This window comes from Pistacia vera, unplaced genomic scaffold (assembly GCF_008641045.1).
Source record: "Pistacia vera cultivar Batoury unplaced genomic scaffold, PisVer_v2 Contig563, whole genome shotgun sequence".
Taxonomy (NCBI): Eukaryota; Viridiplantae; Streptophyta; class Magnoliopsida; order Sapindales; family Anacardiaceae; genus Pistacia; species Pistacia vera.
Window position 1 is genome coordinate 496,322 of NW_022196405.1, and position 72,089 is coordinate 568,410.

At 35.5% G+C, this 72,089-nt stretch overlaps 3 protein-coding genes across 3 annotated transcripts; 2 read left to right on the plus strand and 1 right to left on the minus strand.

Annotated features, from left to right (window-relative positions):
* Positions 1–15,108: 15,108 nt before the first annotated feature.
* Positions 15,109–26,364, plus strand: LOC116108371 (cleft lip and palate transmembrane protein 1 homolog). The gene is made up of 12 exons (XM_031394616.1): positions 15,109–15,461; positions 16,291–16,437; positions 16,656–16,770; positions 16,881–16,966; positions 17,701–17,804; positions 19,084–19,121; positions 20,647–20,882; positions 22,881–22,974; positions 23,083–23,273; positions 24,174–24,393; positions 24,575–24,742; positions 25,908–26,364. Exons 1-12 carry the CDS (start codon positions 15,252–15,254, stop codon positions 26,063–26,065), a joined length of 1,767 nt encoding a protein of 588 aa, XP_031250476.1. The 5' UTR covers positions 15,109–15,251; the 3' UTR covers positions 26,066–26,364.
* Positions 26,365–34,784: 8,420 nt separating this feature from the next.
* Positions 34,785–38,398, minus strand: LOC116108410 (GDSL esterase/lipase At5g08460-like). Its single transcript, XM_031394663.1, has 6 exons — positions 38,380–38,398; positions 38,154–38,318; positions 37,932–38,059; positions 37,518–37,760; positions 37,170–37,428; positions 34,785–35,005 (listed from the first exon to the last, which is right to left on the minus strand). The coding sequence occupies exons 1-6, from the start codon at positions 38,396–38,398 to the stop codon at positions 34,785–34,787; spliced, it is 1,035 nt and encodes a 344-aa protein (XP_031250523.1).
* Positions 38,399–48,741: 10,343 nt separating this feature from the next.
* Positions 48,742–53,503, plus strand: LOC116108372 (PHD finger protein At1g33420). The gene is made up of 5 exons (XM_031394617.1): positions 48,742–49,350; positions 50,434–50,560; positions 50,970–51,185; positions 51,780–52,403; positions 52,625–53,503. Exons 1-5 carry the CDS (start codon positions 49,023–49,025, stop codon positions 53,457–53,459), a joined length of 2,130 nt encoding a protein of 709 aa, XP_031250477.1. The 5' UTR covers positions 48,742–49,022; the 3' UTR covers positions 53,460–53,503.
* Positions 53,504–72,089: the final 18,586 nt, after the last annotated feature.

Below are 72,089 nucleotides of genomic sequence, written 5' to 3' on the forward strand. Positions count from 1 at the left end.
ATCATAAAACAATTAAACAAAAACACAGTTGCATTAAAGGGATAATAGAATAACAAATTCATAGTTAACCTCATCAGCCCGAATTCCTAAGTAATAAATAATACTGTCAAAAAAACATTTTTATCCATTTCAATCAATAATAATTTTCTAGTCTACTATCATTTCAACTCATAAATCAACTATAAGTAACCAAGATTTAATAAAATTAAAAAAAAAAAAAAAACTCCAACCAATATCAAATACAAATGGTTAAAGTTCATGCTAATCTTGGATTTTGACTTTTTGGAAGCTTTTTGATCCACTTCTTCTTTTTTGCACCTTGCTTCCTCCAAGTAAAGCCACAAGTAATAAGTGTTAAAACCAAAACAAACCAAACCAAAGAAAACAAAATTATATATAGAGTTGAGATGGTAAAACTGTTATGAACAAAATGAAGATAATGTTTGTTAAACAACCTCAAAATCTCCTTCACTTTAGCATGGTCACTTTTTTCAGCCAAGTTTACAACAAGGTCACTTTTATCAGCCATGTTTACAACATTACCATTCACAGACTTGTAAACCATATGGCAACAGTTAGTTGAACAACTTAGGAAATCATAGAGATATTTGAATTGGGGAATATAAATTCATATGAAAATTAGAAATGCCAAACATGTGAAATATAGATATAGGAACCCAAAGGTAAAACCAATAGAAGATTTATGTCTTATCTTGTACTCTTGATAATTTAGAAAGGTACACACCTTTCCCTTTCAATCAATAATAATTTTTCAGTCTACTATCATTTCAACTAATAAATCAACGGTAAGTAACCAAGATTTAATAAAATTAAAAATTAAAAAAAAAAAAACTCAAACCAATATTAAATACAACCCGTTAAAGTTGATGCTAACCTCGGATTTTGACTTTTTGGAAGCTTTCTTATCCATTTCTTCTTTTCTGCATCTTGCTTCCTCCAACTAAAGCCATAAGTAATAAGTGTTTAAAAAAAAAACTATTAAATATGAAGTCTAAAACGATGTCATGTGATGCTTCTTTTATACAAAGTCGTTTTACTGCCTCTACACTTGAAAAATCTAAATCGTTGCTTCACAACTTGATCTAACGCAGCCCATAGAGCCATCTACTCAGTCATATAAAAGCAAATCTTCACATTCAACTTGATGACTCTGTCTCTTTCACTCTCGGCGATTATGATTTTTAGCAATGTTCTGAAAATCAGGCTGGACCGTTCGGTGGGACTGGTTCGACCGGGAGCCAGCGGTATCTCTGGTCTGGTATCTTCTAAAAACTGGCATTTTCAGTTAAATCGGATTGAGCAGCAGTTGGACCACCGGAATAGTGCCGAGTCGCGGTCCAATTGCAACTCAATCCCGTCGAATTCCGGCATCTTTCAACGGAGAAAACACCACCATTCGACTTGATAGCATCTCCACGACAAAACCCATCCATTTTCAGTGGCCGTCGTCTAGCCTTCGTCGCTTGCTGTCCACCTAAAGTTCACGCGACCGGTGGACTTCATTCTTGATTTTGGCAATTTTCGGCACCAATGGAACTCCCTAACACCACCATCAGATCGCCGAAACGTATACATCAAAAGCCCCATGATTCCAACTTCGATTGGCTGTCGATCATGGCTGCCGCCACCACTCACCAGTCTCTTCGAGCGACAAGGGTGTTTTAGATAGATTTCAAACCTTAAGGGAGAATTTTAGGGGTGTTTTTGATGAATTTCAAACATTTAGGGACTAAAACATAATTTTATAGAATACGGTCCAACTGATCCATCCAACCGGTCAAACCAAAAACTGGACCCTTGAACAGGTCATAGTTCGGTCCAGTTTTCGGAACATTGGTGTTTAGTCGTGCTTGTTCATTTATGTAAATTCTAGGTTTCTTAAGTGATCATCTTGATCATCTCTATGAGGGTTGTGTTTCTCTCTGTTTAGGGATTCTGATTGTGGAGATCTCTAGGTTAGAACTTACATAGAGGGTTGTGATTGTAAAGAGTGAGTGATTGTTCTCATGATGGTTGATTTGATTGTTGTAATCTGTAAACTTCAATCTGATAGTGTAGAGAGCCCCATTTTTCTAAAGCTAAACGTGGATGTAGTCTATCCAATTTGGATAGGTGAACCATGGTAAACTGGTGTTGTGTTTATGATTCTTTGTTATAGTTTGTCTATGTGTTGTTCAAGTTCTAGATGGATAGCAGTCTCGATTCATAACAATGGTATCAGAGCCATATACGCTCTTTAGCAAATCAGTTATATCATGTCCTTACTAAGGTTTCTTTTGAGATTTAGGGTTTTCTATTCGTGAAATGATTGATTGTTCGATCTTTAGGGTTTCTTGAAATCATGACGTTTATGTTATCAGTCTTGAAAAACAAAAGTTTTTTGGGTATCTCTCAAGTCTTCTATGCATGATCATCATGAGTAACGATGAGTACCACACATGTGGAGATCACCTTGTACGATGGGAAGATCAACCTTAACAGTTGGAAGAGGAAGATGAAAGCATTGCTTTCACACAACAAAGCGGCTCTTGCTCTTAACAAAGACGTGACCAAATGGCCAGAGGAGAAGTTGAAGAAGAAAACTGAAGTTGATGAGGAGGCTTACAACCTTATCATAATGAACCTGTCAAACAGTATGCTAAGAAAGGTAAATGGTCTTGAGACGTCAATTGCTCTCTAGGGTACACTCGAAACTCTTCATGCTTTGCAGTCTGCTCCTAATCTTGCGTTTTTGAAAGGTGCCCTAATTTCTTATAAAATGGACAATTCTAGGTCAATAGAGGAGAATCTTGATGAGTTCTTGAAAATGAGCCTAATTCTAAAGGTTACTAATCAAGAACTCAGTGACTCTAGTTTGGCTATGATATTACTGAATTCTCTTACTAAGGATTATCAGGTTGTAAACAATGTTTTACAATATACTAGGACTATTCCTAGTCTTGATTTAATTGTCTCTGGGCTAAAGGCTATGGAATTAGAGCTTAGAGTTCAAAAGAGAAATGGAAATAGTCTGTTTGTAAGGGGAAAAATAGAGTCGAGTCAATTAGGTAGCGGTACACAGTATGCTACTAGTTTTAGGAACAAAAAGAAGGGAAAGCTCACTGATAAGTCTAAAGGGGAAACCAGGAAGTGCTTTTACTACAATAAAACATGCCACTTGAAGAAAAAATTGCTTTGAGTGGATTAAAAAACAAGAATAAAGTAATACAGAAAGTAATCTAGCCTCAACTAAGAGATGTATTGAAGAGTCTGAAGTTCTACTGTGTCTAAGTTTGACTGTATTCAGGAATGGGTACTAGATTTAGTCTGTTCTTTTGACATGAGTCCCAATAGAGAGTGGTTTAAGGATTTTAAAATAGATGAGCATGAAACTGTGCTTATGGGTAACAATAATGCTTGTAAGGTTTAAGGGATTGGTAGTATAACCTTAACGTCAAATGATGGGAAGTTAATCATATTAATTAAGGTTAGTTACATTCCTGAACTTAAAAGAAACCTAATCTTTCTAGGAACCTTGGATGAGTATGGCTGTTATAGAGCTGAAAATGGGTGTTTACATGTATATAGGAATACCAACATAGTTCTTAAAGGGGTGAAAAGAAATGGACTCTATATTTTGTGTGGTAATTATTGTATGACGTTTTTAATTCTACATTTGTTTCTACTAACCTTATTGTGACAAAGAAATGACATCTTAGAATGGGTCACATGAATCAGAAGGGATTGAACATCCTAAGCCAACAAGGGCTATTTGGTAAGGACTCTATTCACACTTTTGATTTTTGTGAAATGTGCATTATTGGTAAGCAACACAAGGTGAGTTTCCCAAAAGGAACTCACCTTATGGGAATTCTTGCATGTTGACCTTTGGGGACCTAAAAAGGTAAAATCACATGGGGGAAGTAGTTATTTCCTGTCATAGTAGATGACTATAGTACGAAGGTGTGGGTGTATCTCTTTAATACCAAGGATGAGGCCTTAACAATGTTCAAGAGCTAGAAATTGTTAGTAGAAAACTATACTAACAAAAGGGTTCAGGCACTTAGGACAAACAATGGGTTTAAATTCTGCTATTTTGAATTTGATAAGTATTGTAGTGATAAGGGATACTTAGGCACATAACTGTTAGAAAAACCCCTCAGCAATATGAAGTTGCTAAGAGGATGAACAGAACCCTGCTAGAAAAAGTTAGGTGCCTTTTGTTTACTTTAGGACTACCAAAAACATTTTATGGGGAAGCCTTAAACACTGTAGCCTGGTTGATTAATAGAAGTCCCTCCAGTGCCATAAACTTCATGTGTTCAGATGAGAAGTGGTCTAATGGGCATTTGGGTGTGCTGCTTATGCACACACAAGTGAAGGAAAATTAGAACCAAGGTTCATTAGGTCTGTGATCCTGGGATATCAAGAAGGAACCAAGGGATATAGGTTTTGGGAAAAAGATACACAAGGAGTAAGAATCATGATTAATAGAGATGTAGTCTTTAATTAGAACATATTTCCTTGCAAATCTACTAACAATGATGCAAGTACCTCTAGTAGTGACTTCTTGAATCCAAACCAATCTGAAGTAACTCCAATTGAGGTGGAGCTTATAATGCCTCAATCTGAAAGGCTTGACCCAGATGCTGAAACTGTAACAACAGACGTGGATCATGATGCTAAAGATGAAACAATTGAGAATGTTGAGATGTCTCAACATGAGCTGCTGTCCTAATACCAACTGACAATAGATGGAACCAAAAAGGAGATCAGGCCTCTTGCCAGATACTCCTATGCTGATTTGGTTCATACTGCCCTGGTTGTTGATGATGAGGTTCAGAGATAAAAACCTGACAATTATGAGGAAGCCATTAGATCAAAGACAGAAGAAAATGGCAAACTGTCATGGAAGAAGAAATGCAATCCTTGAAGGTAAATGACAGTTGGTCTTTGGTTCCAAAACCCAAAGATCAAAAATTGGTGGAGTGCAGATGATTATTCAAGCTCAAGGAAGGTATAAATTCTTCTGACCCTCCTAAATATAAGGTTAGATTGGTAGCTAAAGGCTACACACAAAGGGAAGGTATAGACTTTACTGAAAGTTTCTCTCCTGTTGTTAAATTCATAACCATAAGAATAATGTTGTCTATTGTTGCTCACAATGATTTAGAGTTAGAACAATTAGATGTTAAAACTACCTTCTTGCATGGTGAATTACAAGAGAAAAATTACATGAGACAACCTGCTGGATTTATAGATCCAGGTCTGCCTAATCATGCCTATTTACTAAATAAATCTCTATATGACCTTAAACAATTACTTAGGCAGTGGTATAAGAGATTTGACAAATTTATTGTTAGCATTGGGTTTACTAGAAGTAAATATGACAACTGCTTTTACTTTGCATTTTATGATAACATGTCTGTATATCTACTATTATATGTTGATGACATGTTGTTAATTGCTAACTCAAAGTAAAAAATAACTGAGTTAAAGGCCAGAATGAACTCTGAGTTTGACATGAAAGACTAAGGACATGCAAAGAAAATCCTAGGAATGGCGATAGAAAGAATCAGAAAGAAACTGTGAACTAAAACTTCACCAATGTTCATATTTACAAAAGTTGGTTGTAGAGTTTGGCATGTCTGATTCAAAGATAGTGAACATGCCATTAGCTAGTCATTTAATTCTTAGTAAATCAAGTGCCCCAAATCTGATGCTGAGTTGATTAAAATGGAGTAAATACCTTATTCAAATGCTATAGGCTTTGTCATGTAAGCCATGATTAGTACTAGACCAAATTTGTCCTTTGCTATCTCCTTGCTTAGTAAGTTTATGTCTAATCCTTGTGTTGATCATTGGACTGCTCTTAAATGGTAAGTTAGTTATATTAACAGTACATTACATATTGGTTTAAATTATTGTAAAAGAAGTAATGCACTTGATCTTGTGGGATTTGTAAACTTTGATTTTGCAGGTGACAAGGACACAAGGAAATCTAATACATCTAATTACTTCATGTTGGGAGGAAACTGTGTAAGCTGGAAGTCTCAGCTTCAACCATTAGTGGCACTCTTAACAACAGAAGCTGACGATGTGGCCTTAGTTGATGCTTTCAAAGAAGCTTTGTGGCTACAAAGGATCTTAACAGAGGACAAACTAGTGGATAGTTTGGTGACAGTACACTCTGACAGTCAAACTGTAATACATTTGAGCAAGAATCCAGTTTATCATGAGAGAACCAAACATGTTGATGTGAGGTTCCATTTTGTTAGAGGATTAATTGTAGAAGGAGTAATCAATTTCAAGAAGATATCCACTGAAGAGAATCCAGTAGGTATGGGAACTAAAGCGGTTACTATTGCCAAGTTCAAACATTGCTTTAATTTGTTGTTTATAGGGTAGCAGTAACAACAGAGCTAGGAAGGAATAGATGGATGGTTTTCTACACTAAGTGATGTGTGACTATTGGTAGTTTTGGCTTCAAGGTGGAGATTGTTAAATATGAAGTCCAAAACGATGTCGTGTGATGCTTCTTTTATACGATGTCATTTTACTGCCTCTACACTTGACAAATCTGGATCGTTGCTTCACAACTTGATCCAACGACTGCCATGGAGCCATTTACTCAGTCATATAAAAGAAAATCTTCACTTTCAACTTGATGACTCTCTTTCTTTCACTCTCCGCGATTAGGGTTTTCAGTCGTGCTTGTTCATCTATGTAAATTATGGGTTTCTTGAGTGATCATCTTTGTGAGGGTTGCGTTTCTCTCTGTTTAGAGATACTGATTGTGGAGATCTCTAGGTTAGAACTTACATAGAGGGTTGTGATTGTAAAGCGTGAGTGATTGTTATCGCAATGGTTGATTTGATTGTTGTAATCTATAAACTTCAATTAGATAGTGTCGATAGACCCATTTTTCTGGAGCTCAATGTGGACGTAGTCTATCCAATTTGGATAGGTGAACCACTGTAAATCTGGTGTTGTATTTGTGATTCTTTGTTACAGTTTGTCTGTGTGTTGTCCAAGTTTTAGATGGATAACAGTCTCGATTCATAACACAAACTACACCAAACAAAACAAAATGATTTATAGTTTTGAGATGGTAAAACCAACCTGAACAAAATGAAGATAATGTTTATTAAACAACCACAAAATTCTACATGGACATCTTTGCCAACAACAAAAACCATTTTCTATTCCAAGACATCACCAATGTTTTCGTTATAATCAAAGAAACCTAATCAAGAACTTAAGAAAATATATCATAAAAATACTTAAACAAAAACACCGCAGCATCAAAGGGACAATAAAAGAACAAATTCATAGATAACCTCATCAGCCCAAATTCCTAAGTAATAAATAATATCGTCAAAAAAACATTTTTATCCATTTCAATCAATAATAATTTTTCGGTCTACTATCATTTCAACTCATAAATCAACTGTAAGTAACCAAGATTCAATAAAATTAAAAATTAAAAAAAAAACTCAAACCAATATCAAATGCAAACAATTAAAATTCATGTTAACCTTAGATTTTGACTTTTTGCAAGCTTTCTTTCCACTTCTTCTTTTCTGCATCTTGCCTCCTCCAATGAAAGTGATAAGTAATAAGTGTTAAAACCAAAACAAACAACCAAACAAAATAAAATTACATATATTGTTGAGATGGTAAAACCGACGTGAACAAAATGACGATAATGTTTGTTAAACAACCTCAAAGTCTCTTTCACTTTAGCATGGTCACTTTTTCAGTCATGTTTACAACATGCATGGTCACTTTTATCAACTAGGTTTACATCATTACCATTCATAGACTTGTAAACCATATGGTAACAGTTAGTTGAACAACTTGAGAAATCTATAGATATTCGAAAATGAGAATATAAATTCATATGAAAATTAGAAATAGCCAAACATGTGAAATATAGATATAGGAACCCAAAGGTAAAACTTGTAGAAGATTTATGTCTTATCTTGTACTCTTGATAATTTAGAAAGGTACACACGTTTTCCCTTCAATCAATAATAATTTTTTAGTCTACAATCATTTCAACTCATAAATCAACTATAATTAACCAAGATTTAACAAGATTAAAATTAAAAAAAAAAAAAAACTCGTACCAATATCAAATACAAACAGTTAAAGTTCATGCTAACCTTGGATTTTGACTTTTGGAAGGTTTCTTATCCACTTCTTCTTTTCTGCATCTTGCTTTCTCCAACTAAAGTCATAAGTAATAAGTGTTAAAACCAAACCAAACCAAACCAAACAAAAGAAAGTTATATATAGTGTTGAGATGGTAAAACCAACCTGAACAAAATGAAGATAATGTTTGTTAAACAACCTCAAATTTCTACATGGACATCTTTGCCAACAACAAAAAACCATTTTCTATTTTAGGACATCACCAATGTTTTCGTTATAATCAAAGAAATCTAAACAAAGAACTTAAGAAAATATATCATAAAAATACTTAAACAAAAGCACAATAGCATCGCAGGGATAATGGAAGAACAAATTCGTAGATAACCTCCTCAGCCCAAATTCCTACGTAATAAGTAAAATCATCAAAAAGCATTTTATCCATTTCAATCGATAATAGTTTTTCAGTCTACTATCATTTCAACTCATAAATCAATTGTAAGTAACCAAGATTTAATAAAATTAAAAAAAAAAAAAAAAAAAACTCTAATCAATATCAAATACAATCAGTTAAAATTCATGCTAACCTTGGATTTTGACTTTTTGGAAGTTTTCTTTCCACTTCTTTTCTGCATCTTGCTTCCTCCAACTAAGGCAATATGTCATAAGTGTTAAAATCAAAACAAACAAAACAAAATCATATGTAGTGTTGAGATGGTAAAACCAACGTGAACAAAATGAAGATAATGTTTGTTAAGCAACCTCAAAGTCTCCTTCACTTTAGCATGGTCACTTTTTTCAGCCAAGTTTTACAGCATGGTTACTTTTATAAGCCAGGTTTACATCATTACCATTCAGAGACTTGTAAACCATATGTTAACTGTTAGTTGCACAACTTGAGAAATCATATAAATATTCAAAAATGAGAATATAAATTCATATGAACATTAGAAATAGCCAAACATGTGAAATATAAATATAGGAAACCAAAGGTAAAACCTACAGAATAGGTTCTTCCTCCCCTGCAATTCAACAAAGGTCTAGCCTAAAAAGATGAGCATATAAATGAGGCTATATTATGTAAATTTCAATGAAAACTATGAAGAAAACATAATTACATTAATGAGAGACAGAAACTTACATATGGTCCATACAAATCAATATTAATGAAAATTAGAAATAGTCAAACATGTGAATTATAGATATGGGAAACCAGAGGTAAAACCTATAGAAGAGGTTCCTCCTCCCCCACAATTCAGCAAAGGTCTAGCTTGAAAAATGAGCACATAATTGAAGCTATATTATTTAAATTTCAATGAAAACTTTGAAGAAAACATATTTACATTAATAAGAGACAGAAACTTACATATGATCCATACAAATCAATATTACCTCCAACATTATATTCCTAAGTTTTTGCCCTCCACATGCTGTTCCAAAATGCATATTTTGATACAATAGCAGTCTATTAAAATAGACGTTGAATAGCACTAATTGAAAACCATTTTGTCAGTTCGAGGGCCGAATAACCTTCCTACAGATCAAAGATTTATCAGATCAGATTCGTTTGATCTTTTCAAATAATTAAAAAAATAAATAAACAAATCAGTAAAACCCCATAACAAAACACACACAATGTGACATTTTTCCTCAAGTTTCTCACCATCCAAACACTAATAAAAAAAAATCAATAAAACTCCACAGCACAACACATGCACAATGTCACATTTTCCCTCAAGTTTCTCGCCATCCAAACACTAATAAACAAAATGCAAATGAAAACAAAACAAAAGAATAGAAATTACCCAGTCCCAACTCAGTCTCTTGCCTTCCACTATACTTTGACTATGATTTTGTACCAAAAATTAACCCAAAAAATCCACGACAAAACACAAATAAACAAATACTCGGGAGATGGCTCCCGGTCTGATTGCATGTCGTCGGCTTTCATCCTCATCGCGATAACTATGCATCTAATTCAATTAGATCAACTCATTTATCGAAGAAACCCTAGCTTTCAATATGAATAAAAACCAAGAAAAATAAGAAAAAAAGCAAAGAGAAATAGAGAAAACTTACGGCTCTCTGATTTAGTTCAAATGTGGAGAAACAAAGGTAGAAACAACGACGAATCCTCTTTTAGCCAATTTGAAGCATTTGTATGTGAATGTGAAGCATCTATGTTTATATGAAATTAATCAAGTTTTAGTTAGAACTTTGGATGCCCAATATCTGCTATTAATTAATACTAAAATATATCAAACACAACTTCATCACCAATCACATGCAGCCATGTGTTAACCACACATCCAACATGTCAAAATGGAGCAATTCTAGAGCTTTTGGATGACAAAATGGAGTAATTCTAGAGCTTTGAAAATCCTATGTGTCAATCAATTAGGCTATGCTTTAGGATTATATATATATATATATATATATATATATATATATATAGATTTTGATGTATAAGAAGATTTATTAATTTATACATCAAGTGGTACCTATGTATTTTTTTTTAAATGTATTCACTTATAAATATAGCGAATTATTAATTTACCACATTGGTCCCAAGTCAGGACCGGCCAAAGATATTATTTAATTGTGGTTATTAATTTATTGAGTATTAACTTATTGAGGTTTAACTATATATTATTATAAAGGGAGAACGACAATTTCCCACCCAAGGTTTAGCCAAACAATAGTTTCACACTTGAAAAGTTTCAAAATGACACTTTCCCACCTATCGTAAAGATCCATTAGTAAAATTTGTTAACTGACAAGGTATAAACACTGTAAAGACGAAAATACATTTCTCTCTTCTTTTTCTCCTTCGCCCCTCTATTCTCCTTCTCTTCTCTTCTTTTTCACATTTCTTCTTTCTTCTCTTTCTCTTTTTTTCTCCTCCTTCTCTTTCTCTCCCCTTTCCTTTCTCCAAGACCCTATTTGCCAAAATTGTGGTAGCTCGATCTTGCCGCCTCTTGCCCAAATCTTCTCTTTTCTTCTTTCTCCATCACCACCTCTCTTCTCTTTCTATTTTCTTCCTCTTCACATATTTTCTTTCTTCTCCTGCTCCCTTTTTATCCTCATTCTCTTTCTCTCTCCCTTCCATTCTCCAAGACCCTATTTGCCCAAACTTTGGCAGCCCGATGTAGCCGTCTTTTGCCTAGATCATGGTGGTCATGATTTGGCTGCCGATTGTCTGGATCATATCGATGTGATGTGGCTAAGTGGCGGTCAGATCGTGGTCTCTCGATTTGGCCAACCACCAATTTTTTAATACATATTTCTTATGATTCATTTCTTCACTTTTGGGGTAATAGATCCTATGAATTTTAAGTTGTGTTTTGACATTTTGGAGAGTTTGAAAATGGTTAAATGTTTGATTTGGTAAGTTGTTAGAGATTTGGCTGTTGGGAAAGAAAATTGTTTATGAAAGGGGGATTGGGATGGGGTATTTTTGTTGCAAAAAAATTGGTAAATTGGAGTCGGAATAGTAAGTGGAGGTGGAGGTGGAGGCTTTGGTGGTGGAGGAGGAGGCGTTGGACGTTGTACAAGTATAGGTGGAGGCGTTAGAGTTGGGGGCAGTGTTAGTGGCAGGGTTGGAGGTGGTATTGTTAGTGGTGGTGGTGGTGGAGTAGAAGCAAGAAAATGTGGAGTTGGTGGTGGTTCTAACCACGATGGAGGCTTTGATGTTGGAAGAGGTATTGGCGATGGTGTTGAAAGAGGAAGTGATGGTAGTGGGGGAGGATTAGGTGTAGGATCTATACATGGGGGTGGCTTTGGTGCTGGTGGGGGTGGGGGTGGGGGTGTAAAAGGTAGAGTTGGTGGATGTATAGATGGTGGAGAAGTAGCTAGAGGCAAGGGTGGAGGAGGAATCGGTAGGGGTTTAGGTCATGGTGGCGGGTTTGGAGCTGGTGGAAGTGTAAATGCAGGTGGTGGTGTTGGATGAGGAGTAGCAAGTGGTATTAGTGGAGGGTATGGAGCTGGTGGTGGAGGTGGAATTGAGATAGGCATTGGAGTGATTTACCATTCAATCATTCTTCAATTAAAATTAACGGACAGATCTTAACAATGAGTGAGAAAATGTCATTTTGAACTTTTTGGGTGGGTAAATGTCGTTTGGCCAAACCTTGGGTGAAAAATTGTCGTTCTCCCTATTATAAATTATAAATATAAACAAAAAAGGTAGGAGTAATGCATTGAAATTGTTAGGATTCCTCACCAATTCAGAATATAAAGTAAATAATAAAAATCTGCTCAGGAGAAAGGAAATCTCAAAAGAGAAGAAATTGAATAATTCCTCAGTTTTATTCTCAATAAGAGTCACCCTTATATAAGGCTTACTACTAAGAATTAAGAAAGCTCAATAATTATTGAATAATTTGTAAACTTGTGTTTGTATATTAGAGCATCTTCAATTGTGCTCTTTATTATAAAGAACATATTTCATATAAATAAAGAGAAACTTCATTAGTTTCTAAATATAAAGAATAAATTTTTTATTCAAATCCAATGAGCTCTTTAAATTTAATGAAGATATTCTTTATTTAAAAAAAAAAAAAAACTTAATAGGAGAGAGAATTAATAAATAAAATATATAAAAACTTGTAGTTTATTAATTAAAATTAGGATAGAGAATGAAATTTGACTCTCTAAATGTGTAGAGTCAAACTCACTCTTTAATTTATATTTAAATAATAAAGAGTTTGTTAGAGCATCTCCAATGATGCTTAGGAATGGGCACAAAGCCCGGCCCCGTGGGGACTCGCCCCAAAAGGGGCAGATTTTCCCCGAATTTTTTGAGCTTTGAGCCAGGATCGAGCTTAAGATTGGCCCCTGGAATTCGGGGCCAGGATAGGTTTTGCCCCGACGCTGTATATTTTATATATATATAATATAATATATTAATTTTAATAATTGAAAATCAATCATATATACCTATAATAATTTTAATATTTGAAAATCAATTATACATTATACAATAACAAATTATAATTGTGTAAGTATTTTATTAAACTATATACAAATACGTAATAAATAAAACTAGATTAAATATAATAAATCATTATAAATATTTGTAATTTATATATATTATACATAATATGTTAATACTATGAAACAAAAGTTATATATTCGACACTATATATTATACATTTAACATTATACATTATATATGGTATAAATTTGACATTATACATTGTATATTATATATGATATATACTATGCAAGTATAATGTATATAACATATATATGTTGTAAATGATAATTTATACATAGTATGATATTATCTATAATCTTACGTTAATACATAATATATATGTAATATATTATTTATTGTTTTGATTAATTATAATAAATCAATAAATCACAATATTTTTTTTTTTTTTTTTTTTGTCCCTCATTGAATCATTTTTTCAATTCTATTACTTAATTACCTTTGTTATATTGTGAATTGTGATAGCTATTTATTTAGAATTTATTATAATACATATGGTAGTTATTTATTTAAATTTATTATAATATATATGTCTAATGTATCATATATAATGCATTATATTATATATTAAAGAGACATTATATATGCATACTTATTACTTAATACATAATATTATACTATCAATATATAATATATTTATATATAAGTATAATGTATTATAATTATGATTTTGATATTTTGATTCATCATAATCATTAATCAACGGCGGACCCAACATTTGTTGAGGACTCGAGGGTGGGCATTTGAACAAAAAAATATTAATATGTATAATTTCTGGATTTTGCCCTACCCTAATAGAATTGTTAATTATATATTTAAATTTTTTTTTGGTCTTTACGTTTAATATGTATATTATATATTTAATTTTTTTTTGTTGGTATATATAATTGGGAGAAAATAATAATAAAATTATAAAACTAAAGATACAAAAATACAAAAAAAAAACCCAAACGGGGAATTCGGGGGGGGGGGGGGGGTGGAACATGCTTTTTTCGGGGATTCCCCGATCCCGGCCCAGGCTTTTGGGCTGGGGCTGGAGACAAGGGTGCTCGACCCCTCCCTGGCCCGTGCCCATCCCTAATAGTGCTCTTTATTTTGAAAAGCATCTTTCATATAAATAAAGAGCATCTTCATTAATTTTTAAACATAAAGAACACAATTTTTATTCAAATCCAATACTCTTTAAATTTAATGAAGATGCTCTTTATTTTTAAGAAAGAGACTCAAAGCATCTCCAAATGACTCTTTATATAACTCAAACTCTTTATTATAAAGAGTGTATCCATAAAAACAAGATTCCAACATACTCTTTATCTTTAAAATATAAATTAGAGAGTGAGTTTGACTCTCCACATTTAGAGAGTCAAATTTCACTCTCTATCTTAATTTTAATTAATAAACTACAAATTCCTATGCATTTTATTTATTAATTCTCTCTCCCATTAAGTTTCTTTTTTAAAATAAAGAGCATTTTCATTAAATTTAAAGAGTCTATTGGATTTGAATAAAAATTATGTTCTTTATATTTAAAAATTAATGAAGATGCTATTTATTTATATGAAATATGCTCTTTAAAATAAAGAATACCATATGAGAGAGAGAATTAATAAATAAAATGCATAAGAATTTGTAGTTTATTAATTAAAATTAGGATAGAGAGTGAAATTTGATTCTCTAAATGTAGAGAGTCAAACTAACTTTCTAATTCATATTTTAAAGATAAAGAGTATGTTGAACTCTTATTTTTATAAATAGACTATTTATAATAAAGAATTTGGATCATATAAAAGTCATTTGGAGATATACTTAGGTAGCTACTTATTATTTAATTTTTATCTTATATCCACGTTAATTAAATTGAGCGATAGAAAAAGAAAGTGTCATTAAAAACTTGTATTTAAAAATAAAAATATCTTTTGGGACCCTGATATTTTTGAAATGCTGGCGTGGCCGCGACTGTTACTTAAATCCGAACCCGTCTCTGCAACAATAAGAACTTTTGGTTTAGAATAAATAAACAACTCCCAGTCCCGTCCCTTGTTTCATTCGATCGCATCGAGTTTGTTTCAATCTCAGTTTGCAATAGAGCTGAGACAAGACGATGGCGCCGCCGGCAGTAGGAGGAGGAGGTGATGGCGAAGGACAGCCGCAGAGACAGCAACAAGCGGGGTTCGGCCAAACAGTGACCGGAATAATTAGAGTTGCCGTCTTCTGGTACTTCGCTTCCAAATTCTTCTCTCCTAAACGACCTACCGATCCCTCCCAGCCTCAGCTCATCTCCACCAATCTTTTCCAAAGAGGAGAATACTTGGTACGTGCTTAATTTCTTTCTGAATGATTGATTTTAGCTTAAATCGTGATAAGCCAAAAGTTAGGGTTTCTTGTGTTAAAGTTTGAAAGAAGTGTGAAAGGTTTTGTAGAGTAGGAAAGAGATTTAAAAAAACTAAATTTAATGTAATTCATGCTTTCAAGGAATTGTTCAAATTTATCTTTTTCCTTGAAGACTGGTTTAGTTGTAGTTAACAGTGAACTTCTGGTTATTTGATGTCGGAGTTATGAAATTGTTCTCTTTGTGTAGCGTATGCAGTTGCATCTGAATACTTTTTGAATAGGGCTTGGTAAATTTTAGTAGATTTAGATGTTGATTTTGGATGTTGATGGCCTCTCAATAAGGGAATCTGTGTTATGGGGCTGGAGCTGATTGATTTTGTTCTTTCGGCTATTTCCTTTTTAACATAGGAGAGTGGGAGATTGATTTTTTCTGTACCTTAGGATAAGAAACATGGGCTTAGGTTGTATAGGTCAGGCTAGATAATTATTTGAATTGAACCCAAGTGAGGTTGTTTTCTTCTCATCATCTTCACATTATAAGCATTGGATAATTATGTGCACAAAGGCATTTGAATGTATATGATAAATGGTTGAGAAACATGGTAGACCAGAAGATGAAAGTTAAACGTGGTAGGAATATACATATGATTAGATATGAGGAATGCTTAATTGTTCTATTGATCTTTCAGTTGAGTTGATCATGTGCTATATGTTGTTATGAATTGATGGTGGCAATTTTCTATTCCTGAACTCATTTTCATTGATCATCTGATAGTCATTTATTTTTTTTTTTTTTTTTCTTTTATCAGGATATGTGGTTATATCTTTCTGAACATGAAAAGTTCAATGACTTTGGTAATGAAGGCTCACTTATTTGGCATGAAACTAATATCCCTTATGCCGTTTGGGGAAAAGAAAGTACCCGAACTCTTTCTACGAAGTACTATCCAACTGAGGTACTTTCTGTCTGAATCTGAAGCTCAAACTTTTTAACTTTTAATGTTTTAAGTGCATAGTATTCTAGTGTATTGCATATTTCTATTTATGAGTGCAACTTTGGTAGCTACATAATGCTGTGTAATCTAATTATGATAATCTTAGTTATTTTTAATTATTTTATTGGTTTTCTTTTGCTTCCTACTAGTTATTATGAAGATAATTTTTCCACTTTCAGGATTTGAAGCACAATGGGAGCCTCTATGCGCATGTTTTCTTTGCACGCTCTGGATATCCTCCAGACCCTAATGATCCTGAGTATCAACATGATGCTACCTTTGGGAAGACGCATCGTAAGATTGTGTCTATACCTTTATTAGATTATCTGTTTTTCATTAGTTGGAATATAGCAGGATGAGGTAAATTGCGTAATTTAAGAGATCTCTTCTTCTGTTGATTTCAGCCGTTGTGGTCTATTATCCCAAGTCAAAAGCAGATAAAAGGAGGAGTCTGCTGGGTGACTCTGAGAAGACTGAAACATTGATTAAGGTTTGTTCTTGCTTACAAGTTATTTCCATAAACTACTTCAAGGTGATGTATGACAAATGAGCTTTAGCTTTCAGAAACTAAAATATGATTTGTGTATGTTTACTATCTTAGTTCTATTTATCATCAAGCCTACTGAATTCTCCAATTGATCTATTTAGCATACATTTGGAAGGCCCATTAATTAACATAATACTATTTAAATAGTTCAAAGTACGGTGTGCGGCCAGTAATTTGCATAATTAAATTGTCATGCAAATTGCAAAGGGGTATCTTCTTCTATGTGTTAGAAGTTTATGGTTGACAGTTTTTGAACTAGATGGAATTGTCTTGTTCAAAGGTATATCATTATAAGCTGGAAAATGGGGCACTGAATTGTTTAGATGAAAATAAAAAAAGCTAAATAACATTCTAAATTGAGTACAATGCTAACACAATATAGAATTCTTTGATATTTGAGTATTCTCTTGATCTAACATACCATTTAATTGTTTAGGATACTAATTAACAATAAAGTCAGCATTGTTAAACATTAGAATTCTTAACCATTTAATGATGATTTCTATGTGATAAACTTTTGTACTGTATACAATCTTCATGATTCATATTCAGCATTAATGATACTACATGAGTGTATTGTCTTCTAAGTAATTCATTTTCTTTTCTTTGATTCTTTCTTTCTTAATTTTCATTTTATGTGGCCATGGTGACCTTAATGTAAATTCCTGTTGCTTCAGGATGTTGATGATCATGAAGGTGATTCTAAAGATGATGGTCCTGTGGAATGGGTTTCATATTGGAAACCAAATGTTACGATTAATTTGGTAGATGATTTCACACGGTATGTATACTAGCAACATCTAGATTATGTAAATTTTTGTTAGTATAAGCTAGAGTATTGAGTTAAGCTATTAGAACTCCTGACTTTGACGTTGAATAAATTGAACTGCATCTTTTTTGTTTATTATAAAGGTGCTATATATAATTTCTTATAAAGCAAAAAGATGTGAAATATGTTCATTGAAGTCTCAATAATGTGGCATAAATGTAGCCATTGGCCCTTGAAGTTTGCCCTGTGTTTAGCTATTCTATGAAAATTGCAATATTGAAATCTTAAAGTTATATGATGTCATATCTTTTCATATATACAAAGCTTCTTTATATATAATTTTTTTGTGGACGAAGATTGTTTGTCTAGATCAATATTGGTCACTGGAAATCAAAGTATGTGCAACAATTTTTCATCATTGTATGAGATTAATTTACATGTACAGAGAGTCCTATTAAACTTCTAGGAAAATTGTATGATGTTTTTGCTTTTCTTTTATGGATAAAAACGGGGAACACTATTATAGACTTACACCATTCTATGGTCTCAATGCATTGTGACCTACTCCATACTTATAGGTATTAGCTTGTAACCACATTCTTTTAACTTATTTAGAGATCTTGCTTTGGCCTGAATATTTGTTCTCTTAAGAGTGACATTTTGCTTCTTGTTTTTTGTGCATGTATTTATGTATAGATATCAGTTTGGTAAACTATTGTTTTATTTTAGTTGTGTTGTTTCCTTAGAGTAACATCCTTCCCTTATTAGTTTATTTTTCCATTGATGCATAGAAATTTCTGTTTATATTGCTACAGTAAGATATTTCCCACTGGTTCTCTGAGATCAATTTTCTGTTTGTTTGCCGATTTGTGCTGTTGAAAATAGCGTATGTGGTCAGTGGTTTAGGCATCTTTTGTTTTATATGAATATATGGATTTTAAGAAATTGAATGCATAAATAGCATTTGAGTATAATTAAAGTAATGGAAATTACCATTTGGATATTTCTGTGTATCTGTCACTCTGTCTAGATGCTGGTAAAAAATGTTTTGGAAATTGATGTCTCCCTTTCTCATTATATCAAATAAAAATTAAAAGGGGCCATTGACTATATTAGTGACGATGTGATATCTTCATTATGGTTACTGTATATTCTCCTTGTGTTAAATTGCGTGTGTAGTATATCTTTTCTAGGTTATCTGCCCTGCTGCATGCTTCCATTTGGTTTTCTTTTTCTTTTCCTTGTTACAAAGGTTTTGGCAAATGTCCTAATTCTTGATAGTTCTTTGCAGATACTCATCCAATGCTGTACCACCAAACATTGCTCCTTGTATCCTTTAATTATTTTTGATTTTGTCAATTACATCTACTTGTTACTGGAAAAAGTTACATCAGCTTGTCAATTTCCTTGTCATGTTTGGAGTTTTTGGAAGAAGCTTGTTGTTTTATTACATCCTATGCGGCTTTAAAACTTGACAAACATAGTCGGTTTCCTTTCCTTCTCTTGCTCATCCCCTGTCTGACACGTTCACTAGGTATGCATTCCATGAACATACATGCATACTTTGTACCCTAATAATTATTATTTTCATTTTAGTTTATCTCTAGAAGCATTTTTTTCAGTGTCAAACACCATCCAGAACTTGCACAATGAATGGAACTTGTCTTCAAAGCATGCAATGGAGCACATTGTTTATGTGTATCTTTTCATGTGGTCCACCATTTGTTAAATGTCACAAATTTATCACAAAAATTGCATTAGTGTTGAGGGGATTGTGTGTTGAAATAATTCTGTGCTTACTGCCTCTACGTTTGAAGAAACACCTCTGTGATTATTCCACATACTGATAAATATATAGTTTCACTGGATTTTAAGTTAGTTTATAACTGTAGGTCCACTTTGTGTTACTTTCTCGGGTAAATGCACAGACAACTTTATTGAAAAGAAACTTGATTTTATTAGACAGCAGACAGTTAAATGTGATTGAGGCTAGGGATCCATGAATTGACAGCATTTTGAAAGCATTTTTTTCTTGAGAGTTGAGATTGATATCCTTGCCCAAAAATAGTGGAAATGACTTAGGAAATTAAAAGGTTGGGTGATTATTAGCCATAAAAATTTTTTTGGTTACCATTTGGCAGCTTACAGAGTCATTTTATTATTATTATTATTATTATTTTTTGTTTTTTTATCAGCTGATACTGATTTGGGGATAAAAGATTTGAGCAAAACTTTTAACACAGCTAGAATTACTTAATTTTGTCCCTTGTTTCAATTGGTAGTCTTTTAGAGAAAGATATTGTTGCTTTCACCTTCCTGACGGAGCTTGAGGTGTGACTTTAAACACTGACTTTAAACTATGTGGGGGGTAGTTGTGTTGTGTACAAATTCCAACTCATTTTGCTCTTCTCTCAAGCCGCTTAGAGAGTTGCAGTAATTTTCAAAATAGCTTTCTTATGGTGAAGGATGTCAAGTTTCAGTATTATTGTAGTCAAGTCTATGCTTAGGAGTTCTATGGTTATGAGTACTTGCCAAAGTAATCAATTTGTTGTAAATTGATTCTAGTTAAGTTTACTATGATTGTTATATCACCAGCATGTGGATTCTTAGCAGTTGAACAACTTCCAAAACTAACATATGTGTATAGTCAGGCATGAATGTGTCAATGCTGGAAATCTTTCTTTGCTGATTAGAAGGTCAACTGTTGTTTGGCTTTATATGATGTTTTTAAATGTACGTAGGAATGTCATCAAAGATATCAGGGGTCAACGCTTCTGGTAATCTGTCTTTATATTTTCTGGGGAGTATATGATATCTCAGTTGTACCTTTGAGTTTCTTGACTTCAGATTGCAGACTTGAATGTTGAACCGAGTACAGGGAATTACTTTCCAACCATTTTTTTCAATGAGTTTTGGTTACTTAGAGATAAGTTGATCCCACTCAATGACACAGTGACTGAATTGCCACTTAATCTGGAGGTGGGTCCCATAAGCATGACAAAGTGGCAACTATTCCTGCAAATTGATCAGTCATTTCAGGTTCATCGTAGTTATGGAAGCATGATTGAAGGCGAGGCTGATGAACTGAAGGTAACACTAATCTTCTCTGCAGTTAGATATTTTATAAGATAACAATTTATTTATTTATTATCAAAAGTAGAGGAAAAGTTAAAACCTTAATGAAAGAAGGAGCAGGAGTCATCCTGTGCTCACAGAATATAACTTATATTAAAGAACAATAAAACGCATTAGGAAAAGAACAGAATCAGTCCTAAACATCACTCTTGAAATCTCAAAGATAGAGATTCTAGAAATACCTTAGAAAACACTGAAAATGAGACCCACGATGGGAATCAAATCTCTCCTCCAAGGTATTTTCAACCCTTTCTATTGTTTTTTTATTTATTTAAAAAAATCAGTCCAAATGAACATTGACAATACTTTTGTTTGTACATCTCTATAAACTTCTACCTTTTTTGTCTGGTCAAATCATCCAACATATATGGTGAAAATATAATAGCTAACTGACATAAAACCTGAACCACCTCCAATAGTATAACAATCACTTCAAAACCCATAAGCCAAAGCATATTCTAAATTAAATGATGCATTAATCTTCTTTTCACGGAAGATTTTGGAAAAAGGAAAGTTTTGCCACCTTTGAAGCAAATTATTGGTGCTCAATTTTCCATGAACCTAAGTCTAAACAAAAAAGATTTAACTCGTGGTGGAATCAGAGATCTCAAAATAAAAGCTTTAGGGTAAGAGAATTTCTCTACCTCTCTACCATCAAAAATAAAAAGCTTTTGTCAATAAAATTTAGGGAGGAAGACACAACGAGATCGTTTATAGACCCAGTTCTTGGGATTATACTTTTGATTTAGTCTAGGAAAACATAACATGACTGGATCATTACTTCCAAAGCTTGTTTTCCAAAATTGTTTCTTTCATCCTTACCAAGACCAAGTTGGTGTAGAGAAGTCATGGTGTCCTTGCGAAATAGTGTTTCAAGGACATATGTAAACTGCTCTTCCAGCCAGTGAAAAATTCTGACTATTTTCATGCAGTCTACATATGCTTGTTACTACATCATGGTAGAAGAAATTCTGCTCTGAAAGAAATCTCTGAAGTTTATAGGAAAGGATTATTCATCACATCAAGATTCCTCAAAGCCAAACCCCGTTTTCGTTTAGATAGAGAATCATTCATCAAATTTACTAACTGATTACCTTTGCCTTCTCACTCCCTTCCGAAAGAAAATTTCTCATTATCTTTCAAATTCTACTAAACACTTTCTTTGAGATTTAAAACAAAAATACTTGGTAGCAATACTTTCAAGAACTGTTTTTACTGAAGTTAGCCTTCCCCCTATTAAAAATATGTCTTCCAACCACCCGATCTTTTGCTAATCCTCTACAATTATCAGTTATGGTATTTTCCCCTTGGGCAACCCTCTAATTCTTTGCAATAAACTTTGAACTACTTTTTGATTGAAATTCAGCTTATGAAATTTATAATTGACTTGAAGATGTGTTGAACTATAAATTTTTATGGGAGCTGCCCCTGTTACTGGAAGGACATTGGTTTTCTCTAGGAAATAAACCTAAGAGAATAGGAGCAAATTCCAATATTCCATATTCATCAGTTATCAGTTTAAAATCTCAAAATAACTCAATTCATATATATATATAGCAAGGCGAAAAACCTAAAGATCCTCACTGGTAAACCTAATTAAAATGAAGTCCTGAAACAGATTACTTTCTCATTTAACTACCATGTTCTAAAACGTAGATTATCCATCACTTCTATATGAATGTTTTTACTAAAGTTCCACATACTTGTACAAGCAAATCTACAACCTGTGCCTGAATCATTGATAATTGTTTTGTTTTTGTGCCTCTTCAGCAAGCAAATAGACATCCCGTGCCTTTATCAAGAAATATATGCTCATGCTTATTTCTAGAAATTATAGATTTTTTCATCTCTTAGAATGAAAAGGGGAAAGAATACAAATTTTCTGTTACTGATCCAAGTGCGGCCAGGTTGTTAGTTCTTGCTGATAAATTAATAATTTTGGTAATTTTTCAGAGGGTGTTCTTAGAAGGAAATCCTTACCTCCTGGTGATCACGATGGTTGTTTCATTGCTTCATTCTGTGTTTGACTTCTTGGCATTCAAGAATGGTATATTTGACTCTTTTAACGGACACTGTTTTATTTCTATTCATTAAGGGTCTGTGTAGATTTTGTGAACCGTTCTGTGAGCTATTAATTTAATAATTTCCTTTGCAGATATCCAATTTTGGAATAAAAATAAGTCTATGGAAGGACTCTCTGCAAAATCTGTCATTGTGAACTTTATATGTCAGCTCATTGTCTTCCTATATCTACTTGACAATGACACATCCTGGATGATACTTGCAAGTTCTGGAGTTGGTTGCTGCATTGAGTTTTGGAAAATAGGAAAAGCTATGCACATAGAGGTATCAAATTTTTTATTCAAGTATAAGATTATGTGAAAATTAGGCTGCAGGTAAATTTTATTTTTGTATAGATTTTTTTTTCTTGTGAAGGAAATGTACATAAATTATTTATTTTTATTAAAAAAAATTGTGTATGTATAAGCTTTAATGTGTTTGTCTGTGTGTGTGCAATGTTTTATGGTTATGTGGATTGTATTGCAGCTTCTTCTTTTTTATAATAAGAAATTGAGGAAAAAAAAGTGTTTTATAAATTGAAAAAGTACTTACAAAGTAGTAAACAAGCTCTCTACAATATGTGTGTTATTCTTTTTCTTCTCAGTCACCTCGTTTTATGAGTATTCAACTATACTAGTCCATTATTTCTTATGCTAGATATTTGCATAAATATGTCAAGTTGTTTTGACACACTTTGTTTTTGGCATCTGCTTATATTATGAGTCTGACTTATGCATGGAATATAGTATGTACCATCTGCTCATGTTTGAGATACTGCATTATTGACATTTCTCCTACGACACCCTTGTGGACATGTGCAAAAATAAAACTGTGTTGTTATCTGTTTATCCATCTGACACTATTCTAGATGTGCATACATGGCATATTGTGTGTTTCATCTCATTATATTTGATTGCTTTTGCTGCTTGTATGCTGTAAATACTTGGGTAATATCGGAGCAAAATGAATTTTAATGCATTGAATTATGCAATACTTTTCTTTTGTTTCCATGTGTTTGTCATCTATAAATCTGCATCGCATTTTTTTAGATTATACAATACAAAACCATGTGTGTGTATCATCTTGTCATGTTCCGGACTTGCTGTAACTGCTTAGCTAATATCTTAGCAACATAAACTAATAAAGGAAGGATACTTTTGTAACACTTTTTACCTTGGTGTCCAGATTGATAGAAGTGGAAAGATACCTATGTTGAGGTTCCGAGATCGTGAGTCATATGCAGGGAATAAGACTAAGGAATATGATGATCTGGCAATGAAATATTTGTCCGGTGTGCTTTTCTTCCTTGTTATTTGTTCCTCTATCTATTCACTTATGTATGAGCGACATAGGAGCTGGTATTCTTGGATTCTTTCCTCATTCACAAGCTGTGTGTACATGTTTGGTGAGCTACCTTTTCATCCTCTTATCTTGCACTTCTGATATTATTGCTCTTCTTCCTAAGTTCTCATCATTTTGAAATTCCGTTAAGATTTTTTTATGCTTACTTGCCATATATGATCTCTTTTTCTTGTAGAATTGGCAATTTTGCACCCCTCTGAATTCTACATCTTGTTTTGCTGCAGGTTTCATTATGATGTGCCCCCAACTGTTCATTAATTATAAGCTTAAGTCTGTGGCTCACCTACCCTGGAGACAAATGACATACAAGTTCCTGAACACCATCATTGATGATCTCTTTGCCTTTGTCATAAAAATGCCAATGCTACATCGGCTTTCTGTCTTCCGTGATGGTGAGTTATAACAGTGCAATTTTCCTTTTTGTTCTTAAACCATTAAATATTCTGTCTAAACAAGGCTTAGGAATGTAAATGCTTTGATCCTTGCCGCTGAGGGTATTGTATGCTGCATATAGAATTGAGTCAATTTTATTTTGCAATACCATGTTCATATGGTGACTTGGTCAGAGTCCTGGTTTTTGGCATTATCAATAAACTAGCTTAGAGGAAATTAGTAAAGAGACCCACAATTTTGAAGCTGCATTTATGCAGTAACAGTACATCCTGAGTTTTCTCTTTTTGTTTCATTTCATATGGGGAGGGGTTTAGTGTTCACCTTAGACTACTTTGAAGATGCTTTGAGTAACAGTTCTCAGATGTTCAATATCTTGAATAGGGAGGCAGTGGTATATAAAGCCTGGTGGTAACCTTTGATACTTTTTTGTGGCAATTATGCCATTTCTTGTGGATATAAAAGCTGCTGGTGTTTTAAGAAAATAGGTGTCAGTACAGGCTTTTTCTGTTTTCCACTTATTTTCCAGTCACATTCTATTGCAATGGCAAAGGCTTGGGTTTCCCTGTGCAAATTGTGCATATGGTGAGAAGGGGCACTTCATGGAAAATAAAATGAGAGAGTTTATGTAAATGTCGGAGGTTAGGACTACTTCCGGGTCACTCCAATTGTTCCAGAGCATGACTTTGCAGTAATGGGTACTTGCTAGTCTTCTCTCTTCAATGTTTGCTGTCTGATTAGCCGGTCCACGTTGGGTCTCAGTGATTATCCTATTGGAGTATTGGAAGTTCAAGAGGAACCGTCATTTTTAATCTGCAAAGGTTTATATTTATTTTTTTGTTCTTTTACCATAATTTGGTTTTAATTTGTGTAATCCTTCTTATGGAGAATTGGAGGTACATGCTCTTTAATTATATCTTCTATATCTACCATACTGGCAATCCACTTTGTCCTCCAAAGGGCAGGTTTACTAGTTTCTTTGGTGTCTCTTGATGTGTTTTTAGTGCTTAGAATTTCCCACCCCTAGTATGCCACATATTTGCCATTCATTACCATAAAATTCCCTTCTATGATTGCAATATTGTGAAAGCTAACATGGAAATTATATCATTAATTGTTCCATCTTTTGTGATCGTAATTTGGCCTTTTCTGTGTCCTGTCTTGCAGATCTTATATTTTTGATATATCTATACCAAAGGTGGGTTTATCCAGTGGACAGATCACGTGTAAATGAATTTGGTTTTGGTGGTGAGGACGATAAGCCTTCTGATGGTTCAGAAACAGATGTCACTGTTAGGAAGGAGGAAGAGAAGAAAACCAATTGACCACAAAAACAAGCTGATAAGAAAAGCAAATGAGCAGTTGTGCTTGTGGTGTAAAATTTGATTAGGTGGTATAACTTATAACTTCTTCCATTTTTGTTTTAGATAATTACATTATAATGATACTTTAGAAGTATTTTATTATAGGCGATAGGCCATATTCCATTCCTTTGTTTGAAGAATTGTATGAATCAGCTGCTAGAGAAACTGTTTGAACTGTCTTAAAGGATTCAGTCACTGGGCAGTTTCTGATACGCAGCGTTTTGGAGGAATTAAGTTGAAATGTTCTTATATTGTTTTTATTACGTTTTGTTTTAATTAATTTTGAAAATATCCATTATGCAACATCTTATTTTGTGTTCTTTTACTTTCTCACCTTTCTAAACATACCTAAAAGTGTTGTTTGATTATTGGAACTTTTTTAGTTCTCTCTAACTTGGCCTAGATATGGATGATCTTTGTTTTTGCATTCAAATCAATCTCTCAATGTTANTTTAATTAATTTTGAAAATATCCATTATGCAACATCTTATTTTGTGTTCTTTTACTTTCTCACCTTTCTAAACATACCTAAAAGTGTTGTTTGATTATTGGAACTTTTTTAGTTCTCTTTAATTTGGCCTAGATATAGATGATCTTTGTTTTTGCATTCAAATCAATCTCTCAATGTTAAGAGAAATAATTATATTCAATATATACCTCTACGAAGATTACCATTGTCATACATATATATTGTATGTGTGTGCAATTTTCCAATTATGCTCCAACCATTGAAATCTCTCAATGGTTCATATATATTTTTTTGCACAAACAATTGTCTTTCGTAGAAATTTGGAACACCGCTGTCAATTTTTATCATCAATTAGATCATATATTAAGTTTCTATTTGGTCCAATTAATCAATGAATCAAAATAACATTTCTAAAGTAAAAACCAAGGTTTTAAAACCTAGACCGAATCAGCTTATTCGATCGGCCTTGTCTCTAGTCTAAGGACAACCTAAACCCGGTTTCAGCCATTGACCCAAAATTGACCCAGTTTTGAGCCGGCAAAATAGTATTGAATCGTTGGTTCAACCTGACTAGTGGTTAAATCGGGTGACTAAAATCAATCCACCTGCAATTGCTAGCATGTTCTTGATGGTTCTAAGTTGAGAGAGGACCTCATACTTAAGAGCTAAGTCACAAAGGCTATCTCGAACCATTGTATTAAAAACCAGACCGGAGGGCAACCTGTTATGATGGCCGCGTCACGGTTCAACCGGTTGGACCGCTTAGACCGTCGGTTGGATCGGTGACATCATAATGACGTCGGCATATTTAAAAAAAACAATTTTTTTTTTAGATTTCTATTTTTCAATAAGACAATAACAATTTAATTACTGTCCAACATGACTCAAAGTTCAAATTCAACAACAATCCTAACATAATTTAAGTATTTAACAACAATTCAAAGTCTAAATCCAAATATGACGTTGTATTTACATATCAAATGACAAAATACATAATAATTAATAACAAAACATTTGATGCAAATGTTTTTTCTTTGATCTGTCTCCATGTTGATTGAGCTTCACACACTAGCATCAAAATTCATCACCATATCAGTCCTACCTCTACTAGATTGTGAAGAAGACCCAGAGCCAGATGTTGCCATTGTCTATTTTTAATCTTTATCTACCTATCACACAAGAAATAACAACAATTATCACTCAACCAATTGCAAGTTCACCGATGTGTAATCTCAAGATAAATGCAACCAACAATTTTTAATCTTTTTCAAGATCATCTGTGAGTAAACTTTTTGGTATAATCAAAAGAATCAAATACAAAATACATTTTTAATTGTTTTTATATGGCATATAAATGTAACATAAAACAAAACTTGTCGTCACTCACAACCATAGCCACAACCACAGCCACGAAAGAATATGATTACTACAATGCTAGTACCAACTATTAGGTTTGAATGTGATAGAAAGTTATGCTCACAACCGCAGCCACGAAAGAATGACTTAAAATGGAGTATGCCAGCCCAATCTGCAGATATCCTATCTTATTTAACCAGGTTTTGCAAAACTATATATGAATGGAACTCACCATCAAATTTTAACTCTGAAATTTGAACAAATAAGAAAATTAGATAGTTACATTTCAGTGCCCCACCAAAACCTGCTGATTGAAAAGACACTAATGCAGATTCATAGGCAAGGTCTAGTCAGAAGTTAGGCTCCTAATGCTTCTTCCTTCAAGTTACTTTTTGATAGTCTTTCATGAGCTTATGCTAACAGGAGCAAGCCTCAGAATGCAAAAAAAAACTATCATAACAACTATCAGCTAAGGGAAGCTTTTTATGACTAAAAATCTATACTAGCTAATCCAATTACTTAATCATCTACAGTCTCTCAACCAAAGCAATTTTCATCTTTGTTTAAACTCTTGGTCATGTATCAGCATTTTCAAAAAAATATTGCAAACTCTATATCCAATCAGTGGTAGAGCATTGAACTTTCTATAGTGGAATCAATCAAGGACTGATTTTTAACATCAATATCTGGTTCTACAGAAATTAAAAGATACCAACACCTATAATAATATCGTAAAACTGCAATAAGTCAAGCTTGCAATTACATTCTACTTTTTAATTTTTTGAGAATATTTGTTAATTTTCACTTAATTCTTACTCCCATCATTTACGTTGTAGTAGTCAAACTACAAAAGTATACATAAAGGTTTTAAAACTTACATAGACCTCATAATTTTTTACCATATATAAATTGGAATAAATTCCATGCACTTTTTTTGTGCAAATATACTTGAATCAAAGCAGAACCATCATCAAGATCATGTTAATACAACCACAACAGCTCTATAGATTGAAAAATGTAAAGGGTGTTAACTTAAATGTAAAGGGAGCAAGGAATGGCGTTACCTGGATCGACGAATGGAGTTGTCGCCGTCGATTTCCAGCGAGGGAGGAAGACGTCGTCGATTTCCGACGAGGGAGGAAGACGTCATCGTCGATTTCCGGTGAGTTCAGATGCGATTTGGGTGGGATTTCAGAGAGAACAGAAGACATAGTTGAAACTGTGAGAATTTTCGTAGAGATCAGAGTGTTTGCTGAGAAATTTTCGTGAGAAAAACTGAGAAAGACTAAAAGAGAAGAAGATGAGAAAGGGTTGCATGACAGAGAAGAAGATGAGAAAAGGCTGCGTGAAAGAGAAGAAGATTGTCGCGTATTAGGGATTTAAATTGTGGACCGGTTTTTCCGCCGGTCCAACCACTCATATTATCTAGTTTTCAATCGGTTTAAAGCAGCTCAATGTATATTAGCGGGTTTGAGGGTGACTTGAACCGGACACGTGACCGGTTCACTGTCCAACCGGTTGGACCAGCCGGTACGGTCCAGTTTTTAAAACAGTGTCTCGAACTAGAATACAGGTATCATTATCAATGATACCTGTCGAGATTTGTGCTCTTGATTGAAGACACCGTTATTCCTTTAATACCAAAGAAAATGAACATTGGCAAAGAGGACTAACCATGCTAGAAGATGCCAAAATTTTTGTTGTGGTGTATGTGCAGGACCGTCCATTGAAGTGGTGAGAACAACGAGAAAGACGGCCATGCCATGAGAGTTTTAGNAAAAATTCATCCAAATTAAATCAAACATAATATAAAAATGAAAAAAAAATTTAATTATAATAATGCATAACATTTTTTTCGAACATAAATGAACGAACAATCGAACGATTGTTCGCGAACGGATGGATTAGTCGAACGTATAGTGTTCGCGAACATAATCGAACGAACGACTCCTGTTTGAACTCGATCAAACATATTATCGAATAAATATCGAACTGTTTGCGAACATTATCAAACACTAATCGAACGAATAACGAATATTCGCGAACTGTTTCGTTCGTTTGCAGCCCTAGACTTACTGAGTCTTTCTCCTTCATTTTTATTTTCTTTATTTTAAACTTAACTCCATCCCTCCCCGTAAAAATCTAATCTTCCATTTCAATTTCTGGACTGTACTTTATTCCTCTCCAAACAATTCTTTCTTGATTCTTAGTTTAGTTCAGTTTTTGTTTCCTCATTAGCATCGAACTTGAAGAACATGTTTACAAGTTGTGCTACAAAACAACACTTCATCTGTTATCTCTCTAACTTGTGTTCTTGTATCACTTTACTTGAGGCTGTTTCGGCCACTGATCTTTGTTCTACAAATCCATGAAGCCTCATGCTGATTCGTTTTCTCTTTTTCGTTATATCTGTTGACTTTTCTTTGACTCACCTCCTGCTTCACATTTTGTATGGTTGAGTTCTTTCTAGTTTTTAAGTTTGCATTGTTGTTTGGTTGCTGAGAAAATGGAATGCCTCGAAAAAAAGTTTTTCTTTTTTCGAAGTGAATAGCAAAAAGTTTTTATTATTTAGAATAAGAATCTCTCGTGTTTCTACCAAAATAAGAAAATAATAAAGTTTTAGTTTTGATTTTTTTTATAAAATCTACCAATTAACCATATTATTGGTTCAGTTCAAAACCAGTTTCGACCCTAAATTGGTTTGATTTCAGTTTAAAAATTTCCCTGAACCAAAAAACCGAATCGATTAAAAAAACAAGGGTGTTTGGACCGGTTAACCAGTTTTGAACACACTAACCACAAGATAAAAGATTCATTTGGATATGCCCGGAAACCACCGGAGATGATGAGTGGTATTCTCCTCCTGCTTATCCAAAAATATATTACAAGCTAAGTCAACAGAGAACCTACCCGAAGGGTGGCCTCTCCAAACATAATGATCAAGAACTCCTACCCACAGACGTAAAGTAATTGAGTCCCAAATCTACCGAAGCGGTGAAATACTTGATGGAAAACCCTAGGAGCCATCCACAATGATATTTGCACTTTTGTGTCCCAAGGTAAACCCGTGGTGGAAAGCGTCTGAAAAGAAAATAGGTCACACAAAGGCCCCTGCAGCAACCAATAATCCTGTCGAAGCGAGGTATCTCCTCCATCACCAATACGTGTAACAAAGAGTCCTCGGCACCAATTCTGGCTGGACAGAATCTTCGTCCAAGACCAAGAAGCCCTGGAAGTGACCCAGATACACCAGAAGGACCGAGTGAACCCAGGAGGACCAGATAGAGGAATGATTCGTAAGAAGCCTCCATACATGCTTAGAAATAGTAGCCCTATTCCAGTCCTGACTCCTCTTGATCCCTAAACCCCCCTCCTTTAGAGGGTAACAGAGAGAAGCCTACGTCGCCTTAGCCTCAGAATGAGACAATGATGTTCTCTTCCAAAGGAAAGCAGCCAGAATACTTTCAATCCTCCTCACAATGGCCTTTGGCAAAATAAACATGGAAGATCAATACTTGGATAGAGAAAAGGATCGACTTGATTAACTGAAGCCTACGTGTATAAGTCAAAGAAGCCAAGGTCCACAATCTGACCCGAGAAAGGATTTGCTCCAATAGAGGCCTACAATCAGAATGCCTTGGATATTTGTAAAACTGATTCACAATCACCTTAGATATGCACTTGTAAAACATATTACAACAACAAATCGGCCTAAAATCACCCTTGCATTCCCGATTCTCGGCCTTGGGAACCAAAGCAAGGTTGGTAGCATTTAGACATCTAGGCATATTATAAGTGGTAAAGAAATACTTCACTTCAGCTTGAAAGTTTGTACTAATAATATTCCAAGTCTTCTTTAAGAATAGAGAAGTATACCCATTAGGATCAGGAGCTTTATCACTAGAAATCGAGAATAAAGTATGCCTAATCTTATCATCAGAAATAGGGGCAACCAAAGAAGACACCAAATCCTTAGAAATGCGACCGAAATGATGCATTGTCAAGAGAAGGCTAAGAAGGGGCAGTAAACAAATCTTGGAAGCATCTCATAGCCAATTTTCCACCTTCCTGTCATTGATACTAAAACTCGTATCATCCACCAACCTGTGAATCCTATTTCTGGCCTACCGTTGAACTAACAACTTATGGAAAAAAATTTTGTTCTTATCTCCCAAAGCCAGTCACTAGATCCGAGACCTTTGCTTATAGAAAGCCTCCTCATCCTTGTAGAGTTGGAAGTACCTCTTGGCTAAGTTCCTTTGCACTCTAATACACTCGGTGGAAGTCGGGTTGGCATCCAGTTAGCCTGTGTCGAGGGCTCGTGGTTGTAACCCCTAGCACTTAAAGACTTGAGCTCCTTTCAAAAAAAAAAAAAAAAAAAAAACCCCAATTTTTGAGTTAACCAGTACATGGGGTTACCATCCAAATGCTCATCCCACACCTTCTGAACAATGTCCATAAAATCAACATGATTAACCCAAAAGTTCAAAAATTTGAAAGGGCCAGGAATCTTACCCTGCAAGGCCCCGAAACGAACCACCATAGCACTATGATCAGAGACATCTCGAGGCAAAAACTCAAAAACTGTGTTTGGCCAAACAATAAACCAAGAATTATTACCAAAAATCCAATCCAACTTCGGAAGGATGACCCCATCTATATGTTGTTCATTATGCCAAGTAAATCGAAGTCCAGTGTAGGGAAGCCCATTCAATTTACATCATGAATACACTGACCAAAACCATCCATATAGGCTGGTCAATCCGTGTTACCTCCCACCCTGTTTGAAGATCTCAAAATATCATTGAAATCCCCCAGAACAATCCATGGCATAGAAAAGAAAACTCGTGCCTCATCTCGAAGAAAATTCTAAAGCCAATAACGACTCCCGAGATCGTTATAACCATAGACAAAGGTTACCCCAAAAGCGAATCCATCCAAAATATGAGTAACCCGGCAATTGAGCTTCTGAGGAGAGACATGCAATCTACAAACACTATACAAACATGGATCCCGCCAAACTAAAATTTTGCAAGCAGCCGAATCTGAGGCATTCAACGAACCCAATAGATATAAACAAATTATGGGATTGATATATTCTGCCAATAGATCATCAAAGAGATATGTGAAGCTGATGAATCAACCACAATAGATGAAGCACAACGAATCAATCAGAATTAACGCAAGAGTGTTATCAACTTTCAGATTTTATGCTTATTTTATGGAAGGCACTTAGGAATTAAAATAAGCATGTTTAGTTTTATTAAAAGTGATTGTTATTTCTATTTAAATTAGTGTTATCTAAATTGACGACTGTTAGTGTTTATTTAACTGGTTATAATGGAGTGAGTTTGTCAGTTTATACGAAAGAAGAAAACTTGTGTCAAGTTTTCGTCCTCCCTCTTGTGTTTGGTTATTTGCTTGGTTTGATGTTATTATCTTATATTATTAAAATTTGATTTGATATTATTATGTTATACTTTTAATAATTTCTTTCAGAATTTAATTCCCACTTTAATTTCACCTAACACCACCTAAATATTAACATTAGAATAATACTATGAATACCGATAATTTACACCAAATTTTTATACTAATATACGTGACATCCAATCAGACGCGGTCACGTCAGAGACGACATATGTCTTCCATGAATGAACGGTTGTCCATCAAATATAGACAAACGTCCATGATTGTTGGATAGTCGTTCATTTTAAATAGACTCCCATCCATCAACCTCGTATATATGGACGGGAGTCCACCTCAAATGGATGCTCGTCCATAAATTTTTAAAAGTATAATAATGGACGCCCGTCCATATGATATGGACTAGCGTCCATTTAAAATGGACGGCCGTCCATTGAATATGAATGACTGTTCATGGGCAAATATAAATTTTTATTTACCTCGTACGGATACCAAGGGGCGTCCATTTTCATTAATAATAATAATAATAATAATAATAGGTTTTTATTGGTCTCTATATTGTCTCTAGTCAATAAAGAGTATTTCAAGATGAGCATTGAGCCATGGTAATAGTGTAATATAAAAATAGAAATTGCATTGTATTGAGCAAGAGGACAAATAAAATGGAATTATTAATTGGTATTGCATATACATTGGGTAATAGAAATTTTATTTATTGTATATGGACGACCTTCCATATAAGATAGATGCATGTCTATCAATTATCCAATGTATATGGACAATCGTCCATATAAGATGGACGGGCGTCCATTGTTTTGTTTTTAAAATTTTCTGGATGGGCGTCTATCTTATATGGACATCCGTCCATAGTAAATGGACACCTATCCATGTAATATGGACGGGAGTCCATTGATATTTTTGTGGACGCTCGTTCATTCATGATAAACGGGCATCTATCAAATATGAATAAGCATCCATAATTGTTGGACAACCATTCATTCACAGAAGACGTGTTTTGTCTTCAACGTGGACGCGTCTTACTAGATGTTACGTGCTTCGATAGAAAACTATCCGTAGCATTAGTCTTAACATTAATGGTGTGATTTAAACACTAATTTATGTAGGTGTTTTGACAAATAAAACTCTAATCTAATTGTAGTTGTTGTGTATTTTAGCCGACATAAACTATAAAAGAGGTCGATAATATTTACTTTTTCTTTAAATAGCATAAAGCCATAAATCTTGATTGGTAGGTTTTTTAATTTTATACAATACTAGAGATTTTTAAGATATGAATGAAGATATTTAAATTAAAAATATATAAGATAATAATTCTCATTAACCTGATGGTAATTCATACATACATGTGAATGTTAAGTCATATATATTATAATTATGACTTATTTAAGATTAATATATAAAAATAATTCAGACTTGAGCCATTTGTTTAACATTCATTGGGTAACAATCCGAAAGACCACCAGTGTAAGCCCTTTGAGCAACAATTTGATTAAAAGCTTGAGTTGGATGATAAGCATCCCAGAAGATGTATTGGTCTCTGTTGAAGCATGGCATTGCAAATGGTAGACATGTTATTTGCCCTCTATTTTTCCCAATTCCACAACATCCTTTATCTGTCTCGCTAAATCCTGCAGTAATTCAACAATTTTGCCATTGTTAGGACTACCAAACAAGTCTTTCTTATTTTCAATTGTGAAAAAATGAAAAGAAGTAGACATATGAAAAACCAAAAAACAAAAAATGATCTTATAAACTATTTGAAAGTATACCACCCTCAACGCTAATTCTACGTCGGAGAATAAAACTTCGCGACAACATCGAACTCTAACGTTTGACCCACATCATCAAAAGGTTTTCAGACCAAGCTTGTTTGAATTTGTCTTTACTGAGGCATGGCAACATGTCAGTTAGGGCTGTTCAACGAGTCGAGCCACTCGCGAGCCGACTCAGCTCGGCTCGAGTACGGCTTATTAACGACTCGCCTCGTCTAGAATTGAGCCGGCTCGGCTTGATTCGTGAGAGAGTATGAGCTGAGTTTAAGCCTGCCTCAACTCGGCTCGTTAGGCTCGCAAGCCAAGCTAGGCTCAAATTATTAGGGGCGTTTTAGGAGTTTTATTAAGTATAGGGGATTAAACCAAAATTTTAAAAACAAAAAGTTTACAAAAATGACAAAGAACACCCGATGTTAAAATATCTAAAAACGCGACTAAAATCCTTTCCCCTAAAACCAAACCAAACTATTTTAGGCAAGTTGTGGGCGTCAGATTTAGTGGAGAGTGCAGGGAAACAAGGAGAAAGAAGGAAAGAAATCAAAGTTGGTGGAGAGTGCAGGGGAAACAAGGATAAAGAATGAAAGAAAGAAAAAGAAAATAGGAGAAAAAGGAGAAAGGAGGAAAGAAAGAGAAAATTTGTATGCTTTTTATTGGCTTGCAAGGGAAACAGGGAGAAAGAAAGAAAGGGAAGAAAGGGAAAAAATAAGAAGAGAGAATGAGAGAGAGAGAAAAGAAAAAAGCAATCAATGTGACAGAGAGAGTAATAAATGAGTGAGTAAAAATTTGTGCCGAATTTAAAAAAAAAAATTATTTGCTTTTTATTGGTTCGTGAGCCGGCTCTAACTCGACTCGTTAAGCTAGCTCGCGAGCTAGGCTCAAATTTTTTTTTTTCTCTTTACAAGTCAAGTCGAGTCAAAAAATTAAAGGATCAGCTCGAATTCTTTTTATTTTTTATGAGCCTTAAACCAAAAACTCGGCTCGGCTCATTAACAGCCCTAGTGTCAGTGCATGTTTTGCATGTTTCAACACAATCCTTCGTAGAGGAAGCCTGAGTGGGAGATTCTATTCCAAGGAATATTCTGACGCACAAAAAACGTCGGAATTCAGTTCATCCATCACCGACATGGGCAATGTGTTGGCGAAGAGCATGCAATCTCTAAGCCCCCATGCAAAACACCTTAAGTAACATGGATGTAGTACTCAAGGGTGGTCCCCCTTGACTTTGCAAAATTTTCATCTAGTATCCGTCATTTTTCATGTGATATTTTGCAAGTACATGTGATATTCAAGTTAACCCTTTTAGATTTTAATTTTTCATAAAGCACATTCAATATGTTTCTTTGCATATTCAATGCTTATTTTGATATCTTATATTTAATTGCACAAAGAATAAAAAAGAGTAAAGTTTTTATTTCTTTGCATATGCCTTTGATAATAATTTGTATTGGATGTTTCTTTCTAAAATTTGCTTATTGAATTTGTCTACAACAAATAGTTTTGTGTCTCAATATTTTTTTACAAAAAAAAAATTAAGAAATAAAATCATGATAAAATGTTCAATGTCATGACGAAATATAAACATGAAGGTCATCATTAATATTATCACAAATTGATAACAATTCAATATTTTATATTTTATTCAATATTCAAGGGGTCAAAATATGATGATGAAGTTACAATAAAGGCTACAGTATTTTACAATGAAAATTATCTAAATGAAACTTCAAAATACTTATTCTTAGGATTTCTACTATGACTTAATGTGACTATAGTTGTTTTCATGTTGGATCTATAAATTATTTATTGGTGAATTTCCATCATGACTGTGTTTTATACTTGTCAAGCACAACGATTAAAAAATATAAATTATATGTTATACCTAATAATATTTAGAATATAAATTTGTTTACGATTATAATGTAATACTTTGAGTCCCTATATTAAGCTTCTGGCTACATCCCTGATAAGTAACATCATAATTAATTAATTAATATAGTTGAAGATGAGTAGAGTTTCTCACCATAATCATCAGGTCGATTGAGTATATCAGTAAAAACTCCATAAGTATTGCCATAGACAAAAGTTGATGGCTTGGTGTGATTGGCGTTGAGTTGATCAACAAGAGAGATGAGTTTCTTGTTAAATACTTCAACCATATCGTTAATAAAAGCTACACACTTCCCTGGTGGTGCAACTCCGGTGGCTATTTGATTTGGCAAGCAACCAAGGGGTCCAACAGCTGCCAATAAGAATTTTCTCAAACCTAGATTGTGTAGCACCTGAACAAGATTTAAAACACAAAACCGCAAATTTTAGGGTTTGGTTTATCAAAGAAAACAATAGTATGTTTGATATAAAAGACTCGTACCGTTATATGTATAGCGTAATGATTGATGAGAAGATCAGCATAGTCTTGAGAGTTGTAACGAGAGCTGTTGGGATATAAAGAGGGAATGAGATAATTATTTATATAGTCATTGCTGCCAAGATTCATCACAACCAATGATTTTCCCAAGAATTCTTCCAATTTTCTTTCATCCATTTTTCTCTTTAATTGGCTCAATGTACTTTTAAAATTCTCCACCTGTTGACTCAGGCTAAACCTATCTCCCTGTTACACATATAAGAAAATCATCTATTTCTATTATTGTTTTTACTTAAGCAAACAATATTTAAATCTAATCCTGATAGAAATAATATCAGAATGTTTTGACAAGAGATTTTACACACACACACACATATATGTATAAAATCTAATATATATTGTTAGATAAAAGCTTACTAGATTTCTTCCACTCTCATCAAGTATCCCAGCGGCCGCTGAAGCATAATTTACTCCCTTAAGAATGTCTCTTCCGAATGTGATAGTTGCTTCGAAAGGTGGAAGAAGAGGAAGACCAACCAAATCCCCTGCATGACCATAAAGGGTTTTACCATTTTGACTAATTAAAAAGAATATATAAAGGAGTTCAAGTAGTGAAATAAAAATAAAAATAAAAATTACCAAGAAAATCAATGATGGTTTTTCCATTAGAAAACCTGCCTGTAGGTCCTGCATAGAAATCAATCCCATATGGCATAAAATCTGATCTTGCAAAAGATCTCAAGTAGTTGTTGTTTCCACAGTCGACCAAAGAATCTCCAATCACAAACATGGCGGGAAATTCTTCTGCTTCCACCACACACAGATCAACATATGCTTATAATTAATAGAAATATTTTTCACCAACCCGAATTTGGTTTTTCCATGTTATAATTTATTTTTTCTTTTTCTGTTTCGTATTAGAAATGAAAGTGTGATTTGATTGTATAAAGAAGAATGCATGAGATAAGAAACGTCCTTTTGCTTTTAAAAAAATTAAAAACGGTCTTGAACTAGCAATGGCACTTCTTCAGTTTCTTGCTTTTTTAGCACAGCTTTGCTTTCTTTTCCGGCTTTACAACAATTTCCTCCTTCATATTCTAGAAAATAAAAAACATATCCGAAGGATTCAGATAGTGATCATAACACTCAAAAAATTGATTATTTTACCATAAACCTTTTGTCTAATTATATTTTCATTTGTCTTTATTTTTATTAAATAGTAATATTATCAACCAAATTTATGTAATTAATTATAATTAAAATAAATATATGAATATTTAGATTATTATTATTTTGTGCAGTAAACAAAAAAAACCTAAATTTAATTAAATTACGTACTTAAAATGAATAAATAAAATAGAAGAAGGAGTATAATGAAGATAAATGATACAAACTCTATTTAAAACAAGTTTCAGATTCCTTTCAATTTTTGTATAGTTAAAATAAAAATTGAAAGAATATATAATTAGAAAAAAAATGGTATTACAGTCTTTATTGATAAAATATGAGTTGTTTGGATGCATCTGTTAATATCGAAAAATCTTGGGGTGTGCTGTAATTTCTCAAACCTTGAGAGAAAATTGTTATGAGCCCTCCTTTTCCCAACCCTTTCCTTGTTTTGTTTTGCACCGAGTCATAAATAATGTTAATGTTTTGTCTTTTATTGTAGTTGTTAATGATTATGAGGTTTACATTTACAATAATGCTACATTTACAAAGTGCTACACCATTTTTTACTCCATTATGTGGCATATGCCACCTCAGCTGCCACATCATCAAGATACCACGTCACTTCCCTCAAACAATTAAAAAAAAAAAATCTGCAAAAAACCCAAATTTTCACCTAAAATTTCAAACACTAATTTCTCTAACAGTTTCATATCTCCAGAAACAAAGAAACCCAAAATTCTCCAAAAAATCCTGTCAACTTGTGAATCCAACTCAATCTCTGATCACACTTGTTACCACGGAATCCGGCGACCATCCAAAATCGATTTGGTGTTGGTTGTGTGCCTACTGCTGGGTGTGGATTTCGTGGCTGCTGCTTGGGGTGTGGTTGTTGTGGCTGCTGCTTGTGGTGTCAATTTCGTGGCTGTTCTTGGGTGTGGATTTCGTGGCTGCTGCTTGTGGTGTCAATTTCAGGGCTGCTGCTTGGGGTGGGTTGTATGGATGCTGTCCTTGATCCCATGGAGTAGTGGGTTGTTATTTTAATCCTTCCCCCATTTTAGGACCCAATAGGTATTTTGCTTGTATCATGCCGATTAAATATATATACATACTATTATTTTGCTTATATCATTTTTTGTTAAATATACACATACTTTTGGAATCTATGATTGTGTAATATTTGCAACATTCATGTAAGGGGGAGGATATATTAATTGCCTAATGTGATATATTTTCAGGCACAAATTTATCGTAGTTCGTTAGAAAGATGCAACTTAAGTTTTTACTTATTATGATTTAGCTTCTGTTGTCGGTTGTGATGAGTTGCTTGTTTGACATTTAGGAAGCTTTGGTTTGTGAATTGGAATAAATTTGAACATTTGTGGGGTTGGCACCAGTCTATTTCAAGTGATGGTCTACTGTCATTTTTTGTAATGAAATATTTTTTTTATATGTAGACTTGTTAAATAAGTAAACCCCACAACCAATCCTAGCCGGTTTACACATGGAGGAGTGCATCCAAGAAAAATTAGATAATTATTCCCCAGAAATCAATGTGATTGAGGTATTCTTGTAATTGTTATCTATTGTTTTAAGCTAATATGTATTAATTCCTTTAATGGTATTTTGCACCTTTTTTTTTTCTGTTGGGGGGTGGAATGTTATATACTAATTCTTTGCAATTATAATTTGTGTATTGTAGGTAATGATGCACAACAAATAGGGGATGAAGTAGTGCGGAAGATGAAGGCAAGCCTAAGCCTGGAATGTTTTTTGAATCATTTGATAAGTTTCTTCCAATACTACCGGAGCTATGGAATAAAATGGGGTTGAAGTTACAATAAGATCTTCAAGGAAAGAGATGATGGGGATTGGATTTATGCGAACGTTGCCTGTTGTTGCGGTGGAAAGCGAGATAGTAACTCCAAAAAATCTTTAAATTGCATCCGTTGACAAAAAGTGGTTGTAAGGCTCGTATTACTGCCTCTCGACGTTCAATGGTATGGGAATAGTGTCATCATCTATGAGCATAACCATGACCTCATAGTCCTAGCAAAACAAGATTTTCAAGAGCAATAATTTATACAACCACATGTGAAAAAAAGATTGAAGTGAATGATAAGCGGGGTTAGACCGAGTAAGAATTTCAATTCCTTTGTAGTTGAAGCTGGGGGTGTTGAAATTTGAGTTCTTACAAAAGGATTGTAGATTACATTGAAAAAGTTAGGAAGATCCGACTTGGTGATGGTGATGCTGTTGCGTTACAGAAATATTTTTTGAAAATGCAAAAAGATAATCCCAATTTCTTTACGTTATGGATTTAGATGATGATGGTCGATGCAAAATGTTCTATGGGTGGATGCAGAAGTAGAGCCGCATTTAGGGAATTCGGCGACGTTGTACATTCGCCACGACGTTTTAACCAACAAATATGATATGCCGTTTGCTGCGTTTGTCGGTGTTAACCATCATAGCCAATCCACATTATTAGGTTGTGGTTATCTCTCACGAGGACACAAAAACTTTTGTTTGGCTTTTTGAAATGTGGCTTGCTTGTATGGGAAATTCTACTCCTAAGGCAATAATCACGACCAGGACAGGGCTATGCAAAATGGTCGAGATTGTGTTTCCCGATACAAGACATAGATTGTGTTGTGTCATATTATGAAGAAGTTGCCGGAAAAGTTAAAGGTTAGGAATATGAACATATAAAGTTTACTTTGCAAAATGTTGTATATGATTCATTGACATGTGAGAGTTGAAGAATGGTGGAATTCATTCAAAAAATACAACCTGCACGACAATGATTGGTTTCTGGTTTGTTAGAAATGAAAATATCGTTGGGTGCCGGCATTTGTGAAAGGTACTTTCTGGGCGGATGTCACTACGCAACGTAGTGAAAGTATGCATGCCTTTTTTGATGGGTACGTAAATTCAAAAACGACATTAAAACAATTTGTAGACAATATGAGAATGCATTGCGTGATAAAGTTGAAAAAGAAAATGAGGCTGATTTCAAATCGATCAAATCATCGATCCCTTGTATAGCATTTTCCTATGGAGAAACAATTTCAAGAGGCATACACTACTGCAAATTCAAAGAGTTTCAAAAAGCTTGCAGGTAAGCTCCATTGTGGATATATTCTTTGAAGATATGGAGTCCAAACTGAATATGTTGTGAAGGAAGATGTAATGGTTGGAGAGACATACCGTCGGGTTTCGTTTGTGGTTTGGTCTGAGAACCGTTGTTCTGAGGTTCGTTGCAATTGTCGATTGTTTGAGTTTAAAGGGATTTTATGTCGACATGCAATTGCAGTGTTTAATACATAATGAAATTTCTCTTATCCCTGAACAGTACATTTTAAGGCGTTGGAGGAAATGTTATTCAGATGCCACACGAAAGTTAGGGTAAGTTATAATAGTTTGAGCACTAGTGTTGAAAGTGAACGATTTGACCAATTGTCTATCTATTTGGTGGGTGGCAACTTGGCATCAACCAGTGTTGATGATTGTAATATGTGATGACATGATAAGACATGAAGAAGAAATTATTGTTGAATGACAATGTTGGGGGATTGATAGAATGTTAACGTTGCATGTAAAAGAAAAATTCACTTTGATAGTGTTGATTGCACTTCTGTACAAGTTAGCAATAAATCATGACTCCACAGGCTGTTCTTTCTAAAGGTCGACCTCCATTCAAAAAAGCAATCGAAGGTCGAGCAAATTGTTCGGAAAGGAAGAAATTGCTTAACCAAGTAGTGTAACTCTTCATCATTAATGTCACAACTCTTTTACTAAATGTTTGAACATGTTTGTTATATTTAATTGTAGGGTGGGGTTCACAAGAATCAATGAAGCTGATGTAATGATATTAACTTCCACAATCATGATGCAGGAGTCTATGTTTTAGTCATTAAGAACTTTTATTTATAAGATGTTTTTGTTGTAACTAGACCTTGTTTTAAGGTAAAAATTAATGTTATTGTGTTTTCACTGATCAGGTTATAATGACATGTCCGTAAGTTTGAGGCCATCACTTGGAGATGCATCGCTGGAGATGCAGAGTAGCTATCGTTAGTAACAATGTGGAAAATTGCTTGCAAGCAATCACAATTTTTGACTGTATATAGGAACAATATATTATAGGATAAAAATCCTTTTTGATATGCAGCGGTTCTTTTTTGTAGCTGCTTCAGTGCATAGTTGTGTAGACTATTTTTTTGCCATCGCAAGGCTGCCCTTTTTGTGCTGCTGGTCTGCTTGTTTTAGGCTTTTGCGAGACTAGCTCGCTTAATAGGATTGTAATCCTTGTCTTTTTGCTGCCCGAGAGCGGTTTTGGGAGGGGACTTAGGGGTTAGTATGGTGGGTGAGGTCGCTGGGGCTTTGGGTGTGTGTTATGGGAGGTGTTCTGCTGTTTGGCCATTTGTTGTGGCTTTTCTGGTTGCTAGTCTGGTTGTTTGGGCAGGTGGAGTTTGGGTTGCGGGTGATTGGGTAGGAGGCTTTGGGTGATTTTATGGTTTTGTTGTGAGGCGGTGTTTCTTTTTGGCTATGGATGGTTTGCTGTCTTGGGTTTGGTGTGCGATATGTGTGTTGTGCAGTTGCTATTGTGGGGGTTTTGCTGCTGCTTATGGGGTGCTTTTGTTGCTGCACTGGGCTGTTGCTGCTGGGGCTTTTTTTTGCTACTACAGTTTGTGTTGTTGTTCCTGGGTTGATCTGCTGCGGTTGTTGGGCCTTTTTGCTGCTGCGTTTGTTGGAGCCTTTTTGCTACTGCTGGTGTTCTTTTTTCTGTTTTCGCTGTCATTGGTAGGGCTTTTTTGCTGCTGCTGGGGCTTTTGCTACTGCTCTTGGGTTGTTTTTCACTGCTGCTGCTGGGGCTTTTTGTTACTGCTGTTGTTGGTGTCTTTTAGCTGCTGTTGCGGTATACTGTTGGGACTTTTTTTTGCTGTTGTTAGGGCCTGTTAAGGGCTGTTGTGCTTAGGTCCCTGGCTGGTTTTTATTTTGCTCTTGGGGCTTGATTGGGTGTCTATAGTTTTGTGCATCCTGGTTTCCCTTGTCTCTGATTGTTTGTTTATCCCTCTCTTGTAAGTAGGGCATGCAACTTGTTTTTTTTTTTTTTTTTTTTTATCTTGTAGATATTCTTTAATCTTGTTATAAAATTATAAGTTACCTAAAAAAAAAGGTTATATATACTAATTGACCAAACTGTCTGTTTTTGGTCCTTTGGGAAGACAACATTGGTTTACATTACCATCCATTCATAATTGTGCATTTATACAGATAAAACGTGCGAATTATACATTATCATAAAGCCTCAATTTCGTTTATTACAAGCAATCTGGGAATAATTATACACTAATCATTAAAATTAGGGTAATCTCTCCTAAAGAGTGAAACTTGTGAAAAATACAAGGAATACAAGGGACCAACTGCACAAAAAGAAACAAAACCAAGCAAGGATATACAATCCTTATACACAAAAGCAACACAAACACAGACAACCAAACTGAAGACTCCAGCCAGAACCTGTAGAAAATGCAGCAATCACGCTGCAGCTCCATACAAACCACTGTCCAATCACTACTTCATTCTACACACACCACCCTGCACATACTGCCCAAGACTCTTGTAAACTGCAGAAACAAACTGCAACCTCTCACACCTGGTCATCTGCACAATGCAAAAACTACAACATGCCCAGGCTTCATTTCCAGCGCCTACCAATTTGCACCAGTTGCACAAAAAATGGACTGCTTAAAATGCAGTAACTAAAGCAACAATGCATACACTACATAGATTAAAACTATTTACTTTGGCAAAATTGATGAAAACATCCAATGACCATTCCCAACATCAGTATACCACAAAAATATCAGGCCATCATGGTTGTCTCTAACCTTCTTGTGGCTCCTCTTATGCTTCGTGGGCTACAAACAAGAAAAACTTATGAGAGAAAAACAAGAATTGATTTTTCATTAACCAAATAAAACTGATACGAGGTGAGGCCTTTATAAGACCAATTAACTCTCATTTACATTTTTATTCTAACTCCTCCTCAAACTAACATCTTCTAACTTTTCCAGTTTTCAGTAATGCAACATCTTAAAACAAAAAAATCTATTCTGCATTAGCTTAACTTCTTGCAGCAACATTCTCTGTATTAGCTAAATCTTCTCTCACAACATCCTTTAATAACCAAAAATGCTTCAGCAATCTCTGTCCAACCGAAGTTCAATATGACCATGGGTTCTCCAACCTTAGACCATGTATATGGAGCTCCAATCGTGTGAAGATGAATCAGGTTCAAAAATCACATTTGTTTGAAAGCACTGCAAGTGAGTTGAAGAGAATAATTAAAGTCCCATATACCACAACACAACTTCAAAATTGGATTTTCAGCACCAAAACGACCTTCAAACCACATTGCCATTCAGACTTGTTTGCAGAAAATATTTGTATATCATTTAAAAACCATAACACAAATCTAAATTAAATAAAGCAACATGCAACATACATGCAATGACCGAAACTTCATCCTATTAGCCACTATGAGCTAAATGAGAAGCAGGAGTAAAATAATCAAAACTACCGAAAACAACGACCAACAAAGCTTCCAGTATATCAAGCCAAACACTAACAATGAGAGTGCATTACACATGATTAATCATAACATGCATTTTTTTTAGGAGAAAATATAGAAAAGCAACTCAAATTACCATAAATGCTAAAAGTCCCTCTGGCTCTGAATTGAGAGTGTGATTTTGAAGCAGTGAGCTCTGATTTGCGACGGCAGCTTTTTCTGAAGACCTTCCCGTTTATACTTCTTTCACTCTCTTTATGGACTAGGCACCGTCTTATACTAATTCCAAGCACCAAGTTTTTGCTGCTTGAATCACAATAACAATTGATAATGAGGTTCCCCCAGTTGTAATGTTTTCCAAAGAAAGTTCATTACTATTTAAATAAATTTTGACTTCATATTTATTTCTTTTGTTTTGATTTTCTGGTCTGATCCATCTGTGAGCTCTTAATGCCATTTGACTGCTTCTGCTTGTTCCATATATAGCGCAGAAATTGGATGCGTCCATTACTAAGGATGAAGTATCTGGACAAGATTTTTCCTGGAGATGATTTTCAACAGAAAATAAACCAAAAACCAGCGTCATGCTACCAACTCTTATACGATCCACGAATCACAAGGTTCAGTAATATTGTTTTATGAAAAGTATTAAATTCGATAATGTTATGGAATGAGAATAAGCTATAAACATATTATACATTATTTCTAATATCAACTTTGACAGGCATGATCCACTAAATAAAAAAATAAAGAGAATAGAATCCTACCCATCTTTTACTTTCCATCTCTACCTGGTTAGAAATGGCGGTTGTGTATTGGATATCTTCGCTCCTTTGTTTGAGAATGTGACACAAAGTTTTGTCTTTGCTAGCTTACTCCTTTTGCCATCCAGATAAATCTCTACAAGTTACTCTGGCGAAATTGCGACGGTAGCAGCGACTCGCGAGGTTTTAGGTGGTGGGGGCTAAATGGATTTTGCAAAATGGGTTAGGATTATTGTTTGGTTTGCAAATTTAGGGCAGATGAATTTTGGGAGGAGATTTGAATTTGGGGAAAAAGGGGTTACTAAAATTTAAAAAAGAAATACATTTGGGAAAGTGAGGTGGCAACTTGCTGATGTGTCAAAGGAGGTGGCAACGCCATGTCAGCTGCCACGTCAGAGAATGGTGTAAAAACATGGTGCAAGGGTAACATTACTGTTTTTTAACCCCCTAGGTTTGTTAGTTTAACTAAATATCCCTCACAATAAAAATTTATAAATTGACAAAAACACCTCCACCCACCCACATATTGTCGACAATCGGTCACCACCATTAGGTGGTGGCCGGAATCTTCCGGAATGGCACATGACCAGTTAGATATGGCCGATTATACACCGATCTGGCCTTTTCTATCCAGATCCACCGTAAATTTGGTCGAAAACTGCTAGATCTACGACCAAACAACAGCTAAGATATCTAGCCGTTGTTGACGTCCAAATCTCTGACTGTTGTTTGGCCATCAGCAACGACCAAGTGGTTGATTGTCGTCAACAGACAATCTGGCCAGATCCATGGTGGGTCTGGCAGAAAACAGACACATCGACGCACGATCGACCAAATCCAGTCGGTCGTGTATCATTACGGCATTGGCCAGTGTCGGCGACTGGTAGCGACGGCAACTGCTAGTAGGTGATAGTGGCTTAGGTGAGTGGGGGTGTTTTTGTTAATTTTAAAACTTTTATTGAGAAAATAATTGTTAATGTTTTGAGTTGAATTGAATAGAATATGATTGAATTTTGAATATTAAAACAAATATACATTTTGATAGGATTGAATAGGATAATAGGGGGGTGTTTGTCTAAGCTTATAAGCTGATCAAACTTGCTTATAAGCCCTAAAATTAAGCTGACCTGTTTGTTTATAATTTTTTTGAGCTTATAAGTTGAGCTTATAAACCAAAAAAAATAAGTTGGGGGGGAGGTACTTTTTTTTTTTTTGCTTATAAGCACTCTGCTTATAAGCTAGTTTGATCAAGTATATTACCACATTATCCTTGTTTAATTTTAAAATTTCATAGTATACCTTTGTTTAATGTAGTACTTTTTTTAGTCATTTTATAATAAAATGTACTTATAAGCCACATTTTACCAAATACGTCAACTACTTAACAATCACTTATAAGTACTTTAACCAAACACGTAATTGCTTAAAATTTCAAATGCTTATAAGCTAATTTTAGCTTATAAGTACTTGTTGCTTATAATCTAATTTTCATAAGTTCAGACAAACACCCCCTAGGATAGGATAGTGAAAAAATAGGGAAACAAACGCAAGAAAAACTTAGCATCCTTTTCAAAAAGATAGAGCACTAACTCAAATTACACCCGATACAAACTCAAANATATTAACTGAAGATAAAAAATGCAGACTATATACAAAACAAGGATTGAGAAAAATATAACAGGAATAGTGAAAATATAAATGTAAGGGTTATTTTGTAAATAGACGAGGTTTATTTAGAAATTATTTATGAGGTTAATTTAGAAGTGAGATTTATAAAGATAAATGATGGGGGCATATAGTATGCACTTAAAAATATATAAAAAATAGAGATATTTTTGAGGGTTAAATAGGTCTACTCCTAATATTTTTCATCTAAACCTAGCTACTTGTGAAAATCTGAATCTATTATTTATTTTTATTCATTAAACCAATTTATTTATATTAATTTTTCATCAATTAAGCAACAAAATATGTGTCCAATAATTGTACCATAATTATAAACTCAAACTCGAACATAAAACATGTGGTTAATAAAAATAATATAGAATGGTTAGGCTATTGTTAATGTTAAAATAAATTAAGTCAACATAAACTATGTTTTTTCAAAAATAAATCATACTATCTAAAAGATCCCAATATTTGGTATATTAAAAAGTTTTAACAAATTGATAAAACAAATTATACCAATGCGCGCGCACACACACACATGTGCCTGTGTGTGGCATAGTTTAACATAATCTATCTAAATCAATGAATGAGAGAAAATATTTTAATGTAGGTGCATCAATCAAAGATACAGATTATTTTATTTTTTGTCACTTAACTTGGATTTAAAACCACTTTTCTCACATCATCATACAGAACATAAAAATTTATCAAATTCTCACCTAAAATTGAATTTGGCAAAAACTAATCAAAATCCTCTTCTCTTCACAGGGTTGTTAAAGCATTGGGTAAATAGTAAAGTTGGGAGGCATAATAGTTTCGTATAAGTACAAGTAATTATATTCATTTATAAAAGTAAATATTCCTATTTCTATTTTGCTTTCCTTCTCGAATAAGTTTTCTGAAATTTGTGTCCTTTCTTCAAGGACGACAGTAAAAACCTTCTCTTTTCCTCCGGGTTGTTTTGGTAATTACGAAAGTAATTTAAGAAGGCCTAGTAATTCACTCAACACAACACGCTTAACGATTTAGTATTGGTTTTCGATAAAAACAACCCCCAAACCGACTTAACTTTTGTGTCGGATTCTTAAAACCAAGAAAAATAAAAAAGCTTCTCTTAAATAACCAATCAATCCATCAATCAAAACAATACAACTCATCTCATCTCATCCAACAGACAAATCATAAAACCCTACACCACAATTAAACGTTCCTTTCATTTTCCCTCTCAAAACTCTTCACTCTTTTAACTCAACGCTCTCCCCCTTCCCCTCCTATCTCTAATCTATAACCTCAGATCCGACTTCACTCTCACGCGCTGCCCCCACCGTCATGGTTGTTAACGGCAGGCCTCTTAAGCGAATGAAGAGAAGAGTCACAGCAGATCTTCACGACTTCCTTACCTTTCCTTCTATTGACGGATCTGGATCTGGTCCGACCGAGCCTTTTAGAGTTAGCGTACGGACCTTCTTGTCTCACCACGCGCTCTTACCGCCGCCGTCCTCACTCTTCCCTCACCTGCTCACGTGGCAGATCCAGTTCCGTGTCGGTGATTTCACGGACGGTACGGAGTTGTCTCCGGTTACGGTTTGTTTGGACGTTGTTGAAGAGGACGTGGCCAGATCCAGATCCGTTTACTGCGATCAGTGCCGAGTCGTTGGTGAGTTGACTCGTTCCGAGTCGTTTTGTTGTAGACCGATTCTTTCTCTTGCTATTTTTAGTGTTATTCCTTTTTTTTTGGTTTTTATTTCTCTACGCTTTTCTAGGACGCTCTCTGGCTTTTTCTTTTATCTTCCCGGTAGCCGGTTGCTATGGCGGGAAATCGGAGATTCTTTTTCTTTTTAGAAAGTATCTCGAAATATCACGCTGTCATCTCGTGAGATGAATTAATGGTGGATATTTAAGTCTTAACCGATAAGTGACAACATAAGACATGAAAAAGTCAAAACAGTCTTTTAATAATGGATAATTGAATTGGACGTCTTAGTTTAAATGATTATAATTTATCGTGAGATGATAAGGTATCAGATAGAAGAGTGGGTGGGGTCCATATGGAAAGTGGTATTTTTAGTTTAGCTGACTTTGGTTTTGTTGTTTTGGACACGTGGCAGTTGCCAAGTGATACAGGCTGATGTTGATGGGACACCCTGCTTTCGCTATTGCGTGACAGCTTTTATTGACCGGGCGCACATTTTATCCTTTACCTAAATTACCCTGGCGTAATTAATTATGATTCTTCGACCTTGCCTGTTAGCTTTTCCTACACTATTATCATACACTACCGATGGCATGCGTGTAAATTAAAACAACAACGAGACTGCTTTTGCTGATTATTGGATAATTTTAATTATTAAAATGAAACATGTTTTCATGTCTTTACTCTTTACGTCTTATCCTTCAACTCTTTGAATATTAATTTAATTTCGTATTTCTTCATTAATTGTGTGGTAGTTCTAGTTCACCTGAGTCCCCTGACTTTATTCCTTGGCTTTATTAATTATTTTATTTAATAATATATTAATAGTAATCCCTTGTGCCCCCAAGTTCAATTCACTCAATTTTTATTTTTTTTATTGTGAGTTATTGAAAATTCAACGCTTGATGATGACCAATGGGCCAATTTGATTTTTGAGATGGGCCCGTGTACCATTGAGGTTACCTATGATCCAACCTATGTAAAATTCAGTTTTCATAAAAATAAATTTCAATGACTGATGGTTCTCATTGGTTTTATTTATTCAAGGTTGGAGTGGAAATCCAGTGTGCAGCAAGCGATACCATTTCATTGTGAAGGCTGATGGCAATTCCATTGGTGGGTATAACAAACCATGTACATGCTGTGGAGATGTCTTGCATTTGTCCGAATCCAGGTGAGTTATTTCGATTTTTGTTTTTCAACGAACTCTTGATTCTGTTCATTTCACCATTCTATTATTTGCATATGCTGCAGTGTTTAGGAGGCGGCTTTGTTGATTGGTTCTTATGTTAGTTATAATTTTAACTTCTGTAATGCGTATATTTTGTCAATTGCTGCTGTCTTACTTAAGTATGAATTTATCACTGCTATGTCCGCATAGTATTTGGTATTTCATCTTTTAGAGAACATTTTTGAGAATTTCCATCTGCTTTCAAAGTTTTTGAAATCACTAGATTTGGATACGTGGGTGTGTTCGAAGAAGTTAATGCTAACGAGAAATTCATCGTTATTTGTTGCCTTTTTGTCTTCTTTAACCAATTGCAATTTCATGAACTCACTATTTGTAGTATTTGATGCATCAGGTGCAAGTCATGCAACCATGTGACAACGACAGATGATGTTGAAGACTGGGTGTACCACCAGTTAGAAGACACTACTCATCTTTTACACGGTGTAGTTCATTCTAATGGTTATGGCCACCTTTTGAGGGTCAATGGCAGAGAAGGGGGATCCAGGGTACTTTCCGGTTGTCATATCATGGACTTCTGGGATCGCTTATGTAAAGCTCTTGGTGTCAGGTTAGGACTCCTGATAAGTATTATTTACAGCTTCCTGCTTGTATACCAGTGAAAGCAATCTTGTTATTTCAAAGGGTCTAACTCTGAGAATTACTGTTTACTTGTATGCAAGGCTGTGGTGTTTTCAATGTCATTGCGTGAAGGTTTTTTCCCTTTTATTCTGTATAAGAATTGTTGTTTGGCTATGGTTTGAAGATGGTTCAAATCTATAAGAATAGTGAATCAGTGTGGATCAGGGTAATCATGTGAACTATTGGCTGCTAATATTGTTATACTTGCATTGGAACTTGTAGTTGAATGAAATTCTTCGTTATGACTGGATATTATGCCTTCTACTGGGCTTTTCTACTGGGCTTTCAACCTGATTAATTTGTTGTAGATTTATATTAATTGCATGCTATGGTAATTATGTTGTGCCTTATGCTTCTTGGAAATAAGGGATTTTAATTTCTATGTTTTGTCTAAATCCAATTGCACTGCGTATCTTTTCTCTCCTTGGTTTTATGTTCGCTAGAGTACATTCTGCATGTTAACATCAATGCTGTTAATCTCATTTTTTATCTAAATATTGCATCTTTTTCTTCACATGAACAGAAAGGTCAGTGTGATGGATGTGTCGAAAAAGTATGGAATGGAGTACCGGCTACTTCATGCCATCACCAGAGGACATCCATGGTATGGTGACTGGGGTTATGAATTTGGTGCTGGTAGTTTCGCTCTCACACGTGATGCCTATAAATCAGCTGTTGAAGCCCTTTCTACCATACTGTTATCGATCTTTCTATCTCAAGGACGAAAACCTCGTACTCATTTGCAAGACAGAATTTTGTTTTACCAGTCAATATCTGAGTGTGAGCTTGTGAATATAAGAGATCTCTTTTGTTTCTTGGTGAGGCTGATTCATGATGACCACAAGTCTTCACCAAGCACAAAGGTTGATGAGGCCGCCTGCAAGAAACCTCGTCAATGTGCATCAGAGGTGGTGCAATCTTGGACCAAGGGTGAAATAGAGCGTGTGGATGAAGCCATGTTTAGAGTTTTGCGAGCAGTGTCTGGATCCAATTGGGTAAGTTGGCGAACTCTTAGGGGTGCAGTATGTAAAGTGGCTAAGTCAGAGCTTCTTGATCACTGTCTCAAAGAACTTGGGGGGAAATTAGCGGCTGATGGGATGGTGGTTGTAGCTAGGTGCAATCCTGATTCAGGGGCATTTGAGTACAGGTTAGTGCTTGCTTATTGATGTTAGCTAGTATTTTGGTTATGATATGACATTGGACCTTACCATTGGTGCATTTTGATGTCATTTTTTAAAGCACTTGTGTCTAGAATTTTATTTTGACTTTCACCAAGTCCTGGACACCTTGACCCAATTGTTCAATCCTTTATGCTTTGGGTATATTCAATGTGCAATAAGATCTAATTTGTTGTTTTGCCTGTGACAGGCTTGAGCAGGCAAATGACTCCTTCAATGGCATCACCTCTCGTATTGATTCTTCCATAATTAAACGTCCTTCTCAAGAAATTCTCATGCGGGACCTAAAATTCTTTTTTGAATCTCTTCTGCACCCACAAACCATGGTTAATTATGGACCTGAGGCAATGAGAGACCTGGCAATCAGCTCGGCTGACAAACTTCTTGACTGCAAGCAATTCATGAAAGACTACTATCCTGAAGTGATATCTTCAATTAAGGAAGTATCTGAGATATGCCTCTCATGTGAGCTGGAAGTCATGGATTTATCTGAAGAAAATGCCCTTGATCCACCCTCTGAGCTAATTGTCTTACCTGTAAATGCTACTGTTTCTGACCTCAAAGTTGAAGCGACAAGGGCTTTTCAAGAAGTATATTTGGTATTTAGAAGATTTCAGGCTGAAGAGCTACTTGGCTATAGTGGTGTAGACGATTCCACCCAGGTCAAACTCTTACTAGGGTCTAGTGAATCAGTTTGTGTCCGAGGAAGATGCCTTGGAAAAAATGGGCTTGGTAAATATAGGATGGAGAGAGGGATTGAGAGATGGACTGTAGATTGTATCTGTGGAGCCAAGGATGACGACGGTGAAAGAATGTTGGCTTGTGATGTATGTGGCGTGTGGCAGCACACGAGATGTTCTGGCATTCACGACTCTGATGCAGTGCCAGCGAGGTTCGTTTGTTACAGATGCAGAGGCACTGACCAGATGATCAAAATCAGTAATGGGCAGTGCAAAGATGAGAAGACTTGCATGAATAGTGATGGCAACTTTGGGAAGAGCATGGCAACCCCTGATGTTCACTGAGAAGAATTTAACTGCTGTAAATGTTTTTATTTTGTTGTTTAGCGGAGGTTGATTGAAGAATGTGTACATAAGAAGCACAAGGCCTAACAATTTGCATCAGGGTAGTTGTTCCTGTACGTTATGAATCTGTATATAATCTTAACTGAAGTCTAATTTACTTGGTCCGACCCAGGAATGGAAGGAGACATGAAAGAAATCTAAAAAGAAAAAAAAACAAACTTGTGGAAGAATGAAGACTATCGTGTTCTACTTTTGTGTTTTTAAGTAAACTTTTATTTAATCATATGAAAGAAATAACAATTTTATGGGTTGATCTTTTATATACCTTCAAGGTGCTCTCCTCATCTATTATCCAAAATTAAAATAAAAAACTTTATAAGAACAAAGACTGAGCTTTTTATTTCAAAAGTACTAGAGGAATATATAATCTTGAGACAAAAACGAGAAAGAATGCAATACATAAAGCCTTTTTATCAAAAACTTAAACTCTGCGTGTCGTAGGCCGTTAGTTCTCTAGAAGGTCTTGGAGTATTTATATTTATAATAGTAATATTACACATACATCATTTTTATATAACATTATGTGATAAATTATGATTGGTTAATTTAAAGTTAAAATTAAACTTTCACCCAATCATATCTTGTCACATAATGTTGTATTAGAAATATTGTATGGAAATGATGTATGTGTAGTATTATTCTATTTATAAATAGAGAACTCCGCTAAATCTCTTTTTAAGCCTCAATTTAAACAAAAAATAGTTTTTATAAATCTTACCTGATTATTCCAAAAATACCCTTTTTAAAATTTCTAATTTTACTTAATATTCTGAAAATTAAAATAGATAACTCATAAGAGAAATCAGTCAAATCTAATGAAGCTTTATAATAACAAGCGATACAATCAATGAAAGGGTATTAAGACAAACAACCAGAGTTGATAATGTGTTAAAAGAGCAACTAGAGGAGTGAGTATTTGCATTAATACTGAAAGCTAATTAATGGAAGCAAAATTTCTCCTACCCCCATAATCTGTTGTTGTAAGTTAGACAATTTATTGTACCAAGTGTCATTACCTTATTGGGTTAATATTGAGATTTGGGCCTCGTGCTTTTGATGACCCGTGATCTATTACCCATGTGCTCAACTTTCGACTCTATATTTACGCTGGGTTAAACTCGTTTGACCAATCTTAAGAGTGGTGTTATTTACTTCCTTATATTTTATAATCAAATCATTTGCATAACACAACTCCATGTTGCAAAATCATGACATTAAGTAATTTGTTCAACTTCTTTTTTGTTTGATATGGTGGATAAACTTCTAAATCACATTTTTGTTTGAGTAAAACTTTCCTTCATTTTTTTTTTTTTTTTTTTTTTTTAAAGAGAGTAAACAAGTAAGAAAAAGAAAAGAAATATAATGTATAATTACAATAAAAATTACATTACAATGAAATCTCATTATTTATTTTGTTGCTATTTGAGATTAGAGATAAGAAAAGATAGGTTGGGAAGATTAGAAGGTAGAAAGAAGAGAGAGTATAAGTGGGGCTTAAATAAAATGTTTTTTTTCCTCTCTTATGCTTGTTTACCCCCTTTTATTTATTTACTTAAACCTATGAATTCCTTATTTTTGCATCCTTTGCTTCATAGAAATTACATGGAATTTGTGAATGGGGTGGGATTGGGATAAGAGAGGGAATAGAATAATTATTTCCTTGATTTGACTTATTGTAATATGTAATCCAATATAATTTTTTGAGTAGAAGACATGTTCCCGCCCAAGGTTTAGCGAAATTCCAAGTTTCTACCCTTGGTTTCATAAATTTTAGATTCCCACCCTTAAAATAACACCGTTAGTGATAATTAATTTTAATACAGATGTAGAATGGGTTATTACCAAACTGCCCTCCCATCTTCTTCTTCTTCATCTCCCTTCCTCTGCTATTACCAAACTGCCCTCCCATCTTCTTCTTCTTCATCTCCCTTCCTCTGCTATTACCAAACTACCCTTCCATCTTCAACTTCTTCATCTGGGGCAACTGATTAAAAGGTCGTATTGGCCTTGAATTTAATTAAAAGGCCAAGTAGTTTTTTAGTTTTTACTAAACGGCCTTATGTTTTATTAAGACAAACTAATAACAATTAAACGCTAATCATGGCTTAATTAGGATTAATGAAGTATTGTGTAATCTTTTAAAAATTATAATATGTCCCCAAAAACCTGAAATTCTTGCAAACAAACTCAAACATAACATCTTCTTCTTCTTCCTCCCGCCATTAATGCATCCCTCCCTTGGTTGCTGTTTATTCTAAGCTTCGTCTGCATCTTCTTCTTCCTCTACATCTTCTTCTTCCTCCTTCTTGTACATCTTCTTCTTCCCGCCATTAACATTATCTTCTTCCTTCGCCATTAACATCTTCTCCGCCACAGATCCTCCTCCTCCTCCTCCTGACATTTCGTCCAGGTATGTGTATCTCCCCTTTCCATTTTATATTTCGATTTGCAAAGATTTAGTGATGGATTGGGTTTGGGTTATGATCTTGATTTAGTTGTTTAGGTTGTGGGTTGTGTTTGATGTAATGCAAGTTGAAAGGAGTGAAATTTATTGAATATTTTCTTGCATTGTGGGTAGCTGGGAGTGGTACCACTGATTGTAGGTGGAGATGATTGAAAATGTGTTCCGGATATGATGGATCGCTTAAGTGATTAGGTGTATCGCTTAAGCGATCTGGTATATTTGGTATAATGCAGCAGATCACAAATCGCTTAAGTGATCATGTATATGGCAGAAGATTGCTTAAGCGATCTGCTATAAGTCTGGTATATGGCAACAAATCACTTAAACGATCAGGTAAATGGCAGAAGATCACTTAAACGATCTACTATAAGTCTGGTATATGACAGCAGATCGCTTAAGCGATCAGGTAAATGGTAGAAGATTGCTTAAACGATCAGACTTAATTATACCAGATCGCTTAAGTGATATAATTGATCGCTTAAGCGATCTAGTAAGCGATATACTAGATCGCTTAAGCGATACGCCAGATCTCTCAAGTGACTCTGTAGATGCTTTTTAAAATCTTTCAACCTTTAATCCATCAGTTAATAATATTTTTTTTCGTGCATTATAGGTACTTGGCTATTATTAGACATAGGACAAGTTGTTCTGGGTGTTGAATATTTTGGTGAGTGGGTGGAGGAATAAAGTTGCTGGAAGTGCATTAGGAAGAGCAAAGAAGTTATACCAATTGCTGTGAGCACAGATGTTAGTTTTGATGAGTTGATTGATGAAATAATTAGAAGAGGTAATTTGAGTTGTTCACGTACTGATATAATTGTGAAGTATGTTTTAAACAAAATTCCTGAACATTATAAGGTACCTCCTACTATATTAAAGTCGGATGAAGGTGTGAAGTTATATATGATTGGTGTGGGTGATAATGGTTTGAGGCCGATTTTAAGGGTTTCTTTTGTAGATAAACCGTTGGAAGTTGGTTCAAAGGAAGGGGATAACGAGGAAGTTGGTGGAGAGAATGCTGGTTTTAATTTGAACTATGAAGGAATTGATTTCTTAGTCAAAAATTCAAGAGTAGGTGGTGATTTGGGTGTTGAGGAGGATACTGTAGAAGAGGTTGGTCATATGCTTCAGAATGAAAGTGTTGACAAAGAGGACCTCGTACATGTTCCTGTAGATGTAGAGATTCCTTTAAATATAGATTATGCAGAAGGTGTAGTTTGTGAGGAAGAGAACACTATGGTCTTTTATGCAGGTTCAGAGGCGGCAATTGTAGGTAGTAGTGAATCAGCTCATCTTTTTACTGATGGATCAATCTTGCGCATAGGATATTTATTTGACAACAAAGAGGAAGTGGTGAGGAAGGTAAAACTTGTTGCCGTGATAGGTAATTTTGAGTTTATCACCAAGAAGTCTAATTCATCGGTAGTGACGGTTGCATGTCGTGACCGAAAGTGCAAGTGACGGGTTTAGTGTAGAAGGTTGGTGGAGTCCAAAAAATTTATTGTTAGCACATACACTCGTGAGCACACATGTGGTTTGGGACATATTTTAGGTGAGCATCGACAAGCTTCTGCTAATGTTATTGGACAATTTGTCAAAAGTCAGTTTGTTGAAGGGAAAGGTCCATCTTCTAAGGATATTTAAAGACTTGTGCGCACTGAGTTGCGATGCACTGTTAGTTATTAGAAATGTTGGAAAGGGAGACAACATGCATAAGATTTTGTGGGGGGCACGCCGGAGCACGGGTACGCACTATTAGAAGCGTACTGTTATATGCTTGAGTTGAAAAACCAAGGTAGCAAGACAACTTTGAAGTGGGACAAGAATATGAGGTTTAAATATTTATTTGTTGCTTATAGTGCTACTATAAGGGGAGAAAGGTGTTGGCTATTGATGGTTGCTTTTTGATGGGAAAATATGGAGGTACATTGTTGGTGGCCACTGTACAGGACAATGAGAATCACACATACCCTGTTGCATGGTGTGTGGTTGACTCTGAGAACGACAAGTCGTGGACTTGGTTTTTTCAGCAATTATGTACGATAGTACCTAACAATAATGAGTTGTGCATAATATTCGATAGGCACAACTCTTTAAAGAAGGGGATTGCACTATTTAGCCTTAACCACATCACGGATTCTGTATGAGGCACCTTGGTGAGAACATTAAACTAAAGTTTAAGTGTGCTGGCCTCCTTCAGACATACTACATGGTAGCAAAAGCTTATCAAGTTGATGAGTTCGAGGAGCACTTCCGACAAATCCAAATCAATGATGATAGAATTGCTAAGTATCTTGAGCATGATGTTGGTTTCGAGCGATGAAGTAGAGCTTACTTTCCTGGAAGAAGGTTTGATGTCATGACTACGAACATAGCCGAGTCCATAAATTCAAAGTTGTTAATAGAAAGAGAGTTTTCAATAGTTTCCATTTTTGATGCAATCCAGAGGACATTGTCATGGTGGTTCCATGAGTGTTGTATAGAGTCAGATAATTTTTCCACAACCCTTGTTCCGTTAGCTGAAAAATTATTGCGAGAACGTATGGAACTGTCAAATGCAATGTTTGCCTATCCTCTTAATGCTCAAGAGTTCACCGTGCGTGGCTATGGTTTGGATGCCCTAGTTAACCTTCTTAGTAAAACTTGTAGCTGTAAAGTGCTTGACATTCAACGTTTACCTTGTTCTCATGCACTACCAGCACTGAAACACCAACAGAAGTCAGATTTTGATTCAAGAATTTATATGGAACTTTGCTCCCCTCTCTATATGGCAAATCACTACACGCTGGCTTATTCGGAAATGATATATCTAGTTCCTCCAGAAGAGCAGTGGGTGGTGCTGCTAGAGTTGGTTGACATTATCATTCATCCACCATTCAAGAAGACATAAAAGGAGAGAAAAAGAGTTAAGCGTATTCCATCAGCCTGTGAGATTCCCCAGATGATGAATAAGTGCTCAATTTGCAAGCAACTTGGCCATAAGAGAAGCAGTTGCCAGAATCGATCACATGCAGATTTAGAAAATTAGGTTCGAATTGATCAGTAGCAAGAAAACAAGCAATCTGCAGTTAAGATCGGATCGCTTAAGCGATCTTATAAGATTGGATCACTTAAGCGACATAAGATCGCTTAAACAATCGGCTGTTATCTGTAGATTTGAATAGTAGATCGTTTAAGCGATCTTAGGTTGCTTAAGCGATCTAATGTTCAGATTTTCAGATCACAGCCGATCACTTAAGCGATCTGCTCTAATGTACAAATCTGAACATCAGATCGCTTAAGCAACTGAAGATCACTTAAGCAATCTGATAAAGTTATTATGTTTCTCTTTTGTGGTGCATTAAACTGATTTTATGTTCTTGTATTTTTAGCTATGTCATCAAGAAGAATGATGAAATCAAGAGAGTTGCCAAGGGCCAACTGTTGGAGAGTTGTTGTTTTCAATTTTTTATATTTTAAATTTAATTGTTACTTTGAATAAATCATCCTTTATAACGTATTAAATCAAATTAATTATTTTTCATTTTCATCCATTTTAAAAAGGGTTTAAGTAAGTAAAATTTTGCATATTACCTCTGTACGGCACTGATTGCTGCCCAAAGAAGTAAAACATGCAAAATAAATATTATCAACATAATTGTCGTATCAAGTCAATCAATCAATTAATTTACTGAATTAGTCACAAGTGTGGCACGTTAGTAGAAACGTACCTCATTTCGCAAATATGGATGGTTATGATTGAATATAGAGCTCACCCACAATACGGAATATAATTTCTCACTCAAATGTGCACAATATCAAAAGATCAGCAAGATAAAAAGCAAAATGGCCTTGGTTGCTTAAGTGATCATGAATCGCTTAAGCGACCAAGGTCAAAAGTGAAGAATCACTTAAGTGATCTTGATTTTGCCTTGGACATGATCGTTTAAGCGATCAATGATTGCTTAAGCAACCAAGGGCAAAAGTGAAGAATCGCTTAAGCAAGACCTTAAATCGCTTAAGCGATCGTGCACCTGAGGTGACTTGATTCTGCCTTGGACATGATCGCTTAAGCGACCAAGGGTAAAATTGAAGCATCACTTAAGTGATCTTGATTCTGGCTTGTACGTGATCGCTTAAGCAACTGGACGTGATTACTTAAGCGACCAAGGCTAAATATACTAGATTGCTTAAAAGAGACTTAAAATCGCTTAAGCGATCCAGTATAGTCGGATGACCTTTATTCTGCCTTTGACAAGATCACATAAGCGATTTATTATCGCTTAAGAGAACAAGGCTGAATAGACAGGATTGCTTAACCGAAACCATATATCGCTTAAGTGACCAAGGCTAAATAGACAGGATCGCTTAAGCGAAACTATATATCGCTTAAGCGATTAAGGGTAATTTACTTTGGTACTTTAAAAACATTAAAATTTCTATTACATAGAATCATTCTATACTTTAATATTTCTTTTCCATGTTTATGTATAGACGTAAAAAAATTAGTTTAATTAAAAAATAATTTTGAAAAAAAATCTATTAAGTGATAAATAACCAAATCAATTGACACAAGACAGATCATGGTCCATTGAACTAATCGTACAGTCAAAATTGAAGCTTATATAAATCTAATGATTCTCAAATACATCATCCATATTTATGAAATTGAGGTACGTTTCTACTGTCGTGTCACGCTAGTGTGCTATGACATTCATCCATATATCATACGGTTGTAACCTTAATATGTGTTGATGGAATTAGGTTGCAAATAATCCTTCTTAATTGGCCTTAATAAGTGTTAATAATTGATGTCGCTTAACATTAATGTTAATAATCATGTGATGTTGTGAACGTTCGAAGTTCACATTAATGTCACTTAATATGGGGTTGACAACCTACTCCAAAAAAAAAAAAAAAAAAAAAAAAAAAAAAAAAGAAAAGGAATCACTTAATCAATTCTATCATCGCTTAAAATCGCTAAGCGATCTTGTGAAAGGCATAATAAAATAATCCGAATACAGTGGATCACTTAAAAGATTTCATGCTTGCTTAAGCAATCCTATATATTACCCTTAGTTGCTAAGTGATCTGTACAGTCGCTTAAGCGATCAAGTAAAAGCCAGAATCAAGATCACTTAAGCGATGCTTGACTTTTACCCTTAGTCGCTTAAGCGATCATGTCCAAGACAGAATCAAGATCACTTAAGCGATACTTCACTTTTACCCTTGGTCGCTTAAGTGATCATGTTCAAGGCAAAATCAAGATCTGCCTAAATGCATGATCGCTTAAGCGATTCTTGACTTTTACCGTTGGTTGCTTAACAATTGGGGGCGCTTAAGAATCAAGTCGAGGCAGAATAAGATCTACCCAGATGCACGATCGCTTAAGCGATTCTTGACTTTTACTGTGCGCTTAAGCGATCAAGCCCAAGGCAGAATCAAGATCTGTAGATCCATGGTCGCTTAAGCGATATTGTCTTGTTTAAGCGATTCTTGACTTTTACCCTTGGTCAAATCCTTAAGCGATAGTCCAAGGCAGAATCAAGATTACCAGATGCACGATCGCTTAAGCGATTTAGTGTCTCTTTTAGCAATTCTTCCCTTTTACCTTGTGCTTAAGCGATCATGCCCATGATAGAATCTAGATGTTCCCAGATGCACGATTGCTTAAGCTATTTATTTTTTTCATAAGCGATCCTGTATAGAAAACCCTTAGTCGTAAGTGAATATGTAGTCGCTTTAATATCACTTAAGCTATCATGGGCAATATATTTTTTCCAGTTTTTCTCCTGAATTTGACAAACTAAAATCACCAACACATATTAATTCCATATTTTCTCTTGAATTTTAACCTAATTGCATCAAAACATCAATGCCATGTAAAAGAATACTAAAAAAAACTCAAACTCAAAAGAGGGAAAGAAATACGGAATTGCTTTTGTACAAATCTGAAATGTGTCAATTACATTAAATTACAACATTATATACAACAAATAAATGTCCTATATACACCCAAAACAAAAGCAGAGCCACAAACGTCCATCCCCCCGCCTATCATGTTAGAGTAGATGCCCAGAGCCAATCAATTATCGTAGAATTGACTTTGTAATAATGTTCATTAATCAATAATAAAGAGCATTTTTATTCTATATCGGGTAAATATATTATGTAATAGTATGATATATGTCCTTAATGGTAGAACGTGACGAGGGTATCAAGTGTTTCAAATCTTGATAGTGAGAACCCTATGAGACATATGGTGGCAATTCTAGAAACGTCCGTAGCCCCAGTATTATTCTGAAGTAAGGGCACAGATAATACGGTAAGGCTATCATGTGTTGAAAGACCCTGTTGAAAGGCAGTGACTGATCTCTTGTCAAGGTTGTTTGGTGACAACCTGGTACAACACATGGGTGTTTGCTGTAGGCAATTATACCGCAGCAAGTTCATGGACTGACCCACAGAGGATTCATATGGATGGTAACCCCAGTGTCTATGGAACAAATCTTCTAACGAATGGTGGTGCATGTGATCCTTAGACTTGAGATCACCGAAGCGCCTTGTGCACGATTGGTGCAGTTTGACACTAGCCTAACGCAGTTCTTATCAGAGCTGTCAATACAGGGGTGATTGGCTGCATCGAGGAGTGTATCAAGACTATAGTGGATTGACAGAGGATTCATTACTCCCGGGCACGGGGAAGTTATCTCACGGCGCAATTCAGTATATGGCGATGACACTAAAACTGTGGCCACAGTGGGATTGGTTGTTGCTCTATCCGGTATAATACATGTCATTGGTAGAAACTGAATAACATAATATCGAGAGTAACCGAAGGTTGATACTATTTCTATGCCTTGTCTCGTCGAGTAACGATGATGAAGAGATCGAATTGTACGGTAACCATATCGTTGACAGGTAGCTACTTTGCTGAATCTGAATCTATCGGGTGGCATGATGCCTTGCTAGGGGCCAATTGGTCTGTGTATAAGTGAGACGATTAATTGGTGTTAAAAGCGATACTATACACTACCGGTATGAGAGGAGCCTATGGGTCACAACCATAGAAGATAATTTAAGATTCAGGAAGAAGAAGAAGGGCGTTTTGTCTTTTTGGGTGAAAGGGTATTTTGGTAATTTCACAGTGTAATAAATTTGCTGAGGTCGTAGCCTTATTTAATTTGTTAGAAAAATTAAATAAGTGAAATTACGTTTTAATATATGTTCGCATAATTTAAATAAAATTATCATTATGTAAATGTTAATATATATATATTAATTGATTTTTAATTGAAATAATGATGAATTAAATTAAAATATCTAAATGGGAGTGTTTGGCAAATTTGGGGGGTGTTTGGGTTGGAGCCAAGCCCATTCCATATGGGAATAGGGCAACTTAAATGGACTATAAAAGAAAAGTGTAGATTGAAGAAGTGTATTTTTATTATTTCACTTCTTTGAAAAAGAGAGAAAACTTCCAGCCTCAAAACTCTCAGTCACTTACTGTTCCATTGAAAACAAACAACTTTTGTTTTCCTCTTGATTTCTTAAGGCCAAGGGGATCTAGCAAATCCCCTTGGTTCTTGTGATTGTCTTCGTGTGGACCTCTAGGTTCGATCCTACACTTGGATCGGTAGCAACAACGTTCAGAGACAATTTGGTGGAGGCCTCCAAACGTGGGTAGGTTTCTTAAACCTTGAACTGATTTTTGCAGATTTGTTATTTATATAAACTGTGATTTGTACCGGACTTGGTTCTAAGGAACGATCCATAGAGTTTATGTTTTGTTTTCCACTGCGTAACTGGGTCGTTACCTAACAGTGGTATCAGAGCCCGGGTATCAAATTTTACAGTTCATTGTATGATTGATAACATGTTGTTTTTGAAAAATCTGCAAAATCTGAAAAATCTGCAAAATCTGCAAAATCTGTTTATGGATGAATGATTAAAATGATAAACTGGTTTAATAATGTGTGTGTGAATGATATATTGGTTGGTTAATTCCTGGTTGAACGTATGTGCGTTTGATTTGATTTGGATTCGTGATTACACAAAAAACTGCAAAAAACGCGAACTGTACGAAATGAGGATTTCCAGGTCTCGCCGCGGCGAAGCTAGCTTCGCCATGGCGAGGAGCCTCTGGAAAGTTTCGCCGCGGTGAGAGATAAACCTCGTCGGGCGGAAGTCTATGGCGGCAAAGTACATACTGTATACCTCGCCGCGGCGAAGATAAAACCTTCGCCGCGGCAAAGTCTGTGCTTCTGGCCGCGGCGAAGATAAAACCTTCGCCGCGGCGAAGTCTGTAGCTTTCCCAATTCTGTATTTTTTTGCGAAGGGTCTAATCTACAGTTTTATAAACCTGTAAAGCAATTAACATTCTGCACATTAAGGGGGAATTAATAATAAACCCACTCAATTCAAAAATTGATTATTTTTTAGAATGTATGCTTTGTACTTGTTTGTATATTGCATGGTGCCGGGACATGAGCCTTGACCTAAGGGTGAATGTTTTAAATTATTTTGGGTATGTATGGTTGTAATATTTAAAAAATAGGGCCTGCGTGTCTCGCTTCTTCCTCTTCTTGATGTACATTCTTTTCTCATTCATTCCCCTCGAATGTAATCGAGGTTTCTAAATTTGTTGATGTAAAATTGTTAATAAATTTTATTGTAAATTTAGATAGATGTTTTTGTAATGTACTTGGAGTCGGAGCAAAGGAGTGGCAACCATACTTGAGGACTCAAGTGTTTATTATAGGACCCCTAGGTGACCCACGATCCTCTAGGCTCGAGGAGATCGGTTTTAGTTGGCCATGTACCGGACATTTAATATTTTGTTTAGAATGCATGCTAAGGTTGAATGTGAATAACATGCCAAACAATGTCATTCTACAAAAGATAATATCTGATGAGACATTAAATATCAAACCCTCAATTAAAGTATATTAGTCACGAATGCCTTCCATCACCATGGTTTTAACCACTGTTCGTCGAACCTGTTCACCAAAGTGAAGGGTACACTTCTACCAGTGGGAGGTTAAAATTCATGGAGTTTCCTTAATGGTGATGGGTCGACTTAAAATGACGGTTTTGCTTGTTGCCCAAAGCGAAGGTTGATAAACGCGTCATAGGCAAATAGGCAGTACACATATTATGGTTACGTGGGGACATGTAGTGTCCACTCTACTGATACTGAGAATCACACTGAGGACAAGGTTGGAGCCATTGGATTGTGTGATTGGCTTGTTGGCTTTTCACATTTGAGGTTGATAGTGGGAGCTATCAACTGGTGTGGATTAAGTTGTTGGCCTACCTAATCAACTCATTTTGGCTTGTTCGCCAAAGTGAAAGTTTAAATGGGTAGGATGGGATCTCAGTCCACTAGGAAAGCCAACGGGCTTTCCCGAGTTAATAGTGAGGGCTATTGGCTTGAGTAAAATAGTGGGAGGATCGTTTAATAAAGACCATATTAAATAATAATGAACTTTATAATGACTTATCTTTTCTGCAACTGTAGATTCACCAAAAATGAGCATTATGAACCTGGACCGTAATCGAAAAGAAAACAGGTTGGAGGATCCAATTTCTCAGACTGGGATCGTAATCTTCGGATTATACTCAAGTCAGAAAAGAAATTGTATATCCTTGAAAAGCCATACATGGCTGAGCTGATCCTGATGCCATTAGAAAGTTAAGGATACTTATCAAAAGTTCCTTGATGATGCGATAGCGTTCAGTGCTTGAGTTAGCATCGATGACACTATGCTGCAAAAGCAGCATGAGAATATGGATGCTTCTTCCATTATTCTACACCTAAGGAGACTATGTGAACAAATGCTCGACATGAGAGGTACAAGGTGTCAAAAGCACTGTTTGGGAGTCGTCTGACTGAGGGTGCCCAAGTTGGTCCTCATGTGCTCCAGATGATCGAGCACATTGAGAGGTTAAGACTTGGGATGTGGCTTGGATGCAGAATACAAATGGATTTAACTCTGCAATCCGCCTGACTATATGCTCCGTTCATAATGAATTTCAATATGAACACGATGGAGAAAACCCTGTCAGAACTCTGAACATGCTGAGGACTGTAGAGCAGGACTTGAAAAGTCTAAGCTGTTTTACTGGTTGCTGCCAGTAAAGCAAAGGGTAACGGCAAGGGTAAGGCCAAGGCCAAACCCAAGCCCAAGCCCAAAGGACAGGTTGCTCTTGGGCTGAGAGTGGCATAGGAAAGGGCAAGGTAGTCTGTTTTTTGTGGCAAGCGACCACTGGAGGAAACACTGCAAGGCTTTCCTCGCAAGCAAGAAGAAGTCAGAGGCTACGACTTCAGGTACTTTCATGATTGAGATTAATTTCTCTCCTCCACATCTTGGGTCATGGACACAGGATGTGGTACTCACATTTGTACTGATGTGCAGGAACTAAGGCAGAGTAGAGTGCTCGCCAAGGGAGAGGTGGACCTACGAGTTGGAAATAGAGCACAGTGGCTGATTAGCTGAGGACTTATTGTTTATCTTTGCCTACGGGCTTGTTATTAGAACTACATAACTGTTATCATGTACCTTCTATTTCTAGAAATATTATTTCAGTATCCGTTTGGATAATATGGGGTATCATTTTGAGATATCTAATGGATTGTTGTCCTTTAGTTTGAATGGTATTCTATTTGGAATGCAAGGTTATATAGGATTATATGTTCTTGATTTAAACAATAAAGTATTCTCAATATTGAAACCAAGAAAGCTAAACATAGCGATCAAAAAAACATATCTCTGGCATTGTAGATTGTCATAAAAGACTCGCATTAAGACTTCAAAGGGATGGAGTTTTGGCCCCTTTTGACTTCCACATTTGGGTATGCGAGTCATGCCTTTTAGGCAAGATGACCAAGTCTCTTTTCACAGGACAAAGTAAAGGGCTACTGAACTGTTAGGCATCATCCATAGTGATGTATGTGGTCCACTAACAGTTGAAGCTAGAGGTGGATATTCATACTTCATCACATTTACTGATGATTTCAGTAGATATGGTTATGTACCTTATGAGACATAAATTGAAGCCTTTGATAAATTCAAGGAATTCAGGAATGAAGTACAGAATATGTGGGGCAAAAGTATTAAACCTCTTCGGTCGGATCGAGGAGGTGAATACTAAGTCAGGGTTTTCAGAGTACCTGAAGGAATGTGGTAGTATCACAACTCACCCCTCCTTATACACCCAACACAATGGAGTGTCAGAAAGAGGAATAGGACCTACTTGACATGGTTAGGTCCATGATGAGTTTTAGTGATTTACCTGCATCGTTCTGGGGTATGCCCTAGAGACTGCGACTCACGTTTTGAACCGTGTGCGTCAAAGTCTGTAGATAAGACTCCATATGAGCTATGGAGTGGGCGAAAGCCCAACTTGTTTATCTAAGGATTGTGGGTTGCGAAGCTTATGTGTTAGAAAATGATTCGAAAAAGTGGGCCCAAAATCCTGTAAATGTTATTGTGGGGTATCCAAGGAGACCAAAGGATACTATTTTACCACCCGAAGAACGCAAATTTTTGTTGCTCGATCTGGTGTCTTCCTAGAAAAGGAATTTTCTAAGAGGTACTAGTAGGAGAAAAAGTAGAACTCGATGAGTCTAGAACCACAAGATATACTAGACGAAGGACGGATGTGTGCCACAAGAAGTGGTTGAGCATCATGAGGAGGGACTCCAACAACTTGTGGATCAAGTGAACCACCTCAAGTAGCACAGGAGCTGCGTAGATCTGGGAGAGTATGCCAGAGCCCGAGAGATACGGTTATCTCGTGACTCAACATGGTGACGTACAGTCTACCAAGACGATGAACCCAGAACACGAAGAAGCTATATCGGATCCAGATCGTAAATGGCTTGAAGCCATGAAATCTGAGATGGACTCATGTACCAGAACCAAGTGTTGTGCTTGCTGGGAACCACCTGAAGGGTAAAACCCTAGGGTGTAAATGGGCTTCAAGAAGAAGACTGACATGGATGGCAACGTGCAACTTATAAAGCACGACTGGTTGCAAAGGTTTAAACAAATTCATGGCATTGACTATGAGAAACCTTTTCGCCGGTTGCCATGATTAATCCATCGATTGCTTGCAATGCTGCATATCATGATTATGAGATTTGGCAAATGGATGTCAAAACTGCTTTCCTGAACGGAAACTTGGAGGATGTGTATATGACACAACCTGATGGTTTCGTTCTTGATAGTCAAGCTAAGGTATGCAAGTTGCAGAGATCCATTTATGGACTCAAGCAAGCTTCTAGGAGCTGGAACATTCGTTTGATGAAGCCGTAAAAGAATTTGGTTTCATTAAGAACGAAGATGAGCCCTGTGTTTACAAGAAAGTGAGTGGGAGCGAATAGCATTCCTATGGTTGTATGTCCATGACATACTTCTGATCGGGAATGATATACTGAACTTGCATCGGAAAGAATTGGTTATCAAGTGCTTCTCCAGAAGGACTTAGGGGAAGCAGCCTACATCCTTGGTATAAAGATTATCGTGATAGATCCCGTAGGTTGCTTGGCCTAAGTCAGATGCAATATTGACAAAGTACTGAAACGATTCAGTATGGAGAATCCAAGAAAGGATTTCTTCCGATGTCACATGGTGTTTTATCTCTCTAAGGAATTGGGTTCTAAAAACAAGATGAGAGAGATAGGATGAAGAGGATCCCATATGCATCAGCAATTGGATCCATCATGTATGCCCTGCTATGTACTCGGATTGATGTCTCATGTGCCTTGAGCACTTGTAGTAGATATCAATCGGATCCAGGTGAGCGTCCCTGGATGGCTATCAAGAATATTTCTAAGTACCTGAAGAGGACTAAGGATATGTTCTTGGTTTATGGAGGGGAAGATGAGCTCCTGTAAGAGGATACAGTGATGCTAGTTTCAAAAAGGACAAAGATGATTATCGATCGCAATCAGGGTTTGTATTTTGTCAATGGCGGTGCAATGAGCTGGAAGAGCCAAGCAAAGCACTGTAGCAGACTTACAATGGAGGCTGAGTATATTGCATTGTCAGATGCGGCCAGGAGGCAGTTGGATTAAGAAGTTCGTCACTGAACTTGTGTGGTTCCCACGAGTTGATCCTATAGACGTCTATTGTGACAACAATGGAGAATTGCTCAAGTAGGGAACCACGGTCTCATCAGAAGTCCAGACACATACTCAGACGATTCCTTCATCAAAGAGATAGTTGAGAGGAAAGACGTGCAGATTAGTAAAGTGCATACTGATGACAATCTCGCAGATCCACTAACAAAGCTCTGTCGCACCAGAAGCATGAAAGGCACTTGAGATCATTTGGTATTAAATACATGAATGATTGGCTATAGTGCAAGTGGGAGATTGTTAGAGTAGATGCCCCAGAGCCATCAATTATTGTAGAATTGACACTTTGTAATAATGTTCATTAATCAATAAAAAAAGATTTTATTCTGCATCGCGTAAATCATATTATTGTAATATGTATTGATATATGTCCTTAGAATGGTAGAACCGTGACGAGGGTATCAAGTGTTTCAAATCTTGATAGTGGAAACATGAGCACATATGGTGGCCATTCTAGAAACGTCCGTAGCCCAGTATTATTCTGAAATAAGGGCACGATAATACAATAAGGCTATCATAGTGTGAATGACCCTGTCGAAAGGCAGTCGATCTCAATTGTCAAGGTGTTTTGGTGACAACCTGGTGCAACACATGGGTGTTTGCTGTAGGCGATTATACCGCAGCAAGTTCACTGGACTGACCCAATGAGGATTCCATATGGATAGTAACCCCATCTATGGAAAAAATCCTCTAACGAATGGTGGTGCATGTGATCCTTAGACTTGAGATACACGAAGCGCCTTGTGCATCGATTGGTGCAGTTGACACAGCCTAACGCAGTTCTATCAGAGCTGTCAATACGGTGGTGATTGGCTGCATCGAGGAGTGTATCAGAACTATGGTGGATTGACAGAGGATTCATCACTCCGGGTACGGGAGAAGTTATCTCACGGCGCAATTCAGTATATGCGCATGACACTAAAACTGTGGCCACAGGGGATTGAGTTGTTGCTCTATCCGGATTAAATACAGGTCATTGGTCCAGAAACTGAATACATAATATCGAGAGTAACCGAAGGTTGACACTATTTCTATGCTTCGTCTGTCAGATAACGAATGATGAAAGGATCGAATGTACGATAACCATATCGTTGACAGGTAGCTACTTTGCTGAATCCGAATCTATCGGGTGGCCATGATGCCTTGCTAGGGGCCAATCTTGATTATGTATAAGTGAGACGATTAATTGGGTTAATTGCGATACTATACACTACCGGTATGATGAGGAGCCTATGGGTCACACACATAGAAGATAATTTAAGACTCAGGAAGAAAGAAGGGCATTTTCGTCTTTTTGGGCGAAAGGGTATTTTGGTAATTTCACAGTGCAATTAAATTTGTGAGGTCGTAGCCTTTATTTAATTTGTTAGAAAATTAATAAGTGAAATTACGTTTAAATATATGTTCGCATATTTAAATAAATTATCATTATTGTTAAAGTTAATATACAATATAAATTATATTAATTGATTTTAATTGAAATAATGATGAATTAATTAAAATATCTAAATGGGAGTGTTCGGCAAATTTGGGGGTGTTTGGGTTGGAGCCAAGCCCATTCCATGGGAAAGGGCAAATTAAATTGGACTATAAAAGAAAAGTGTAGATTGAAGAAGTGTATTATTTTATTATTTCATTCTTCATTTGAAAAAGAGAGAAAAACCTCCAGCCTCAAAACTCTCCCACGCACATTTACGTGTCCATTGAAAAACAAACACCTTTGTTTTTCCTTCTTGATTTCTAAGGACAAGGAGGATCTAGCAAATCCCTCCTTGGTTCTTGTTGATTGTCTTCGTGTGGACCTCTACGGTTCGATCCTACACTTGGATCGGTAGCAAACACGTTCAGAGACAATATTGGTGGAGCCTCCAAACGTGGGTATGGTTTCTTAAACCTTGAACTGATTTTTGCAGATTTGATTATTTTATATAAACTGTGATTTTTGTACCCAGATCTTGGTTCTAATGAACGATCCATAGAGTTTATGTTATTGTTTTCCGCTGCGTAACTGGGTCGTTACCTAACACATCATTCTCTTTAGCCACTTCCCTATCCTCCAAAATTATCCAGCACACCTTCAGCATCAGTAGTAGCAGCAACAACCTCTTCGTCTTCTTCTATAACACCTTTTCCAACATTATCCAACCTTGGCCTTGGCCACAAAGCATACATAACACCACAACCCAAGTATCAACAGTCTGACACCTAACAACACCAGCTGATCCAATTCAAGACAATCCAATTATTCAAGACAACCCAATAAGACATCATCACATAAACTACAAAATTCTAAGTCCAACTTCCATACCTTTTGATGATGGCATCAACAATGACTTGGATTGAGTTCTGGTCAGTCAAAAGGGATCCCTATGCCAATGGAAGCACTTAACAGCCCATCGCTCCCGACAGTTGCTCATTGTTTTGTCATTCAAGCTGTCTATCGGGGTGTTGGTCATGTCGAACTCAATAAATTTTAGTGCATATGCCCCACAATTAGTACTACAATATGAGGAAGACATTAGCATTTGAATCAGCTTATAGAACAATTGTATTATGTAAGTTTTGTACTAAATTTACCTTGAGTCATTTGTCGGGATGGGAAGGCGTTTGAGTGGCCACTTTCCCGTCAGCAGTTCATCACCCAAGTGCTGAAATATCTCGCTATCGCGCAACACTTGCGAGAACTATATATACAGCGACTGCAACTCTGTCTCCAACTGCCTTTCTTGACAAAATACTTGGGTTGCAATCAAGGATCTACAGCAAGCCCTCCTCTAGTAGCGCGACGACGATTATCCAATGAATATCCTTGATGTTTATGATGTAGTATACTATTTTAACGTTTGCCCAACTATTGCCATGTTTGGGCCTTTCCCCCCCGTACATACTGCATCATCCTGTCATCAAATTGAAAATCATCAGGGACACCGTCAAAGTCATTTGTGGCCAATCTTTTCTACTTGCCTCCCCTTGTTGCACTTCT

Excerpts from the sequence above, each read along its gene's own strand:
- LOC116108371 (XM_031394616.1), top strand. The coding sequence starts at position 15,252 with ATGGCGCCGCCGGCAGTAGGAGGAGGAGGTGATGGCGAAGGACAGCCG. Across the intron at positions 16,771-16,880 it reads TACCTTTGGGAAGACGCATC|CCGTTGTGGTCTATTATCCC; the intron begins GTAAGATTGTGT and ends TGTTGATTTCAG. Across the intron at positions 24,743-25,907 it reads GCTTTCTGTCTTCCGTGATG|ATCTTATATTTTTGATATAT; the intron begins GTGAGTTATAAC and ends CCTGTCTTGCAG.
- LOC116108410 (XM_031394663.1), bottom strand. Across the intron at positions 37,761-37,931 it reads ATGAGAGTGGAAGAAATCTA|GGAGATAGGTTTAGCCTGAG; the intron begins GTAAGCTTTTAT and ends TATGTGTAACAG. Across the intron at positions 35,006-37,169 it reads CAATCGACCTGATGATTATG|GATTTAGCGAGACAGATAAA; the intron begins GTGAGAAACTCT and ends GAATTACTGCAG.
- LOC116108372 (XM_031394617.1), top strand. The coding sequence starts at position 49,023 with ATGGTTGTTAACGGCAGGCCTCTTAAGCGAATGAAGAGAAGAGTCACA. Across the intron at positions 49,351-50,433 it reads CGATCAGTGCCGAGTCGTTG|GTTGGAGTGGAAATCCAGTG; the intron begins GTGAGTTGACTC and ends TATTTATTCAAG. Across the intron at positions 51,186-51,779 it reads TGTAAAGCTCTTGGTGTCAG|AAAGGTCAGTGTGATGGATG; the intron begins GTTAGGACTCCT and ends TCACATGAACAG.